The sequence below is a fragment of the Papio anubis genome, chromosome 3 (assembly GCF_008728515.1).
Source record: "Papio anubis isolate 15944 chromosome 3, Panubis1.0, whole genome shotgun sequence".
NCBI lineage: Eukaryota > Metazoa > Chordata > Mammalia > Primates > Cercopithecidae > Papio > Papio anubis.
Window position 1 is genome coordinate 129,171,774 of NC_044978.1, and position 72,089 is coordinate 129,243,862.

A 72,089-nucleotide genomic window follows, 5' to 3' on the forward strand; every position below is an offset into this window, starting at 1 on the left:
TGCACAATATAAATGGCTGCCCATATGAACACAAATTTGGTCATCGGTGCATGAAAACTTCCAGTTGTATCCAAGAAATATTATCCAAGAAGGAATGATTTCATGACTCTCCATGCATGCTGTAGGCTCCTTAGCATGGAAGCTCTTTTCAGACTCAGTGTTATGCAGCCTTTTGCTATAACCTCATAGGCATGCAGAGAAAGGATTTAGAATGCAGCCATCATTCGAGAATGAAGGTACTTTTGTAACCAGACTGTGGCAGGTGGTATGTAGTTTAATCCATGGAATGGAAGTCCCCACTTTTCTTTCCCCTAAATGGAATCTATAGCCTAATATTTGTCAAGGTTCATATAGATAATGAGAAAACACAAATACATGGTTAATTTATAGACCGAAAAATGATGAACGTTCTTCTTAGTACCAGGATATAGGAAACCCAATAATGTAATTCCAAGAACTTAGCAATTTAGATGGTCTTCTGAGGATTAAACTAGCTAATCTAAATACAATAGATATAATCATCTGTAAGAGCAAATATGTGGCCAAGAGTAAGAGAACAACTAAAACACCAATAAAGGTGAACTGAACACAGTAATTTGCAGAAGAAGAGACTGCAATGGGATTGCAATTGAGAGGAGGAAACCTCCAATGTTTTCATGTTCAGTATGGAGGAAGGCTGTAGGGAGAACATGAGACAGTGATGAATCTCAAATACACAAATGTAGGATAGTCAAAAGAGCCAATGGTGACAGTGCCCACCTTTCACCTTTGGATTTTAAACCATCTCAAATTAAGTTTTGTGTGTAGTGTGAGATTGGGCTGTGGTTCTCTATTCTGAAAGTTGCTACTATAAATCTTCCAAATATGTACTTTAAAAAAAATTTTTGGTTCGTCTATGTTCTGTGCATTCTTACTCACATTTTTAGAATCAACTTGTCAATTTTATGAACAAATCATTCTAGGGATTTTGACTGTAATTATCTTGAAACTGTATTTGTGGAAATTAACATTAAAAAATTTTGAGTTTCCTATTGCATGAACATAGTATATTTCCCCATTTCTTTAGGTCTTCTTTAATTCCTTTGTGTAGCTTTCAATACAGAGGTGTTATACACTTTTAAAAATTAAATGTATCCCTAAGTAGTTCATGTTTTGAGATGCTATTGTAAATAAGATTTTCAAATATAACATTTTTATTTTTCAATTGTTCATTGCTGATTTGTGGAAATGCAATTAAATTTCATTTATTGACTTTTTTGTCCTAGATTCTTAATAACTGATCTGTTAGTTTTAATACTTGTTTTTTGTTTTGTTTTTGTTTTTTGTTTTTGCAGATTCATTAGTAGTGTCTCAGTAAATGGTTATGCTGTCTTTGCATAAAGAAAGTTTTAATTTCTTTTTTTCAAGGCTGTATGCCTTTTTTTCTTCCCTATTCTTTATTGTGTTGATTTTTCTTCCCTATTCTTTATGCAATACAATGTTGAATGAGGAGAAAGTGAGTATCTTTACCTTGTTACTGATCTTAGGGTGAAGGCAATCAATCTTTTGTCATTAAAAATGATGTTGAGTTGTTTTTTGGTAGATGCCCTTTTTCAAGTGAGGGAGTTTCCTGCTTCTCCTAGTTTCCTAACAGTTTTTACTATGAAGAATTGTTGGATTTCTCAAATGCTCTTTCTGCATCTATTAGGTGACCATATGTGTTTTCTCATATATTGTGTTCATGTGATGAATTAAATTGATTGGACCTGGGGTCTGTCATTTGTGTGTGTGTGGGGGGGTGTGTGTTTGATTACAAATTTACAAATTCAATTACTTTAAAAATAAAGTTTTATTTCAGTCTTTTATTTCTATTTTTCTTAGTTTTTATAATTTGTGTCTTTCAAGGAATTTGTGTATTTTGCTTAAGTCATTAAATTTATTTGTATCCTCTCTGTTCCAGATCATTCTAGCTAGAACTTTATCAATTTTATTAGTCTTTGTAAATTCTATTTTATTGATTTTCTGTATTGTTTGATTATTGCCTATTTATTCAACTTGTACTCTAATCTTTATATTTCCATACTTCTACTTATTTTAAATTTCTTTTTCTAGCTTTTTAAGGTGAATTCTTATAATATTATTTTGAGATTCTTCTTACTAAGATCTAAAGACTACTTTATCTGTATCTCATACATATTTATAATATATGTTTAATTATTTAGCTCAAAACATTGAAAAATTTAGTTTTTCTTGACCTATTAATTATTAAGAAGTAGGTTGCTAATTTTTCAATATTTGTATATTTTCTATATATCTGTATATTTTCCAATTTAGTTTCATTTTCAATAGAAAATATTAGTTGTAAAATTTTATTTTACTTTTGTTGTTCAATTAACTATGTTTTATTTTTTTAAAAAATTATTTTTAATTTTCGTGGGTACATAGTAGGTGTCTACATTCAGAGGGTACATGAAATGTTTTGATACAGGCATGCAATGTAAAATAATCACATCATGGTGAATGGGGTATCCTTTGCCTTGAGCATTCATCCTTTGTGTTACAAACAATCCAATTACATTCTTTTAGTTATTTTTAAATGTACAATTAATTTACTAGTGACTGTAGTCACCTTATTTTGCTACCAAATAGTAGGCCTTATTCATTCTCTTTTTTTGACCTTTTAACCATCCCCACCTCTTCCCCAGTCTCCTACTACCCTTCACAGCTGCTTGTAACCATCATTTTACTCTTAATGTCCATGAGTTCAATTGTTTCAGTTTTAGATCTCACAAATAAATGAGAACATGCAATGTTTATCTTTATGCCCCTCACTTATTTCACTTAATATAATGATCTCCAGTTCCATCCATGTTGTTGAAAATAACAATCTCCTTCATTTTTATAGTTAAATAGTACTCAATTGTATGTAAGAACCACATTTTCTCTACCCATTCATCTGTTGTTGGACATTTAGGTTGCTTCCAACTCTTGACTATTGTGAACAGTGCTGCAACAAACATGGAAGTGCAGATGTCTCTTCAATAGACTGATTTTCTTTCTTTGGGGGTTATACCCAGCAGTGGGATTGCTGGATTGTATGCTGGCTCTATTTTTAGATTTTTGGGGAAACTTCAAACTGTTCTCCATAGTGGGTATACTAATGTTCATTGTCACCAGTGCACGAGGGTTTCTTCTTCTCCACATGCTCACCAGTTTATTATTGCCTGTCTTTTGGATATAGCCCATTTTAACTGAGGTGAGATGATATCTCATTGTAGTTTTGATTTATATTTATCTGACGACCAATGATGTTGAGCACCGTTTCATATACCTGTTTCCCATTTGTGTGTCTTCTTTTGAGAAATGTCTATTCAAATCTTTTGCCCGTTTTTAAACTGGAAGAATAGAATTTTTTCCTATAAAGTTGTTTGAGCTTCTTATATATTCTGGTTATTAATCCTTTGTCAGGTGGGTATTTTGCAAGTATTTTCTTCCATTCAGTGGGTTGTCTCTTCACTTTGTTGATTGTATTCTTTGCTGTGTAGAAGCTTTTTAACTTGATGTGATCCCATTTGTCCATTTTCATTTTAGTTGTCTATGCTTATGGGGTATTGCTCAAGAAATTTTTGTCCAGACTAATGTCCTGGAGATTTTCCCCAATGTTTTTGTTAAGTAGTCTAATAGTTTGAGGTCTTAGGTTTAAGTCTTTAGTCTATTTTGATGTGATTTTTGTACATGGCAAGAGATGGGGCCTAGTTTCATTCTTCTGCATGTGGATATCCAGTTTTCTCATTACCAGTTACTGAAGAGACTCTCTTTTTCCCAGTGGATGTGCTTGGCACCTTTGTAAAAAATGAGTTGAGGTAGCTGTGTGGGTTTGTTTCTCAGATTTCTAATCTGTTCCATTGGTCTATGTGTCTGTTTTTGTGCCAGTAAGGGTACTGCTTTGTTTACTATAGTTCTGTAGTATAATTTGAAGTCAGGTAATGTGATTCCTCCAGTTTTGTTATTTTTGCTTAGGATAGCTTTGGCTATTCTGGGTCTTTTGTGGTTCCAAATGAATTTCAGGATTTTTTTTTTCGAATTCTATGAAGAATGTCGATGGTATTTTTACAGGGATTGAATTGAATCTGTATATTGCTTAGAGGAGTATGGATATTTTAACAATATTATTATTTTCAGTCCATGAACATGGAAGATTTTTCTAGCTTTTTGTGTCCTCTTCAATTTCTTTCATCAGTGTTTTATGGTTATAATTATAGAGCTTTTTCACTTCTTTTATTAATAATAGGCATTTAATTTTATTTGAGGCTAGTATTAATCCATTTTCTCACTGCTATAAAGAAATACCTGAGACTGGGTAACTTATGAAGAAAAAATATTTAATTGACTCACAGTTTTGCATGGCTGGGGGGCCTCAGGAAACTTACGATCATGGCAGAAGGGGAAGAGAAAGCAAGACACGTCTTACATGATGGCAGGAGGGGTGGGAACTACCATACACTTTTAAATCATCAGATCTCATGAGAACTCACTCTATACCACCAGAACAGCCTGAAGGAAACTGCCTCCCATAATACAATCACCTCCCACCAGGTCCCTCCCTTGACATATGGTGATTAAAATTTGAGATGAGATTTGGGTGGGAATACATAGTTAAACCATATCAAGGCTTTTATAAATTGGATTTTTTTTTTTTAATTTCTTTTTTCAGAATGTTCAGTGTTGGCATGTAGAAATGCTACTGATATTTGTAGGTTGATTTTTTATCCTGCAAGTTTACAGAATTTGTTTATCAGTTCTAATAGTTTTTCATGGAATCTTTGTTTTTCAAATATAATATTATATCTTCTGCAAACAAGGATAATTTGACTTCTTTCATTCCAAATCGTATGTCCTTTAATTACTTTCTCTTGTGTGATAACTCTAGCTAGGACTTCTAGTACTATGTTGAAAAACAGTGGTTAAAGTTGGCATCCTTGTCATGTTCCAGATGATTAAAGTGGGCAGCCTTGTGATGTTCCAGATCTTAGGGGAAAGACTTTCAGGTTTTCCCCATTTAGTATACTAGCTGTTAGTTTGTCATATATGGCTTTCATTATATTGAGCTTTATTCCTTCTAGCCAGTCTTTTGAGGTTTTTTTTTTTTTTTTTTTAATCATGATGGGATGTTGAATTTTATCAAATGCTTTTTCAGCATCAATTTAAATGATCACATGATTTTTAGTCTCATTCTGTTGATATGTATTACACTGATTGATATGCCTATGTTGAACCATCCTTGCATCTCTGGGATAAATCCCACTTGGTCATGGTAAATAATCTTACTAATGTATTATTAAATTTGGTTTGCTAGTATTTTGTTGAGGATTTTTGTATCAATATTCATCAGAGATATTGGGTTTTTTAAATGTATCTTTGTCTAGTTTTGGTATCAGGGTAATACTAGCCTCATGGAATGAGTTTAGAAGAAATCCCTTCTTTGTTTTTTTGGAATAGTTTGAGTAGGCTTGGCATTAGTTCTTCAGATGTTTGGTAGACTTCAGCAGTGAAGCCATTGGGTCACAGGCTTTCCATTGCTGGGAAACTTTTTATTATGGCTTTGATCTTGCTACTTGTTATTGGTCTGTTCAGGTTTTGGATTTCTTCCTGGTTCAATTTTAGTAGGTTGTTTGAGTCTATGCATGTGTCCATTTCTTCTAGATTTTCCGAATTATTGGTGTATACTTGTTCATGGTAGCCACTAATGTTCTTTTGAATATCTGGAGTATCAGTTATAATATCTTTCCTTTCATTTCTGATTTTATTTGGATCTCTTCTCTTTATTTCTTACTGTAGCTAAAGGATCGTCAACTTTATCTTTTCCAAAAGAAACCACTTTTTATTTCAATGGTATTTTATATTGTTTTCTTCTTTTCAATTTCATTTATTCCTGCTCCGATCTTTATTGTTTCTTTTCTAATTTTGGGTTTGGTTTGCTTTTGCTTTTTTGGTTCTTTAAGATACATCATTAGATTGTTTATTTGAAGTTTTTTCTCTTTGTAATTGTAGGTGCTTATAGTTATAAACTGCTCTCTCACTACTGCTTTTGCTGTGTCCCCTAGATTTGGTATGTTGTGTTTCCATTATCGTTTGCTTCAAGGAAGTTTTCAATTTCCATCCCAGTTTCTTTATCAGCCAAATGGTCATTCGGGAACATCATGTTTAATTTCCATGTATTCGTATAATTTCCAAAATTCCTCTTTTTATTAATTTCTACTTTTATTCCATTGTGGTCAGAGAAAATACTTCATATTATTTCAATTTTTAAAAATCTCTTAAGGTATGTTTTGTGACCTGACATATGGTTTGTCCTGAGATTGAGGCATGTTTTGAGGGGAATGTGTATTCTGTAGCTGTTGGTTGAAACATTCTGTAAATATCTATTAGATCCATCTTGTCTACAGGGCAGATTAAATGTGTTGTTTCTTTGTTGGTTTTCTGTCTGAAAAATTTATCCAATGCTGAAAGTTGGGGGTGTTGAAGTCTCCAGCTATTATTGTACTGGAACCTATCTCTGTCCTTTAACTCTAATATTTGCCCTATATATCTGTGTGCTCCAGAGTTGGGTGCATACATAATTAAAATAGTTATATGCACTTGCTGAATTGACTTGTTTATCATTATATAGTGACTTTCTTTGTCTCTTTTTTTTTCTTTATTTTTATTATTTTTTTTTTAACTCAAGACATCCTTTTTTTTTTTTTTTTTTTTGAGACTGAGTCTGGCTCTGTCGCCCAGGCTGGAGTGCGGTGGCCGGATCTCAGCTCACTGCAAGCTCCGCCTCCCGGGTTCACGCCATTCTCCTGCCTCAGCCTCCCGAGTAGCTGGGACCACAGGCGCCCGCCACTTCGCCCGGCTAGTTTTTTTGTATTTTTTAGTAGAGACGGGGTTTCACCGTGTTAGCCAGGATGGTCTCGATCTCCTGACCTCGTGATCCGCCCGTCTCGACCTCCCAAAGTGCTGGGATTACAGGCTTGAGCCACCGCGCCCGGCCTATTATTTTTTTTTTATACTTTAAGTTCTAGGGTACATGGCACAATGTGCAGGTTTCTTACATAGGCATACATGTGCCATGTTGGTTTGCTGCACATGTTAACTCATCATTTACACTGGATATTCCTCCTAATGCTATCCCTCCCCCAACCCCCAACCCCATGACAGGCCCCAGTGTGTGATGTTCTCTGCCCTGTGTCCAAGTGTTCTCATTGTTCAATTTCCACCTATGAGTGAGAACATACAGTGTATGGTTTTCTGTCCTTGTGACAGTTTGCTCAGAATGATGGTTTCTAGCTTCATCCATGTCCCTGCAAAGGACATGAACTCATCCTTTTTTATGGCTGCATAGTATTCCATGGTGGATATGTGCCACATTTTCTTAATCCAGTCTATCACTGATAGACATTTGGGTTAGTTCCAAGTCTTTGCTATTGGGGGGTAGTGCTGCAATAAACATACATGTGAATGTGTCTTTATAGTAGCATGATTTATAATCATTTGGGTATAAACCCAGTAATGGGATGGCTGGGTCAAATGGTATTTCTAGTTCTAGATTCTTGAGGAACTGCCACACTGTCTTCCACAATGGATGAACTAATTTACACTCCCACCAACAGTGTAAAAGTGTTCCTATTTCTCTACATCCTCTGCAGCATCTGTTGTTTCCTGACTTTTTAATGATTGTTATTCTAACTGGCATGAGATGGTATCTCATTGTGGTTTTGATTTGCATTTCTCTGATGACCAGTAATGATGAGCATTTTTTCATAAGTTTGTTGGCTGCATAAATATTTTCTTTTGATAAATGTCTGTTTATATCCTTCACCCATTTTTTGATAGGGTTATTTGTTTTTTCTTGTAAATTTGTTTAAGTTCTTTTTAGATTCTGGATGTTAGCCCTTTGTCAGATAGGTAGATTGCAAAAATTTTCTCCCATTCTGTAGGTTGCCTGTTCACTCTGATGGTAGTTTCTTATGCTGTGCAGAAGCTCTTTAGTTTAATTAGATCCCATTTGTCTATTTTAGCTTTTGTTGCTATTGCTTTTGGTGTTTTAGTCATGAAGTCTTTGCCAATGCCTATGTCCTGGATGGTGTTGCCTAGGTTTTCTTCTAGGGTTTTTATGATGTCAGGTCTAACATTTAAGTCTTTAATCCATCTTGAATTTGTTTTTGTATAAGATGTATGGGGCCAGGCGTGGTGGCTCACGCCTGTAATCGCAGCACTTTGGAGGCTGAGACGGGCGGATCACAAGGTCAGGAGATTGAGACCATCCTGGCTAACGCGGTGAAACTCCATCTGTACTAAAAATACAAAAAAATTAGCCGGGCGAGGTAGCGGGCACCTGTAGTCCCAGCTACTTGGGAGGCTGAGGCAGGAGAATGGCGTGAACCCAGGAGGCGGAGCTTGCAGTGAGCCGAGATCGCGCCACTGCACTCCAACCTGGGTGACAGAGCAAAGACTCTGTCTCAAAAAAAAAAAAAAAAAAAAAAAAAAAAAGATGTAAGGAAGGGATCCAGTTTCAGTTTTCTACATATGGCTAGCCAGTTTACCCAGCACCATTTATTAAATAGGGAATCCTTTCCCCATTTCTTGTTTTTGTCAGATTTGTCAAAGATCAGATGGCAGTAGATATGTGGTGTTATTTCTGAGGTTTCTATTCTTTTCCATTGGTCTATATATCTGTTTGGTACCAGGACCATGCTGTTTTGGTTACTGTAGTCTTGTAGTATAGTTTGAAGTCAGGTAGTGTGATGCATCCAGCTTTGTTCTTTTTGCTTAGATTAGTCTTGGCTCTTTTTTTGTTTCATATGAACTTTAAAGTAGTTTTTTCCAATTCTGTGAAGAAAGATATTGGTAGCTTAATGGGGATGGCATTGAATCTATAAATTACCTTGGGCAGTATAGCCATTTTCACGATATTGATTCTTTCTATCCATAAGCATGGAATGTTCTTCCATTTATTTGTGTCCTCTTTTATCTCATTGAGCAGTGGTTTGTATTTCTCCTTGAAGAGGTCCTTCGCATCCCTTGTAAATTGGATTCCTAGGTATTTTATCCTCTTTGTAGTAATTTTGAATGGGAGTTCACTCATGATTTGGCTCTCTATTTGTCTGTTATTGGTGTATAGGAATGACTGTGATTTTTGCACCTTGATTTTGTATCCTGAGACTTTGCTGAAGTTGCTTATCAGCTTAAGGAGATTTTGGGCTGAGATGATGGGGTTTTCTAAATATACAATAATGTCATCTGCCAACAGGGGCAATTTGACTCCCTCTTTTCTTAACTGAATATCCTTTATTTCTTTTTCTTGCCTGATTGCCCTGGCCAGAACTTCCAACACTATGTTGAATAGGAGTGGTGAGAGAGGGCATCTTTGCCTTGTGCTGGTTTTCAAAGGGAATGCTTCCAGTTTTTGCTCATTCAATATGATACTGGCTGTGGGTTTGTCATAAATAGCTCTTATTACTTTGAGATACATTCCAGCAATACCGAGCTTATTGAGAGTTTTTAGCATGAAGGGCTGTTGAGTTTTGTCAAAGGCCTTTTCTGCATCTATGGAGATAATCATGTGGTTTTTGTCTTTGGTTCTGTTTATGTGATCTATTACATTTATTCATTTGCATATGTTGAACCAGTTTTGCATCCCAGGGATGAAGCCAACTTGATCATGGTGGATAAGGTTTTTGATGTGCTGCTGGATTCAGTTTGCTAGTATTTTATTGAGGATTTTTGCATCAATGTTCATCAGGAGTATTGGTCTAAAATTCTCAATTATCTGTTTGCTTTGTGTTTGCCAGTCTTTGGTATCAGGATGATGCTAGCCTCATAAAATGAATTAGGGTGGAGTCCCTCTTTTAATGTTGATTGGAATAGTTCCAGAAGGAATAATGCCTACTCCTGTTTGTACCTCTGGTAGAATTCAGCTGTGATTCCATCTGCTCCTGGGCTTTTTTTGGTTGGTAGGCTATTAATTATTGCCTCAGTTTCAGAGCCGTTATTGGTCTATTCAGATATTCCACTTCTTTCTGGTTTAGTCTTGGGAGGCTGTACGTGCCCAGGAACTCATCCATTTCTTCTAGATTTTCTAGTTTATTTGTGTAGAAGTGTTTATAGTATTCTCTGATGGTAGTTAGTATTTCTGTGGGATCAATGGTGATATCCCCTTTATTTTTTATTGCATCCATTTGATTCTTCTCTCTTTTCTTCTTTATTTGTTTTGCTAGCAATCTACCAATTTTGTTTATCTTTTCAAGAATCCAGCTCCTGGATTCATCAATTTTTTTTTAATGGTTTTTGTGTCTCCATCACCTTCAGTTCTGCTCTGATCTTAATTATTTCTTGCCTTCTGCTAGCTTTTGAATTTGTTTGCTCTTGCTTCTCTAGTTCTTTTAATTGTGATGTTAGGGTGTTGATTTTAGATCTTTCCTGCTTTCTCTTGTGGGCATTTAGTGCTATAAATTTCTCTCTACATACTGCTTTAAATGTGTCCCAGAGATTCTGGTATGTTATATCTTTGTTCTCACTGGTTTCAAAAAACATCTTTATTTCTGTCTTCATTTCATTTTTTACCCAGTAGTCATTCAGGAGCAGGTTGTTCATGTAGTTTCCATGTAGTTGTGTGGTTTCGATCCTCAATCCAGAGTTCTAATTTGATTGCACTGTGGTCTGATAGACAGTTTTTTGTGATTTCTCTTCTTTTGCATTTGCTGAGGAGTACTTTACTTTCAAGTATGTGGTCAGTTTTGGAATAAGTGTGATGTGGTGCTGAGGACAATGTATTTTCTGTTGATTTGGGGTAGAGAGTTCTGTACATGTTGATTAGTTCCGCTTGGTGCAGAGCTGAGTTCAAGTCCTGGATATTCTTGTTAACTTTCTGTCTCATGGATCTGTCTAATATTGGTAATGGGGTTTTAAAATCTCCCATTATTGTTGTGTGGGAGTCTAAGTCTCTTTGTGGTCTCTAAGGACTTGCCTTATGCATCTCGGTGCTCCTGTCTTTGATGCATATATGTTTAGGATAGTTAGCTCTTCTTGTTGAATTGATCCCTTACCATTATGTAATGGCCTTCTTGGTCTCTTTTGATCTTTGTTGGTTTACAGTCTGTTTTATCAGAGACTAGAATTGCAACCCCTGCTTCTTTTTGCTTTCCATTTGCTTGGTAGATATTCCTCCATCCCTTTATTTAGAGCCTATGTGTGTCTTTGTACATGAGATTGGTCTCCTGAGTACAGCACACTGATGGGTCTTGGCTCTATCCAGTTTTCTAGTCTGTGTCTTTTAATTGTGGCATTTTGCCCATTTACATTTAAGGTTAGCATTGTTATGTGTGATTTTGATCCTGTCATTATGATGTTAGCTGATTATTTTTCCCATTAGTTGATGCAGTTTCTTCATAGCATCAATGGGCTTTACAATTTGGCATGTTTTTGCAGTGGCTGGTAGTGGTTGTTTTTTTCCAAGTTTACTGCTTCCTTCAGGAGCTCTTGTAAGGAAGGCCAAGTGGTGACAAAATCTCTCAGCATTTGCTTGTCTTTAAAGGATTTTATTTCTCCTTTACTTATGAAGCTTAGTTTGGCTGGATATGAAATTCTAGGTTGAAAATTCTTTTCTTTAAAAATGTTGAATATTGGCCCCCACTATCTTCTGGGTTGTAGGGTTTCTGCTGAGAGATCTGATGTTAGTCTGATGGGTTTCCCTTTGTGGGTAACTTGACATTTCTCTCTCACTGCCCTTTACATTTTTTCCTTCATTTCAACCTTGGTGAATCTGACATTTGTGTGTCTTGGGGTTGCTCTTCTCAAGGAGCATCTTTGTGGTGTTCTCTGTATTTCCTGAATTTGAGTGTTGGCTTCCTTGCTAGATTGGGGATGTTCTTCTGGATTATATCCTGAAGAGTGTTTTCCAACTTAGTTTCAATCTTCCCATCACTTTCAGATATACCAGTTAAATGTAGACTTGGTCTTTTCACATAGTCCCATATTTCTTGCATGCTTTGTTCAATACTTTTTACTCTTTTTTGTTTAAACTTCTCTTCTCACTATATTTCATTAATTTGATCTTCATATTTCATTAATTTGATCTTCAATCCCTGATACCATTCCTTCCACTTGATCAAATTGGCTACTGAAGCTTGTGCAGGTATCATGTAGTTCTCGTGCCATGGTTCTCAGCTCCATCGGGTCACTTAAGATCTTCTCTACACTGTTTATTCTAGTTAATCTTTCATCTACTGTTTTTCAAGATTTTTAGCTTCCTTGCAATGGGTTCATTCATCTTCCTTTAGCTCGGAGTAGTTTGTTATTACTAACCTTCTGAAGCCTACTTCTGTCAACTCATCAAAGTCATTCTCCATTCAGTTTTGTTCTGTTGCTGGCAACAGCTGTGATCCTTTTGTGGATAAGAGGCACTCTGGTTTTTAGAATTTTCAGCTTTTCTGCTCTGGTTTCTCCCAATCTTTGTGGTTTTATCCACCTTTGGTCTTTGATGTTGGTGACCTACAGATGGGGTTTTGGTGTGGATGTCCTTTTTGTTGATGCTATTCCCTTCTGTTTGTTAGTTTTCCTTCTAACAGTCAGGTTCCTCAGCTGCAGGTCTGTTGGAGTTTGCTGGAGGTCCACTTCAGACCCTGTTTGCCTGGGTATCACCAGCAGAGGCTCCAGAATGCAAATACTGCAGAACAGCAAATATTGCTGCCTGATCTTTCCTCTGGAAGCTTTGTCCCAGAGGGCACCCACTTGTATGAAGTGTCAGTTGGCCCCTACTGGGAGGTGTCTACCAGTTAGGCTATGTGGGGATCAGGGACCCACTTCAGGAGGCAGTCTATCTGTTCTCAGAGCTCAAACACCATGCTGGGAGAACCACTGCTCTCTTCAGAGCCGTCAGACAGGGACATTTAAGTCTGCAGAAGTTTTCTGCTGCCTTTTTTTTTTAGCTATGCCCTACCCCCAGTGGTGGTGCCTATAGAGGCAGCAAGCCTTGTGGTGCTGAGGTGGGCTCCGGTCAGTTCCATCTTTCTGGCCGCTTTGTTTACCTACTCAGGCCTCAGCAATGGCATACACCTTTCCCCCTGCCAGGCTGCTGCAGCACAGATCGATCTCAGACTGCTGTACTAGCAGTGAGCAAGTCTCCATGGGTGTGGGACCTGCCAAGCCAGGAGCAGGATATAATCTCCTGGTGTGCCATTTGCTAAGACTGTTGGAAAAGTGCAGTATTTTGAGCAGGAGTGTCCCGTTTTCCCAGGTACGGTCTGTCATGGCTTCCATTGGCTAGGAAATGGAAATCTCCTGAACCCTTTGTTTCCCAGGTGAGGCAATGCCTCACCCTGCTTTGGTTCACCCTCCATGGGCTGCACCCACTGTTCAACCAGTCCCAATGAGATGAACTGGGTACCTCAGTTGGAAATGCAGAAATCACCCATCTTCTGTGTCAATCATGCTGGGAGCTGCAGATCAGAGCTGTTCCTATTTGGCCATCTTGGAGTTGCCACACCCTTTGTCTCTTCTCAAAGCTTTTGTCTTGAAACCTATTTTGCCTGGTGTCAGTATAGCTACTACTGCTCTCTTTTGGTTTCCATTGGCATGGAATATCATTTTCCATCCCTTTATATTCAGTCTCTCTGCCTCTTTATAGGTGAAGTATGTTTCTTGTAGGCAACAGATCATTGGATCTAGTTTTTCAATCCATTCAGCCACTCTATATCTTTTAATTAGAGAATTTATTCTATTCAATGTTATTATCAACAAGAAAGGACTTACTCCTGCCATTTTCTTATTTCTTTTCTGGTCGTTTTGTGGTGTCTTCCTTCCTTCCTTTCTTCCTTCCTTCCTTCCTTCCTTCCTTCCTTCCTTCCTTCCTTCCTTCCATCCTTCCTTCCATCCTTCCTTCCATCCTCCCTCCCTCCATCCCTCCTTCCCCCACTCCTTTCTTTCCTCTCCTTTTCTGTCTGTCTTTCCTACCTGTCTTCCTTTAGAGATGGTGAATTTCTCTCATGACATGATTTAGTTTCTTCCTCTTTATTTTTTGTGTATGCATTTTGTTTTTTGTTTTGAGGTGACCATGAGGCTTGCAAATATGGTCATACAACTCATTATTTTAACCTGACAACAACTTAACACTCCACAAACAAGCAAGAAAGCAAAAAGAAAACTAATAAAAACTCTATGCCTTAACTTCATCCCTCCACTTTGTAACTTTTTTTTTTATATTTATATCTTATTTTACTGTATATGTTTTGAAAAGTTGTTGTAGTTATGTTAAATTGGGTCATCATTTAGTCTTTCTACTTAGGGTAAGAGTAGGTTACAGCTTACAAAATTTTGTATTATTCCATGTACTTACTGTTACCAAAAGGATTTGTACTTTCAAGTGATTGCTTATGGCTCACTAACATCCTGTTCTTTGTGATTGAAGTACTTCCTTTAGCACTTCTTGTAAGATAGGTCTGCTGTTGATGACATCCTTCAGCTTTTGTTTGTCTGAAAAAGTCTTTATTTCTCTTTACCGTGTGAAGGATATTTTCACAGGATATGCTATTCTATGGTAAAAGTTATTTTCTTCTGGCACTTTAAGTATGTCATGTCACTGTCTCCTGGTCTGTAAGGTTTCCACTGAAATGTCTGCTGCTAAACATATTGAAGCTCCATTGTATGTTATTTGTTTCTCTTGCTGCTTTTAGGATCCATTCTTTATCCTTGAATTTTGGGCATTTGATTATTAAATGCCTTGAGATAGTCTTCTTTGGGTTAAATCTGCTTGGTGTTCTATAACTTTATTGTATTTGGATATTGATATCTTTTCCTAGGTTTAGGAAGTTCTCTGATATTATCCCTTTGAATAAACTTTCTAACTCTGTCTCTTTCTCTACTGCCTCTTTAAGTTCAATAACTCTTAGGTTTGTCCTTTTGAGGCTATTTTCTAGAGTCTGTGGGTGTGCTTTATTGTTTATTATTATTTTTTCTTTTCTCTCTGCTATGTATTTTCAAGTAGCCTGTCTTCAAGCTCACAGATTCTTTCTTCTGCTTGATCAATTCTGCTATTAAGAGTCTCTGATGCATTGTTCAGTATGCCAATTACATTTTTTAGATCCAGAATTTTTACATGATTCTTTTTAATTGTTTCAGTCTCTTTATTAAATTTATCTGGAAGAATTCTGAACTCCTTCTCTTTGTTATCTTGAATTTCTTTGAGTTTCTTCAACACAGCTATTTTGAATTAACTGTCTGAAAGGTCACATGTCTTTGTTTCTCCAGAATTAGAGAATCCTGGTGGCTTATTTAGTTCATTTGGTGATGCCATATTTTCCTAGATGGTGTTGATGCTAGTAGATGTTCTTTGGTGTCTGGGAATTGAAAACTTATGTAGTTATTGTAGTCTTCACTATCTGGAGTTGTTTGTGCCCAACTTGCTTGGAAAGGCTTTAAAGATATTTGAAAGGACTTGGATGTTGTGATCTAAGCTGTATCTGTTGTAAGGGGCACTCAAAGCCCAGCAATGCTGTGGTTCTTGCATACTCATAAAGGTACTGTTTTGATGGTCTTTGACAAGATCCTGGAGAATTCTCTAGATTGCCAGGCAGGGACTCTTGTTCTCTTCCCTTAGTTTCTACCAAACAAATGGAATCTCTCTCTGTTCTGAGCCACCTAAATCTGAGGGTGAAGTGATGTAAGCACCTCTGTGGCTACCACACTGTGACTGCCCTGGGTCAGATCTGAAGCCAGCACAGCACTGGATCTCATCCAATTCCTGCTGTAACAACTCCCTGGCTACTGCCTATGTTTACTGAAGGTCTGTAATCAGCAGTTGAGAAAACCAGTTAGGTCTCCATTCTTCTCTTCAAGGTAGTGAGTACCCCCGGGCCCAGTTGGTTCTAGAGGTGCTGTCCAGGAGTCAGGGACTAGGGTCAAAACTTTAGAATTCCACCTCGTATTCTATTGTACTGTGGCTGAGGTGGCAATGAAACCACAAAACAGTTCTTTCTCCTCTTCCCTCCCCTTTCCAAAGACAGAGAAGCCACACCCTGTATCCACCCACCACCACAGGCCATAGGGAGTTCTGCCAGTCTACTGCCAATGCTCACTTAATGCTCACAGATTCTTAAGTCAGCTTGTGGTACATGTTGACTGGCCTGGAGCTCACCCTTCAGGACAGTGGACACCCCTCAGGCCCTGGGCAGGTCCAGAGATGCTGTCCAAGAGTCAAGTCCTTGAATCAGGGATCCCAAGAGCCCACTTGGTGCTCTACCTCTCTGTGGCTCTACTGCTTCCTAAGGTGCAAGACAAAGTTCCCTTTATTTTTTCTCTGCTTTTCTCAAGCAGAAGGAGTGTTCTCCCATAGCCACTATAGCTATTAATGTGCTGAATCTCACCAGCAAGTCTTGAGGCTCACCCAAGGCCCTCAACATAGTACCTGGGTATCACTGCTGGTTATTCAGGGCCCAAGGGCTCTTCACTTAGCAGGTGGTGAATACTGTCAGGATTGGATCCTTCCCTCAAGACAGTGTGTCCCTTATGACTGAGGGTGTGTCTAGAAATGTAACGTGGGATCTAGGGTCTGGAATGGAGGCCTAATGATTCTTACCAGTGCCCCATCCTGCTGCTGCAAAACTGGTATCCAAGATGTGAGACACATCTTGAGTCCTCCCCTATTCTTCCCTCTGGGAAGAAGTGGAAGGAAGGAGCCTCTTTTGCACCTGCAAGCTCTGCAGCTTGGGGTTAGGGGAGGGGTGATTGGTGTTTCGGTAGGTTGAGTACCTTCTCTGCCTTCCCAGTCCACTGTTTCTGGGCCCGGTTCAGCATTAGGACTCACCTAAGAATTGCAGTCCTTATGGCATAGACTGCTTTTCACATCTACTTAGAGCACCAGAACACTGTAGCCTGTGGTGTTGTGGTTTGTAGGAAGTCAAGTTTGTACTGCTGGGATCAGTGAGTCCCATTTGGCTAGAGCTGGTTTAAATGCTCTCTCCATTGGCAGGTATCTACTAAATTTGGTCTAGTTTTCCTTTCTGTTTTAGTAGGACAGCAGTGAGTTCAATGCCTCACATTTGCTGTGCTCTTCCTCCCCCAGCACCCAGAGATACTCTTTGCACCATGTGGCAGTGGCCAGGGGTGGCAGAGGAGTGGTGTTGATGATTCAAGACTCTTTTTTTTCTATTTCTTCACTGCCTCTTTCAGTGGTATGTAGTTAAATCCAGGTACTATGAGGGCTCACCTAATTTTTGTTTTTTTATGAAATTGTTTTCTCTGTGTAGATAGTTGTTGTTTAATTGGTGTCCTTGTAGGTGAATGATCAGTTCAGCCTTCTATTCTGCCATCTTGCTGTGCCTCCTTCCTGTTCAATTATATTTGTATAATTTTAAACCTTGGAAATCAATTACTGGGAGAATAGTGTTAAAAATTGTAAACTTGGATTTATTTATTTCTCCCCTTAAGTCTATCAATTTTGTGTGTGTTTGTGTGTGTTTAAGCTGAAACTCTATTTTTGTGTATTTTAAAACTCTTTTTATAGTGACAATATTTAGGATCACTATGTTTTCTTAATTGATGCTGTTGTCATTATAAATGTTCTTATAACTGGTGATATTTCTTAGGATCACTGTGTTTTCTTAATTGATGATGTTGTCATTATAAATATTCTTATAGTGTCATATTTCTTATATTAAAATCTACTTTAGCTGACATTAATGTAGCTTATGATTATTATGTGCATTTAAAAAATTTTTTAAGAGACACAGTTTCATTTTATCACTCAAATTCTCAGGTAGGAGTATAGTAGTGTGATCATAGCTCACTGTAACCCAGAACTCCTGCACTCATGTGATCCTCCCACCTCAGCCTCTCAAGTAGCTCAGACTACAGATGTACACCACACCTACCTAATTAAAAAAAAATTATACAGATGGGGTCTCGCTATATTGCCAAGGCTGGTCTCAAACTCCTGACCTCAAGTGTTCTTCCTGCTTTGGCCTTCCAAAGCTCTGGGATTATAAGCATAAGCCACCATATCCACCTCATACCATTATTTTTTTTAAATTAATTAATTAATTTTTAAATTTTAGACAGATCCTTTCTCTATCACTCAGGCTGGAGTGCAATGGTGCGATCTCTGCTCACTGCAACCTCTGCCTCCCAGGTTCAAGCAATTCTCCTGCCTTGACCTCCCAAGTAGCTGGGACTACAGATGCATGCCACCACAGCCAGCTAATTTTTGCATTTTTAGTAGAGAGGTTGTTTCACCGTGTTAGCCAGGGTGGTCTTGATCTCCTGACCTCATGATCCACCTGCCTGAGCCTCCCAGAGTGCTGGGATTACAGGCAGGAGCCACTGTTCAGGGCCATTACTTTTTAATTCCTATATTTTTATATGTAAAAATCGTCTCTTATAAACAACATGTAGTTGTATTTTTGTTTTTCAGTCTGATATTTAAGTTAGTTGTTTTGCCATTTTTATTTGATGTAATTATTGTTACGGTTGGGTTTAAGTCCATTACCTTAATATATCTTTTCCATTTGTTCCATCTGTTCTTTGCTCATTTTTCCATTTTTAAGGACTTTTTTGACTAATAAAGTAGGTTTATTATTCCATTTTATGTTCTTTTAAAAAGTCTTTACTTCTTTGTTGTTTATTATTTGGTTGCTTTAGGGATTACAATATCAATTTTTAACTTGTTACAATTTTATACTTCTTTATGTGAAATGTACTAAAACTTCAATGATAAATTTCCATTTACCCCTTTCATCTTTTGTGGTTGTTCCCGTGCATTTTCCTTCTATAAACCTCTTGATGTATTATTATTTTGACTTAAACTGTAATTACTTGTCTTTTAGAGAAAACACAAAGTCTGCAATAAGTCATTCACATGTATCCTCAATTTTCACTTACAGTGATCTTCATTCTCTTGTGTACTTGCTTTCATCTGGTGTCAATTTTTTTTTTTTTCAACATAAAGAACTTCAATATATTTTCAAGTGAAGTTCTACTGGTAATTAATTAATTTAGATTTTTTTCTGACAATGTCTATTTTATCTTCATTTGTGAAGGATGCTTTTGTGGAATACAAACTTCCAAGTTGACTTATCTTCTTTCAACATGTCGAAGCTGTCATTTAATTGTTTTCTGACTTGCATTTCTTCTGATAAGAAGTCATCAATAATTCTTAGTCATCAATAATTCTTATTGTTGCTCTTATGTATGTAATGTCCATTTTTTTCTCTGGTTGCTTTTAACAGTTTTGTCTTTTCTATGGTTTTCAGAAACTGACTCTGGTGTGGTTAGGTATGGTTTCCTCTGTATTTATCTTTCTTGATATTTTTTATGTTTCTACTTATATTTTTAGCAGATTTGGAAAATGTTTACCATTGTATTATTACTATGTTGTTTTGTCCTATTTCCTTTTTCTGAGACTAAAATTGCATGTATATCAATTTACTTGATGTTTTCCCACAGATTGCTGAGTCTCTGTTTAATTTTTAATTTTTTTTTTTTATTTTTGTATTTCCCACTTCTTTGCATCTAGAATGTTAACTGAGCTCAAAGCACCTCGCTAGGTACTCTCTTGCAGGCTTCACAGAGTTTCTTCCCACCTATTCATATATTAAAACACAATTGAAGACTCTACAGGACTATGCCTTTGCCTGTATCTCCTTCTCTCAGCTGCAACCTACTCTTAACTGTTTCTTTTCAAATATTATTTTATTTAATATTATTTAATTTTGTTTTGAGGATAAGGAAGAGATGGAATAAGGAGTATCAGAAGAATTTTATATATACAGGAAGAAACAAAGGAGTCATTAAATACCTAGGACTCTTCAGGAAACATTGAAGTAAAAAATAATAATATTTGACTCGTTTTTGATAACTTTTTGTTATATAAACTTAATTCTTACAAAAAAAGTGAAATTTGCTAATAATACTGAAATTCAGTCAGCAAATGCTGCTATAGCTGTAGTGGTTGTTAACTTTGAAAACTTCAATACATGATAGTACATAGCTGCTGTTTCCAAGCCCTCTGAGTCCTCTTTTTCCTCAAGGCTGGCTCAGCCTTTCATCCTAGGGCTCTCTACACCTACCAATAATCTAACAATTTAAGGGTTAAGATTTGGCTTAGTAGAGGAACTAGTGGGACCTATTCCAGTAAAAATTCCTATTTCACAATAGAGTTGGTTTCTTATGCCATACTTAAGCAATAGTAACATGACAAAATTTTATTTTATTAGTGGTTAAATATTTCTAATAGCATCCCTACTTACATGCATATTGTGATTAAACTTCTTAGGTTGTCTCAGTTTGTTTTCTGTTACTATAACTGAGTCTGAAAGACAGGGTAATTTATAAAGAATAAGAGTTTATATAGCTCATCGCTCAGGAGGCTAGGAAGTCCAAGAGTATGACACTGGTATCTTGTGAGGGCCTTCTTACCGTGTCATAACATGGCAGTGGACATCACATGGCAAGAGGGAAGTGGTGTGCATGTCTAATTAGGTCTCTCTTCTTATAAAACTATCAGTCCGATTATAGAGGCCTCAACCTAGTGACTTTCTTTAATCCTAGTTATTTCCCAAATAAGCCACTTCCAAATACCATCAACATACAAATTTTGGGATTAAGTTTCCAATGCATGAAATTTGGAGGACACATTCAAACTATAGCATAGCTATTCACAGGAGGGTGTTAAACTCACTTCCTTACAGTTGATGCAATTTGATGAATGCATACAATAAATTTAATGCAGATATTTGTTAAGGAATATTGCCTTGATTTTACTCCCACTTAATGCTTTTTCAAGTTCAGACTAGCCATCATCTTAGCTTCAAGTTTACCTAAGTGATATGCAATCCATGTATTTTTCATTTTCGACACTAGAGTTTTCCCCTGAATTAAGCCAAATAGTTAAAGGTGTGTATTTTAGAGTGAATTGTCTTATCTCCTTCTTGAATTGCCTTTATTAAATTAGAGTTGGTAGTATATGATTAGTCTTCACTGAAAGATATTTTAAGAAATAACATTCCAAATATAATTGCTATGGTGATAGGTTTCTCATTAGAATTCAGGAGGAAATTCATCCCAGAACTTAGGAGTGGTAGATAGTTTTGCTTCTTGACAGTTATTGATTTGTTTTCATGTAATGGAAACTGGGCATTGAATAACTAATTGTGTTTTTCATACTGGACTGATCATTAATATTATAGCCAAATTTGTTTCTCACTTTTAAGATATCTTCATTCTATGTTTGTTACTTTCTAATTATTAAATCTCATATAATATATTTTTATAAACTTCTCTGATCATGTTTTGATACAAATGAGGTGGTCAATAATCATTTATACAATTTGAGTGCAAATATGTAAGTAAAATATATAAGTGGAATACAATAAGATTTTCATTAAACACTTTATGTTCATGAAGCTGTAACGTAACAGCTAGATTGCAAGAATGGGAGACTTCTATACCTCTGTGAAGTTTCTTTGTTAACAGAGGCCTATATATTGCATGCTGTTGATTCAAAGATGCACATTTACCCCCACATTATATTATGAAAAATATAGATACATTTTGCAATTGACAGTGTCTTACATTAAAGGGAATATAGTGTTTATATGTGTTTGTGGATGGTAAGAAAAAAGGGAGAGGTTGCCTTCATTTTCTCTTTATAAAGTAAGTGAAGCCTTGCCTTTTTTTTATTATGTATCTCTATCATCATCCCTCTTCATTCATCCTCTCTTTGTTTGGCAAACCTTAAGTACTTTTCAATTTTTATTTTTATTTTTATTTTACTTTAAGTTCTGGGATGTATGTGCAGAATGTGCAGGTTTGTTACATAGGTATACATCTGCCATTGTGGTTTGCTACACCTATCAGCCCATCATCTACGTTTTAAGCCCAAATGCATTATGTATTTGTTCTAATGCTCTCCCTCTCTTTGCTCCCTACCCTCTGACAGGCCCCAGTGTGTGATGCTTCCCTCCCTGTGTCCATGTGTTCTCATTGTTCAACTCCCACTTATGAGTGAGAACATGTGGTATTTGGTTTTCTGTTCTCATCTTACTTTGCTGAAAATGATGGTTTCCAGCTTCATCCATGTCCCTGAAAAGCACATCAGCTCATTCTTTTTTTATGTCTGCATAGTATTCCATGGTATATATGCACCACGTTTTCTTTATCCAGTCTATCATTGATGGGCATTTGGGTTGGTGCCAAGTCTTTGCTATTGTGAATAGTGCTGCAATAAACTTGCGTGTGCATGTGTCTTTATAGTAGAATGATTTCTAATCCTTTGGGTATATGCCCAGTAATGAGATTGCTGGGTCAAATGGTATTTCTGGTTCTAGATCCTTGAGGAATTGCCACATTGTCTTTTGATTGACTTTTTAATGATCACCATTCTAACTGATATAAGATGATACCTCATTGTGGTTTTGATTTACATTTTTCTAATAAACAGTGATGAGCTTTTCTTCATATGTTTGTGCGTAAATGTTTTCTTTTGAAAAGTGTTCATATTCCTTGCCCACTTTTTGATGGGGTTGTTTGGTTTTTTCTAGAAAATTTGTTTAAGTTCCTTATAGATTCTGCATATTAGCCCTTTGTCAGATGGATAGACTACAAAAATTTTCTCCCATTCTGTAGGTTGCCTGTTCACTCTGATGATAGTTCCTTTTGCCATGGAGAAGCTCTTTAGTTTAATTAGATCCATATGTCAATTTTGGCTTTTGTTTGCAATTGATTTTGGTGTTTTAGTCATGAAGTCTTTGCCAATGCCTATGTCCTGAGTGGTATTGCCTAGGTTTTTATGTTTGTAGTTTTTGTTTGTTTGTTTGTTTGTTTGTTTTTTATGGTTCTAGGGTTTTTATGGTTCTAGGTTTTACATTTATGTCTTTAATCCAACTTGAGTTAATTTTTGTATAAAGTGTAAGAAAGGTGTCCAGTTTCTGTTTTCTGCACATCACTAGCTAGTTTTCCCAACGTCATTTGTTAAATAGGAAATCCTTTCCCCATTATTTGTTTTTGTCAGGTTTGTTAAAAATCAGATGGTTGTAGATGTGTGGTGTTATTTCTGAGGCCTCTATTCTGTTCCACTGGTCTATATATCTGTTTTGGTACCAGTACCGTACCATTTTGGTTACTGTAGGCTTGTAGTGTAGTTTGAAGTCAGGTAGCCTGATGCCTCCAACTTTGTTCTTTTTGGTTAGAATGGTCTTGGCTATACAGTCTCTTTTTTGGTGCCATATAAAATTTAAATTAGTTTTTTTTAGTTCCTTGAAGAAAGTCAATGGTAGCTTAACAGGACTAGCATTGAATCTATAAATCATTGATTTTGTATCCTGAGACTTTGTTCAAGTTGCTTATAAGCTTAAAGAGTTTTTGGGCTGGGATGATGGGGTTTTCTAAATATACAATCATGTCATCTGTAAACAGAGACTTTGGAGGACTTTCCTGCATCTATTGAGATAATCATGTGGTTTTGGTCTTTGGTTCTGTTTACATTAGTTTAAAGTCTACTTTGTTGGAAACTAGGATTGAAACCCCTGCTTTTTTCCACTTCCCATTTTCTTGTTAAATATTCCTTCATCCCTTTATTTTGAGCCTATGTGTGTCTTTGCACGTGAGATGGTCTCCTGAATACAGCACATTGATGGATCTTGACTCTTTATCCAATTTGCCACTCTGCATCTTTTAATTGGGGCATTTAGTCCATTTGCATATAAGGTTAATATTATGTATAAATTTGATCATGTCATCATGATGCTAGCTGGCTATTTTGCTTATTAATTGATGCAAGGTTTCTTCATAGTGTCATTGGTCGTTATATTTTGATGTGATTTTGCAGTGGCTGGTACCAGTTTTTTCATTCCATATTTAGTGCTTTCAGGAGCTCTTGTAGGGCAGGCCTGGTGGTAACAAAATCCCTCAGCATTTGCTTGTCTGGAAATGATCTTATTTCTTCTTCACTCATGAAGCTTAGTTTGGCTGGATATGAAATTCTGGGTTGAAAATCCTTTTCATTAAGACTTTTGAATATTGGTCCCCACTCTCTTCTGGCTTGTAGGGTTTCGGCAGAGAGATCTGCTGTTAGTCCATCAGGCTTCCCTTTGTAGTTAGCCTGCATTTTCTCTCCGTCAGCCCTTAACATTTTTTCCATTGTTTCAACCTTGGAGAATCTGAAGATTATGTGTCTTGGGGTTGCTCTTCTCAAGGAGTATCTTTGTGGTGTTCTCTGTATTTCCTGAATTTGAATGTTGGCCTGTATTGCTAGGTTGGCTAAGTTCTCCAGATAATATCCTGAAATGTGTTTTCTTTTTCTTTTTCTTTTTTTTCTTGGTGTGTTTGGTTTCTTTTTTTTTATTTATTATTTTTTTTTTATTATACTTTAAGTTCTAGGGTACATGTGCATAATGTGTGCAGGTTGTTACATATGTATACTTGTGCCATGTTGCTGTACTGCACCATCGAGCAATCGGCACCCATCGCTCGTCATTTACATCAGGTATAACTCACGATAGACCACTCCCCTCCGTATCCCCTTCCCCACTTATTGATAGGCCCGATTGTTAGCTGATGTTCCCCTTCCGAGGTCCAAGTGATCTCATTGTTGGCAGTTCCCACCTGAGGTGAGAACATCTGCGGTGTTTGGTTTTGTGTTCTTGTGATGGTTGCTAGAATGATGATGGTTTCAGCTGCATCCATGTCCCTACAAAGGGACCGCAAACTCGTAATCCTTTTATGGCTTTCGCACTAGTATTCCCGCAGGTGTTTATGTGCCCACATTTCTTAATCCAGTCATGTCACTGATGGACATTTGGGTAAGTCTTCGCTGTGGGTGGTATAATAAACATCATTAATGCATGTGTCTTTATAGCAGCATGATTTGCAAGTCTTTGGGTATATACCCAGTAATGGGATGGCTGGGTCATATGATTTTCATCTAGTTCTAAGATCCTTGATATGCTCTTTCCATAATGGTTGGGCGTTTAATCCGCCAACAGTGTAGAAGTGTTCCTATTTCTCCATCCTCTCAGCACCTGGTGGTTTCTGACTTTTGAATGATTCGCCATTCCTAACTGGTGGCCGAGATGGTATCTGGTTTTGATTTGCATTTCTCTCCTGATGGCCAGTGATGATAGGCGACGTCTGTTGGCTGTATGAATGGTGCTTTCTTGAGAAATGTCTGTTCTTGTATCCTTTGCCCACTTTTGATGGGGCTGTTTGTTTTTTTTTATAATTGTTTAGAGTTCTTTGTAGGTTTCTGGATATTAGCCCGTTTATTGGTAGATTGCGCTGTTTCCGTACCAGGTTGTCTGTTCCTCTGATGGTAATTTCTTTTTGCTGATGCAGAACTCCTTTAGTTAATAAGTCCATTTGTCAATTTTGAACTTTTTACTTTGCGTTACTTTTGATTGTTTAGACAGCGATGCTGCCCATGCCTATGTCTGAATGGTACTATAGGTTTTCCTCTAGGGTTTTTTATGGTATTAGGTCCTGCTGTTAAGTCCTCTAATCATCTTGGATGGGATTTTGGTAATAAGAGGAGTAAGGAAGGGATGGAGTTTCAGCTTTCTCCCACTTATGGCTAATAATAATTTTCAGTATTCAATGGGATGCGTTCTTATTCATCAGGTCGAAGATCAGATGGCTGTAGATGTGGCAGGTATTCAGGGACTCTGTTCTACGTTCCATTTTGGGTCTATATCTCTGTTTTGGAATTTTAAATTACCATGCTGTTTTAGTTGCTGGCAATAGTATGGTTTGAAGTCAGGTAGCGTGATACCTCCAGCTTTGTTCTTTGTTTTGGGTTGATGCTTGAGATGCGAGGGCTCTTTTTGGTTCCATATACCTGAACTTTAAAGTAGTTTTCAATTCTGTGAAGAAACTCATTAGCGAGTGGCATTGATGGGATAGCATAGAATCTATCAATAACCCAGGCGGAGGTATGGCCATTTTCTATACGATAATGATTCTTCCTATCCCATGAGCATGGTATGTTCTTCCATTTGTTTGTCAATCCTCTTTTATTTCACTGAGCGAGGAATTGGTTTGTGGATTTCTCCTTGAAGAGGTCCTTTGCGCATCCCTTGTCAGTTGGATTCCTATAGGTATTTTTGTCCCTTTATGAGCAATTTGGTGGAAGTTCATTCATGATTTGGAAACTCCTCTGTTGTCTATTTACTGGTGTATGGGAATGCTTGTGATTTTGCACATTAATTTTGTATCCCAGGAACTTTGCTGAAGTTGCTTATCTAGCTTAGGAGGTACAGGTGGAACAATGGGATTTTTCTAATGCTATAATCATGTCACAATGTTTCTTAAAGAGGGACGGTTGACTTCTTCTTTTTCCTAACTGAATACCCATGATTTCTTTCTCTTGCCTGATTGCCTAATAGAACTTCCAACACTATGTTGAATGGGGTGGTGAGAGAGGGGCATCCCTGTTCTTATGCCGGACGTTTAAAGGAAGAATTTTCAGTTTGCGGTTAGTATGATGGCACAGCCGGGACCGTAAATAACTCGCTTATTATTTTGAGATACGTTCCACAATACGAATTATTGGCGTTTTAGGCGAAAGGCTGCTGGAGGGACCGAACGCACGCCTGCATGTAAACGCTATTAGGACTAATCATGTGGATTTCTTGTCTTTGGTTTACGCCTGTTTGCTGGATTATGTTTATTGATTTGTGTATGTTATACCAACCTGCTTAGTATTACTTGATCATGGTTGGATAAGACTTTTGATAATGCTGCTGAATCAGTTTGGAGAAGGGATGAAGTAGTTTTGCTTAGTATATCTCTTTGCAGTGTCTCTACAAAAGAACGTACATCGGGTTGACAGCCTCAATAGAGAAATAAGGTTAGAGGAGGATTCCCTCTTTTCTAATGATTGGAATAGTTCCGAAAGGCCGTTTAATCTCACTGACCGCCAGGGGGAATCGACTATGGAGGAAAATCAACCAATTCCCTGAACTTTAGTTACTAGAAACGTGGAACGGTTTTAGGACGATCTAATTCGAACATTCAACTAACTTCCTGGTTTGAAAAGATCTTGGAAGAATTAAAATTTATCAAGAGAGTCAGAATTTTTGGTGTTGCCTATAGTATTCATTCGATTGTTAGTTTTTGTATTTCGCCAATGCGGGGTTACGGTGGGAACATGCTTTATCATTTGCGTGATTAACGTGGTTGGGTTGCTGGCTTCTTCCTGTGAATCTCTTGCTGATGAATTGTCGCGTGGTGCTTTCAAAACGGATTCGGCGGGCGGACGCGGAGGTTTTGTCTCTATCTCCCTTCAGGTTCTGCTCTGATCTCCCGGGTGATTTTGCGCTTAACGAATGTGTTTACTCTTTGCGCGGGTTTAACAATTATGGCTGATGTTAGAGTGTCAATTTTAGATCTTTCACCGCTTCTGCTGACGGGTGTTGTTTTCTCATTCCCTGCCGTACGGCTGTATCCCAAGAATTCCTGGTATGTTGTATCACTGGAACATACTGTTTCAAAGAAACATGTTTTCGTACCAGTATGTTAGCAAAAAAATGAGCCGAACTCCAGAGGCAGGGTTGGAACTTCCAGGCTGATTGGGACGGGATGGCGGACGTTCGCCGGTTCCTAGCGTTGATTACCGCATAATAGTCACGAGGACCTGCGGTACTATTTTAACCGGTGCTATTATGTGAGGATGAGCCCAGAACCGAAAGATGCTATGTGAACAACTGAAAGGATGCCTGAAATTCTATTATTGATTTAAGGGTGGAAGTTCTATAGTGTCTATGGAGTCTACTTGCTGCAGAGATGAGTTCAATTCTGGATAGCCTTGTTCACTTTCTCATGGATGATGCATAGTGTTGACGGTGGTGTTGAGAATACTTGCGGCATTGTGTATGGGGTCCTAAGTCTCTTTGTAAGTCTCTAAGGACTTGCTTTATGAATCTAAGAGATTGCTCCCCACTATAACGGTTGGGTGCATATATATTTAGGATAGTTAGCTCTTCCTGATTGATCCTTTACGCTTCCACATTATGTAATGGCCTTCTTTGTCTCTCTTTGATCTTTGATGGTTTAAAGTCTGGTACTATCAGAGACTAGTATTGCAACCCAGCACGTTGCTCTCAGTGAACGCTTGGTAAAATCTTTCCTCCATCCCGCTGGCCTTTGAACCTATTAACATGTCTCATTGAGATGGGTCTCCTGAATACAGCGAACGGTGATTCTTGCCGTGTATCAGTTGCCAGTCTGGCGTAACTAATTGGAACATTTAGTCCATTTTACATTTAAGTTTAATATTGTTATGTTAATAGCCAAGACACCAGTCTACCATTATGATTAACCAGCGTTTATACTTTAGTGGTGTGGTTTCTTCCTAGCCTAAATGGTCAGCATGTTGCGCTTCTACAATAGCTGGTACCAGTTGTTCAAAACACCATATTGAGTGCTTCCCTTCCAGGGTCTCTTATGCAAGGCCTTGAGCCTTAGGTGATGACAAAATCTCTAGCGACTTGCTTATCATACGGGATTTTACTCTCCTTCACTTGAGAGCTTAGTTTGGCTGGATGTGATTCTGGGTTTAAATTCGCTTTCGTCTCTTTAAGAATGTGTTGAATAGCCCCACTCTCTTCTGGCTTGGAGAGTTTCTGCGAGAGATCTGCTGTTGGTCTGATGGGCTTCCCCTTTGTGGGTAACCTGACCCAGCTCTCTGGCTGCTTATTAAGATTTTTTAAAACTTCATTTAAGCTTTGGAACGAATCTGTAGCAATTGTATTGTCTTGGAACTCTCTTCTAGAGGTATGCTGTGGCGTTCTCTGTATTTCCTGGATTTGAGTCTTGGCCCGCCCTACTGAGGTTGGGAAGTTCTCCTGGATGATATCCCTGAAGAGTGTTTTCAACTTGGTTCCATTTCCCCCTCACTTTCATTTTTAAATCAGGGCAGTAGATTTGGTCTTTTTACATAATCCCATGCTACTTGCAGGCTTTGTTCATTTCTTTTCTTCTTTTCTTTTGGTTTCTCTTCTTGCTTCATTTCGTTCATTTGATCCTCAATGGCTGATACTCTTTCTTCCAGTTGATTCAGTCGGTTACTGGAAAGCTTGTGCATTTGTCGCGTATTTCTGCGTGTCATGAACCATCTCTTTCATTTGCCGTTTGGACGCCTTCTCTGCATTAATTACTCTGACCATCGAATTTTCTTCCATTTTTCCAAAGTTACCTTTAGTTTTGTCTTTGCACTGGGTAGCCGCGAATTCCTCAGCGCCCCAGCTCTGAGAAGTTTGATGGACTGAAGCCTTCTTCTCTCTACATCTGATCAAAGTCATTTCTCTTCGAGCTTTGATCCGTTGCTGCAGCGATGAGCTGGGCTCTTGCGGGGAATGGCTATTTTTTGAATTCCAACTTTTCTGCCTGGCTTTTCCCCATCTTGGTGAACCTTCTGCCTCTTTTGTTTGATGATGATGATGGTGGCTGATGGGGTTTTGAACAAATTGTCCTTCCTGTTTGATAGTTTTCGTACAACAGTCCGCCCTCAGCTGTAGGTCTGTTAGGTGGCGAGGTCCACTCCAGACCCTGTTTGCCTACGTTAATAGCAGAGGCTACAGAAGATAAGAATGTTGCTGAACAGCGAGTGTACCGTAGGATTCGGGGAGGCCTCTCAGGGGTGTACTCCTGTGAAGTGTGGGAGTGTCAGACTTCCCTGGCCAGAATGTATCGCTCCCAGATGAAGCTACTCAGGGATGGGACCGAAACAGGGCAGTCCTGTCACCCTCTCAGATCTCATGACCTGAGTGTTTGGGGAGGTCCACTGCACTCTTCAAGAGACTGTCAGACAGAGTTGTTTGTTGCGTCACTACAGGGTTTATCCTTGGCATGGGCCGGGCGGCAGCACTTGCTTGCGCTGTCGCCCCAGAGGACCCAAGATGCTACAGAGACATACAGCAAGGACAGCTTGGAGTGCTGGTAAACTCCACAGGTTCAGGCTTCCAGGCGACGCGTTTCGCCGAAAGCAGCCAGCTTCCAGCAGTGGTGGGAAAGGCATAACCTGGCTGCTGCCAGCGTGCCAGATGCGCCGCTGAACGTGCTGGCAATGAGGGGAGAACTCCATGGGCGTGACCGAGACCCTCCTGAGCCAGGTGTGGGATATAATCTCCTGGTGTGCCTGTTTGCTTAAAGCGCAGTATTGGGGTGGGAGTTACCCGATTTTCCAGGTGTTGTGTGTCTCAGTTCCCCTGGCTAGGAAAAGGGATTCCCTTTCCCCTTGCGCTTCCCAGGTGAGGTGATGCCTCGCACTGCTGCAGCTCTCGCTGGTCTGGCTGCAGCAGCTGACCAGCACCGATTGTCTGGCACTCCCTAGTGAGATGAACCCAGTACCTCAGTTGAAAATGCAGAAATCTCTGGTCTTCTGTGTCGGTCGCGCTGGGAGTTGGAGACTGGAGCTGTTCCTATTCGGCCATCTTGCTCCGCCAGCCAAAAGTTTTGATAGGTTGTGTCACTATTGTCATTCAGTCTGAAAAATTTTTAAATTTCCATCTTGATTTTGTTTTTGACCTAATGATCATTCAGGAACAAGTTATTTAATTTCCATGTGTTTGCATGGTTTGAAAGTTCCTTTTGGAGTTAATTTCCAGTTTTATTCCACTGTGGTCTGAGAGAGTGCTTGATAGAATTTCAATTTTCTTAAATTCATTGAGTCTCATTTTGTGGCCTGTGGTATGGTCTATCTTAGAGAAAGTTCCATGCAGTGATCTGTGGTTGTTGGGTAGAATGTCCTGTAAATATCTGTTAAGCCTGTTTGTTCCAGGGTATAGTTTAAATCCATTGTTTATTTGTTGACTTTGTATCTGGATGACCTGTCTGTTGCTGCCAGTGGTGTATTGAACTTCCCCACTATTATTGTGTTGCTGTCTAGCTCTTTTCTTAGGTCTATTAGTAATTGTTTTATAAATTTTGGACTTACAGTGTTAGCTGCATATATGTTTAGTATTGTGATATTCTCCTGTTGGACAAGGCCCTTTATCATAATATCGTGTCCCTCTTTGTCTTTTTTAACTGCTGTTGCTTTAACGTTTGTTTTGTCTGAGATAAAAATAGCTACTCCTACTCATTTGATGTCCATTCACATTGAATGTCTTTTTCCATTCCTTTACCTTAAGTTTACGTGAGTCCTCCTGTGTTAAGTGAGTTTCTTGAAGGCAGTAGATGGTTGACGAATTCTTATCCATTCTACAATTCTGTATATTTCAAGTGAAGCATTTAGGCCATTTACATTAAACGTTAGTATTTAGATGTGTGTTACCATTCCATTCATTGCCCTATTTGTTGCCTGTATACCTTGTCTTTTTTAAAACATTGTATTTTTGTGTTATAGGTTCTGTGAGATTTATGCTTTAAAAGTGTTCTGTTTTGATGTGTTTTTAGGTTTTTTTCAAGATTTAGAGCTCTTTTTAGTAATTCTTGTAGTGCTGGCTTGGCAGTGGTGAATTCTGTCAGCATTTGTCTGAAAAAGACTGTATCTTTTCTTCATTTTGCTGAATAAAATATTCTTGGCTGATAATTGCTTTGTTTAAGGAAGTTGAAGATAGGGCCCCAATTCCTTCTAGCTTGTAGGGTTTCTGTTGAGAAATCTGCTGCTGTTGGCAAGGATGTGGTGAACAGGGATTCCTTCTATACTGCTATTGGGAAAGTAAACTAGTACAACCACTATGGAAAACAGTGTGGAGATTTCTTAAAGAACTAAAAGTAGAACTGCCATTTGATCCAGCAATCCCACTACTGGGTATTTACCCAGAGGAGAATAAGTCATTATACAAAAAACATACTCGTACACGCATGTTTATAGCAGCACAATTCACAATCGCAAAAACGTGGAACCAACCCAATTGCCCATCAATCAACAAGTGGATAAAGAAACACACACACACACACACACACACACACATATATACATGTAATTGAATACTACTTAGCCATGAAAAGGAATGAAATAACAGCATTTGCAGTGACCTGGGATGATATTGGAGACTATTATTCTAAGTGAAGTAACTCAGGAATGAAAAACCAAACATCATATGTTCTCATTTATAAGTGGGAGCTAAGGCATGAAGATGCAAAGACAAAAGAATGACACAATGGACTTTAGGGACTCAGGTGGAAAGGGTGGGAAGGGTGTGAGGGATGAAAGACTACAAACTGGGTGCAGTGTATATTGCTCGGAGGGTGGGTGCACCAAAATCTCAGAAATCACCACCAAAGAACTTACTCATGTAACCAAACACCACCGGATCCCCAATAACTTATGGAAATAAAAAAAATAAAAAAGAAATAAAGACACACATGTATGTTCATCACAGCACTATTCATAATAGCAAATACATGAAATCAACCTAAATGCCCATCAATGGTAGACTGGATAAAGAAAATGTGGTACATATACACCATGAAATACTATACAGCCATACAAAAGAATGAGATCATGTTCTTTGCAGCAACATATATGGATCTGGATACCATTATCCTAAGCAAACTGACACAAGAACAGAAAAACAAATACACAGAAATACACATTCTCATTTGTAATTAGGAGCTAAACATTGAGTACATATGGACACAAAGAAGGGAACAGCAGAACTGGGGCCTACTTGGGAGTGAAGAATTAGTGGAGTATGAGGATTTAAAAACTACCTATAGTATATACTATGTTTATTTCTTGGGTGACAAGATAATCTGTACACCAAACCCCCGTGACAAACAATGTGCCTATAACAAACCTGCACATGTACTCCTGCACGTAAAATAAAGACAGAAAAAAAAGTCACACCATATATATTTTTTATACTGGACATTTGATTTGGTAGAAAATTTCCCTTAAATTTAGTAATTTGTGATAGTGTATAAAGAAATAATAAGGTTTATTGTTCCATAATTTTATTTTAGTTCTCGGTTTTCTTACTTTCCACTTATTTTTCTATCATTATACCTGAGTATGTTACTTTCTTTCAAAAAATTGTTTATAATAACCCATTTTCTTGCTTATTCTGATACACTGAAAAAAATGGAATTGAGTTTCTTTCTTTAGCTTGTCTGAACACCATACATGCTGTTGGACGTTTCTTTGAAAAGTCTCTTACATTGCTTGCTTTCTTTTACTAAGCTATTTTATCTTACTTAGAACCACTAAAAGGTGATACACTGAAATTTGGGCACTTAGTCTACAGTGTTTCCCCAGGTAGCTTTTTTTTACACAATTTTCCAGTATATGAAAGTAGTTTATTAAAACAAACCCAGTTTTCCTGGGTTTATGTGGTGCTGGTAAAACAGCAGTAGCTATGATTCTTTTTTTTTCTAAAGAAAGTAAACCTGTTACTTTTGTGATAGAAAATGTTTTCTTCAGATATGTTCTTATACAGTTTTCTTATTTTCCTTTCATGATAATTTTCTTTTTAATATTTAATTATTCCCCATGCTTTAATGCCTACTCTCAAGTTTTAGATGACGTGATTGTGATTTCTCCTATAATACACATTTCAATAGATAATGCCTCCAAAATGTTATGAGTGCTATGTAACAATCTACAATCCTAGGGCAAGATTCTGCTTCTGGACATAGTTATCAAAGCTATTATCCTTTATAGTCTTGCCAGTTTTGCTACTTTCCGTTTATTTATCCATCTGGCATTATACTCCAAAACCTTTACTATTTGTGAATCTTTGGCAATATTCACACCCAATTGTTATGACTCACTAGAAATATTTGCCAGACTTCTCAGCATTTGAAAGAGATTTTCATACGTTATTTCATTTTAACCAGTACAGTTGGCACAAATGCTTCTTTTTACTGAAATTTTGAAAATAGATGCCAGATTAGAAGTGATTGTTTAAATCATTTACACATGCACCCTTTTGTTCTAAACACTCAGATTGTGACATCTTTCATGGCTGCTTTTAAAAGTATGGATGTGAAACTTAGACAATGTGAATTTTCTGGATGAGGCATTAGAATTAATCAAAAGTTATTCCAGTTTTGTAAAAAGATTGCAAATGTTCACTCTTTTTAGGTAAATTATATTTGTACCTTAGACAATATTTCATAGCTTTAAACATTATTTTTCTCATTTGTAATTATTTGTATCTGAGATTTTTTCTTTAGTGCTATTAGTAATTATTTTTAGTTCATTGTCATAAGAACACTTAACATGATCTATCCTCTTAATACATTTTTAAGTGTACAATGCATTTTTGTTGACTATTGGTACAATGTTCTATAGCAGGTCTCTAGAGCATATTCAACCTACTTAGCTGAAACTTTGTGCCTGTTGATTAGTTATCAATTTTCCACTATCCTAGCTCCTGACAGGTACCATTTCACTCTGATTCTATGATTTGACTATTTTAAATATCTAATGTCAGTAGAATCATGCAGCATTTTTTTTTTCTGTGTCTGGATTATTTCCCTTAGCATAATGTCCTAAAGTTCATTCATTTGATGCATATTGCAGAATTTCCTTCTTTTTCTTAAGGCTGAATAGTATTCCATTGTTTGTATGTACCACATTTTCTTTATCCATTCATATGTTGATGGACATTTGTTTCCATATCTTAGTTATTGTGAATACTTCTCCAACAAACATGCGAGTGCTAACATGTTATTGGAGTACTGATTTGAATCATTTTGCATGAATAACCAGTTATGGAATCATTCAGTCTTGTGGAAATCCCATTGTTAATATTTTGAGGAACTTCCACACTATTTTCCACAATGGTTGCACCATTTTATATTCCCAACAAAAATATGCAAGAGTGGCAATTTCTCCATATCCTCATAGATGTCTTTTGTTCGGTTGTTTTTATAATAGCCATCATGACACGTTTGATGTTGGAGGTAGAAAGATTGAGGGTTGTGATCAAAGCAGTGTATCTCCAGAGGCTATATGAGTAAGCAGCAATCTGTTTGTTATAAATGCAGAATGTTGGCAGACTGAAACTGCGTCTGCCACTCAGAAGGAATGCTGAGTGCAGTCTCACCCCAGGCACACATGTTTACCCAATAAAAATGAAGGGCTGAAGAAGCTCAGGGAAGTGGCTACCTTTGCTCACTAGCACCAGTGAGTTCCCCTTCCTTTAAAATAGTTTATTTTGTTTTTTGTTATCATTTCTACCTTTGTCCCTTCATTCAGTCTCGTAACGACAGTCTCAAGTAGTGACAGTAGTAATTGATGCAGTGCTGGCCTCAAGTAGTAATTGTGGCAGTCAGCCAAAAGTGGCACCCAACGTGGGGCATACAGAGACATCAGGGACAAACAGAGACCTGAAGAGACCTGAAGGTACCTTAAGGGAGCTGAGGAGGCCTGGAGGGACAAATAGAGATAAGTAGGGATAAATATAAATAGAGAGAAATAGAGACAAATAGAGACAGGTAGGGAAAGACAGGGACTTGCAGGAAACTTGTAGGCACTATCAGGGACCATAGGGACAGGAAGGGATAGATAAAGATTAGCAGAGACTAACAAAGACTAGCAAAGGCTAGCAGAAACTTGCAGGAACTTGCAGGGACAGATGGGGTCCTATTGGGACTTGAACAAGGAAGTTCTGCTGGAACAACAACCAAAAAAACCTAAAGCCAGAAAAAACTAAAACCAACCAGGCAAATGAGAAACCCTGTTACAAGTCTGCTGGCAGCAATATAAGGTCAGTTCTCTAAGAAGGTACTGGTCAGTGCTCTAGAAGTGTAAAGAATGGAAAGTTTTAGAATCAGGGCAACATGAGGAAGAATTTGGCTATTTTTTTCTCTTTTTTGTTTGGAGTTTGGTACATACTATCTTTCTGTTATTATTTCAGGGTTTGAGAGAATTTTTTCCCCCACCTATGGAACCTATTGAAAGTGGTGAATAGGAGATGGAGGTTGAAAATTCGCTTGTGCCATCTTCTCTTGTCCCTACAGAAAGACTAATTTTAGCTTTGGCTTTCATGGATTGTAAACGTGCACTGGCACCTGTGAGATGTGCAGAGGACTTGGGAGATTTTCTCAGAGCTGTGGAGGGCTCCACCCAATTCAAGCTTCCTGACAGCTTTGTTTATCTACTTAAGCCTCAGCAATAGTGGGCACCCCTCCCCTAGCCTCGCTGCCACCTTGCAGTTAGATCTCAGACTGCAGTGCTAGCAATGAGGGAGGCTCCATGGGTGTGGGACCCTCTGGGCCAGGTGTGGGATGTAATCTCCTGTGGTGCCGTTTGCTAAGACCCTTGGTAAAGCGCAGTATTAGGATGGGAGTTACCCAATTTTCCAGGTGTTGTGTGTCTCAATTTCCTTTGGCTAGGAGAAGGAATTCTCTTCCCCCTTGCATTTCCCAGGTGAGGCAATGCCTCACCCTGCTTCAGCTCTCACTGGTCGGGCTGCACCCGCAGACCAACGCCAACTGTCCAACATGCCCCAGTGAGATGAACCGGTACCTCAGTTGAAAATGCAGAAATCACCCATCTTCTGTGTCACTCATGCTGGGAGCTGGAGGTTGGAGCTGTTCCTATTTGGCCATCTTGGGTGGACCCCTGTTTTTCAATTTTTTACATTATTTATTTCTGCTTAAACAGTTTTTAAATTTTCTTCCTTCTGCTAACTTTGGGCTTAGCTTTTCTTTTTTCTACATCCCTGAAGAGGGTATTTAGGCAGTTTACTTGAGATATTTCCTGTTTTTAAAATGTAAGTATTTATTATAATAAACTTCCATCAGTACTTTCTATGGCCTGAATGTTTGTGTCCCTCAAAGTTTATACATTGAAACCTAATTTCTAGTGTGATGGTACTAGGAAGTAGGACATTTGGCAGATGATTAGATCATGAAAGTGAAGACCTCATGAATGGGATTAGTGTTCTTATAAAGGCTGAAGAAATCAAAATTCTTTCCTTCCTTAACATAAAGCCATAAGAAGATGGTGCCATCTAAGTAGTTTAATAGTTTGAGGTCTCAGACTTAAGTTTTTTTTTTTTTTGAGACGGAGTTTCGCTCTGTCCCCCAGGCTGGAGTGCAGTGACCGGATCTCAGCTCACTGCAAGCTCCGCCTCCCAGGTTTATGCCATTCTCCCACCTCAGCCTCCTGAGTAGCTGGGACTACAGGCGCCCGCCACCTCGCCCGGCTAGTTTTTTGTATTTTTTAGTAGAGACGGGGTTTCACCGTGTTAGCCAGGGTGGTCTCGATCTCCTGACCCCATGATCCGCCCGTCTTGGCCTCCCAAAGTGCTGGGATTACAGGCTTGAGCCACCGCGCCCGGCCCAGACTTAAGTTTTAAATCTACGTTGATTTGATTTTTGTGTATGGAAAAAGACAGGGGTCTAGCTTCATTCTTCTGCATATGGATGTCCAGTTTTCCCAACACTGGTTACTGGAGAGACTCTCTTCATAGATGCTTTGCATCTTTGTCAAAAATGAGCTCACTGTAAGTATGTGGATTTGTTTTTGGGTTCTCTAACCTGTTCAATTGGTTTATGTATCTGTTTTTATGCTAATACCATGCTGTTGTGTTAACTATAGTTCTGCAGTATAATTTAAAGTCAGGTAATGTGATTTCTCCAGTTTTGTTCTTTTTGCTTAAGACAGCTTTTGCTATTCTGGGTTTTTCATGGTTCCACAGAAAGTTTAGGATTGTTTCTTCTATTTCTGTGAAGAATGTCATTGGTATTTTGATAGTGATTGCATTGCATCTGTAGATTGCTTCAGATAGTGATATAGTTTTGATGTTTGTCTCTGCCTAAATCATATGCTAAATTATAATTCTCAATGTTAGAGATAAGGCCAAGTAGGAGGTGTTTGGATTATGGAGCCAGATCCCTCATGGCTTGGTGTTGTCCTCCTGATAGTGAGTTCTCTTGAGATCTGGTTGTTGTATAGTGTGGCGCCTCCCTCCCCACTCTCTCTCTTGCTCCTTCTTTCTCTATGTGAAGTTCTTCCTCCTGTTTTATCTTGTGCCATGTGTAAAATCTCCCAGAGGCTTCCTTAGAAGCTGAGCAAATGTTGACATCATGCTTCATGTACAGCCTACAGAACTGTGAGCCAATTAAACCTCTTTCCTTTATAAATTACCCAGTCTCAGAAATTTATTCATAGCAATGCAAGAGTGTCCTAATAAAGAAAATAGGTACCAAGGGGTAGGACATTGCTATAAAGATACCTGAAAATGTGGAAGCAACTTTGGAATTGGTTCATGAGCACAGATAGGAAGAATTTGGAGGGCCTAGAAGACAGGGAAGTGAGGGAAATTTCGGAATTTCTTAGAGACTGGTTAAATGGTTGTGATCAACATCCTGATTGTGATATGGACAGTGAAGGCCAGACTGTTAAGGTCTCAGATGCAAGTGAAGAACTTATTGGAAACTCGAGCAAAGATTACTTGTGTTATGCCTTACCAAAGAACTTGGCTGCATTCTGTTTATGCCCTAGGGATCCATGAAAGTTTGAGCTTGAGAGTGATGACTTATGGTATTTGGTGGAAGAAATTTTAAAGCAGCAAAGAATTCAAGATGTGGCCTGGTTACTTCTAATATTCTGGGCTCAGATGTAGAAGCAAATAAATTACTAAAAGTTGGAATATACAAGGGAGGCAGAACACAAAAGTTCAGAAAATTTGCAACCTGGCCATGTTTCAAAGACAGAAAAAGATTTTTCAGGAGAGAAATTCAAGCAGGCTGAGGAGGAAAAACTAGCTAGAGATGTTTGCATAATTAAAGGGAAACCAAGTGCTAATATCCAAGACAATGGGGAAAGGGTCTCAAAAGCATTTCAGAGGCTTCCACAGCAGCCCCTACCACCACAGGCCCAGAGGCTTAGGAGAAAAGAATGGTTTTCTAGGTCAGGACCAGGGCCACACTGCTCTGTGTAGTCTTGGGACACTGCTCCCTGTATCCCACATGCTACAATTTCAGCTGTGGCTCCAAGGGTTCTAGTTACACTTAGACTACCACTCAAGAGGGGCCAAAGCCATACATCGTGGCAGTTTCCACATGATGTTAAGCCTGCAGGTGCACAGAGTGCAAGAGTGGTGGAGGATTGGTAACTTGTGACTAGATTTCAGAGGATGTACGGAAAAGCCTGGGTGTTCAGGCAAAAGCCTGCTGCTTGGACGGAGCCCTCAAAAATAACCTCTACTAAGGGAGTGCAGAGGAGAAATGTGAGGTTGGAGCCCCTGCAAAGAATCTTCACTGGGACACTGTGTAGTGGAGCTGTGAGAAGGGGGCCACCATCATCCAGACCCCAGAATGGTAGGTTCACCACCAGATTGTACCCTCAGTGTGGAAAACCTGCAGGCACTCAACAAACTGTGAGAGCATATATTGGGGCTGAACCCTCCAAAGCCACTGAGGCAGCACTGCCCAAGGTCTTGGGAGCCCATTTCTTGCATTAGTGTGCCCTGGATATGGGATATGTAGTCAAAGGAGATTATTCTGGAGCTTTAAATTTTAATGACAGCCCTGCTGAGTTTTGAACTTGGATAAGTCTTTTGGGCTAACTTCTCCATTTTGGAATGAGAGTGCTTATAACCCCATTGCATCTTAGAATAAATAACTTGTTTTGACTTTACAGGATCACAGATAGGAGACATGTCTCAGATGAGTGTTTAGACTTGGACCTGGGACTTTTGAGTTAATGCCGGAATGATTTAAGACTTTAGGTGACAGTTGGTAAAGTATAATTGTATTTTGCAATGTGAGAAGAACATAAGATTGGTGGGGTAGCAGGGACAGAGTGATGTAACTTAGATATATGTTCCTGACCAAATCTCATGTTGAATTATAATACCCAATGCTGGAGGTGGAGCCTGGTAGGAGGTGTTTTGTTCATGAGAGTGGATCCCTCATGGCTTGGTGCTGTCCTTGTGATAGTGAGTGAGTTCTCTTGGAACCTGGTTGTTTGAAAGTGTGGTACCTCCCCCTCTCTTGCTCCTGATTTTGCCACCTGAAATGCCTGCTCCTGCTTCACCTTCTGCCATAAGTAGAAGTTCCCTGAGGCTCCCCAGAAGCCAAGTAATGTCAGTGCTATGTTTCCTCTAAAGCTTGCATAACCATGAGCCAATTAAAACTCTTTTCTTTATAAATCACCCCATCTCAAAGATTTATACCAATACAAGAATGACATCATGCAGGTAGTATGGACATTTTAACAATATGGTTATTGAATCCATGAACATGAAATATCTTTCCATATTTTTTGTGTTTTCTTAAACTTCTTTCATTAGTGTTTTATAATCTTAATTATAGAGATCTTTTACTTCTGTAATTAATTCCTAGGTATTTAATTTTATTTGTGACTTTCGTAAATGAAATTACTTTTAAAATTTCTTTTTCAGAAGTTCACTGTTGGAATATAGAAATGTTACCGATTTTTGTATGTTGATTTTGTATACTGCAAGTTTACTGAATTTTTTTTCAGTGCTAATACTTTTTTAATTGAATCTTTAGGTTTATTCAAATAGAAGATCATATCATCTTCAAACAAAAATAATTTCACTTTTCCAGTTTTGAATCCCTTTGTTTCTTTCTCTTTTCTAATTGCTCTAGCTTAGACTTCTAATACTATGTTGAATAACAGTGATGAACACGGGCACCCTTGTGTTCTAGATCTTAGGGGAAAGGCTTTCAGTTTTTCCCCATTCTGTATAATATTAGTTATGAATCTATCATACATGGCTTTCATTATGTTGAGGTATGTTCCTCCTATACTCAGTTTGTTGAGGGCTTTTATCTTTATAGGATATTGAACTTTATCAAATGCTTTTTCAGCATCAATTGAAATGACTGTATGGTTTTTGTCCTTAATTCTGTTGATATGATGTATTACATTGATTGATTTGTATATATTGAAACATTATTGCATCCCAGGGATAAATTCCTCTTGGTCATGATGAATGATCTCCTTAATTTATTATTAAATTCAATTTGCTAGTATTTTGTTATTTTTGCTTCAATATTTATTACAGATATTAGCCTGTAATTTTTTTTCCATGTATCTTTATTTGGTTTTGGTATCAGGGTAATACTGGTCTTATAGAATGAGTTTGGAAGTATTTTCTTCTCTATTTTTTTGAAATAATTTGAGTAGTATTGGTATTAGTTCTTTAAATCTTTAGTAGAATTTAGCAATGAAACCATCAGGTACCAGGCTTTTCTTCACTGGGGGATTTTTAATTTATTAATATTATGACTGATATTGTTACTTATTGTTGGTCTGTTCAGGTTCTGGATTTCTTCATGGCTCTATCTTGGTACATTGTATGTGTTTAGGAATTTATCCATTTCCTTTATATTTTCTGATTTATTGACAAATAGTTTCTTATGGAAGCCATTAATAATCCTTTGAATTTCTGCAGTATTTGTTATAATGTTTTCTTTTTCATCTCTGATTTTACTTATTTGAATCTTCTCCCTTTTTTTCTTTATTACTCTGGCTAAAGGCTTGTCAATTTTATTTATGTTTTCAAAAAGTCAATTTTTTTCATTAATCTTTTGTATTGTGTTGTATTATGTGTTTCAATTTCATGTATTTCTGCCCTGATCTTTATTATTTGTTTCTTCTATTCATTTTGAATTTGGTTTGCTCTTGCTTTTTTGGTACTTTAAGATGCATCATTAGGTTGTTTATTTGAAGTTTTAATTTTTTTTGATGTAGGCATTTGTAGCTATATACTTCCCTCTTAGTGCTGCTTTCACTGTATCCCATAGCTTTTGGTATGTTGTGTTGCTATTATCATTTGTTACAATAAATTTTTCTTTTTTTTTTTCTTAGTTTCTTCCTTAGCTCACTGGTCATTCTGAAGTGTATTGTTTAATTTACACTTATTTCTGTACTTCCAAAATTCCTCATGTTACTGATTTCTAGTTCTAGTCCATTGTGGTCAGATAAGATGGTTCATATTATTTTATTTTTGGGGAATGTTTTTAAGACTCGATATGTGACCTATCATACATTCATATACTCTTGCGAATGATCCATGTGCTGAGGAGAAGAATACATATTCTGCAGCCATTAGATGAAATGTTCTGTAAATATCTGTTGGGACCAAATGTTTCATAGTGCAGATTAATCTGACATTTATTTGCTGATTTTATGTATGAGATATCTGTCCAGTGATGAAAGTGGGGTATTGAAGTTTCCAGCTATTATTCTCTCTCTCTCTCTCTTTGGCTCTAATAATATTTGCTTTATATATCTGCGTGCCCTAGTGTTGGGTGCATATATATTTAAAATTGTTATGTCCTTGTACTAAACTGACTCCTTTATCATTATATAGTGACCTTGTTTTTGTCTCAGTTTTTGTCTTGAAATCTACTTTGTCTGGTAGAAGTATAGCTATTCCTGCTCTTTTATGGTTTTCATTGGAATACAATATCTTCAGCCATTTCTTTATATTCAGTCTATGTGTGTCTTTATAGGTGAAGTATATTTCTTACGGGAAACAGATCATTGGGTCTTTTTTTTAATATTCAATCACTCTATGTCTTTTGATTGGTGATTAGATAACTTAGTCCATTTATGTTCAGTGTTATTGATAAGTAGGGACTTACTCTTGCTGTTTTTCTTGTTTTCTGGTTATTTTGTGGTCTTTTTTTTTTCCTTTCTGTCCTCCTTTTGGTGAAGGTAATTTTCTCTGGTAGTGTGATTTAATTCTTGCATTTCATTTTTGTGTGTGTATCCATTGTATGTTTTTTTGATTTGAGGTTACCATAAGGCTTGTAAATACTATCTTATAACCCATTGTTTTAAACTGATGACAACTTAACAGTTTTTGCATAAACAAAGAAACAAAGAATCATGCAAAAAGAAAATAGTAACTCTACACTTTATTTGCTAATCTTTTAGCTTTTTCTCTTTATATCTTATTGTACTGTCTATGCCTTCAGTTGTAGTTATTACTTTTGATTCATCATTATTTAGTCTTTCTACTTTACATGAATTGTTCACACATTATTACACCACCATAATATTTGTTTTTCTGTGTGCTTACTTTTACCAGTGACTTTTGTACCTTTACATAATTTCTTCTTGCTCATTAACATCCCTTTCTTTCAGATTGAGTAACTCCTTTTAGCATTTCTTGTAGTACAGGTCTGGTCCTATAAGAACTAAGTCTAGACTTGTCCTGTTGATAAAATCTTTCAACTTTTATTTTTCTGAAAAGGTTTTCATTTCTTCTTCATGCTTGAAGAAATTTTTGCTTGGCTATACTATTCTAGGGTAGGGTTTCTTTTTCCCAGCGCTTCATATATGTCATGTCAGTCTCCCTGGCCTGTAAGTTTTCCACTGAAATGTGTGCTGCCCGTTGTATTGAAGCTTTCCATTGTATGTGGTTTCTTTTCTTATACTGTTTTTATAATCATTTCTTTATCCTTGACATTTGGGAGTTTGATTATTAAATGTCTTGAGGTAGTCTTCTTCGGGTTAAATCTGCTTGGAGTTCTATACTTTTCTTGTATTTGGACTTTGATATCTTTATCTAGGTTTGGGAAGTTCTTTGATATTATCTCTTTAAACTTTCTACCTCTGTCTCTTTCTCTGCCTCCTCTTTAAGGCTAACAACTCTTAGATTTACCCTTTTGAGGTTGTTTTGTGGATTCTGTAGGTGTGCTTCATTAAAAAAATTTTTTTTTTCTCCTCTGATTGTGTATTTTCAAATAGCATGTCTTCAAGCTCAATAATTCTTGCTTTTGCTTGATCAATTCTACTAGTAAGAGACCCTGACACATTCTTTAGTATGTTAATTGTATTTTTCAACTCTAGAATTTGTTTGATTCCTTTTAATTATATCAATCTCTTTGTTAAATTTATCTGATGGGATTCCAAATTTCTTCTCTGTGTTATCTTGAATTTTTTTTGGTTTCCTTAACAAAACTATTTTCAATTATCTGTCTGAAAGGTCACCTATTTCTATCTTTCCAGGATTTTTCCCTGGTAATTTATTATTCAATGAGGTCATGTTTTCTTGGATAACACTGATGCTTGTAGATGTTCATCCATGTCCAGGCATTGAAGAGTTAGTTACTTACTGTAGTCTTTGTAGTCTGGACTTGTTTGTACCTGTCCTTCCTGACAAGGCTTTCAATTTGTTTGAAAGGACTTCAGTCCCAAGCTTAATACAGCTGTGGTTTTTGTAGACTTACAGAGTTAATGCCATGGTGGTCTTGAATAAGATCCAGAAGGATTCTCGAAATTATCAGGCAGAGACTCTTGTTCTTTTCCCTTACTTTCTCCCACATGAATAGAATCTCTCTGTGCTGAGCCACCAGGAACTAGTGATGGTGATGCAGGCATCCCTGGGGCCACCATCACTGGGATTGTGCTGGATCAGACCTGAAGTCAGCATAGCACTGGCTGTCACCCAAGACCCAATGTAACCACTACCATGTATGTTTACTCAATGCCCTAGGTCTGTATGATCAACTAGTAGCTAAGCCATCCAGATTTCTGATCTTTCCTTCAGGAAGATTAGTTCTTCTAGGTCCTGGGAGGATCCAGAGATACAAACAGGATGTATACAGGGTATACACAGAGAAACAAACAGGAGTCTCTCACCATAGCCACTGTAGCTGGGAATGTGCTGGGTTACACCTGAAGTCAGCAAGTTTCAGAGTTCAAGGTACACAGCATACTCCCTGGGTATGCTGATTATTAAGGGTCCATTGCTGGTTATTCAAGGCCCAAGGTCTCTTTAGTAGGCAGATGATGAATTATGCCAGGATTGGGTCCTGCCTTTCAAGACAGTGGGTTCCCTTTTGGTGCAGGGTGTCTATAAACATCATCCATGAGCTGGAGCCCGGAACTGGGGTCTCACAATTCTGCATGGTGCCCTATCATATGGTGGTGGAGCTGGTATCCAAGACACAAGACACTGTCCTCTTGACTCTTGCTTTCCTCTCCTTAAGCAGAAGGAAGAAATCACATTCATTGTTGCAAGCTGCATGGCCTGGCCCTCCTCTGGCTGTAAGACCAGCTAAGCATGAGGAATTGCAGTCCTTTCATCCTAGACTGCCTTTGAAATTTACTCAGATCCTGAGAGCGCTTTGATTCAGGATCTAAGTAAGGATGCTGATACTTTCTGAGAAACTCAAGTTCTGACTGCTGGAATGGATGATTACCCTCTGGCTAGATCTGGTCCAAATGTTCCTTCCAAGAGTGCATGCTGGGTGAGCCCAGCACAGCTTTGCTCTACAGCGTGACAAGGGAGCACTGAGTTAAAATGTTAACTCCCCCGGTCACTGCACTCTCCCTTTCCCAAGTGCTTAGACTCTTTGCATTGCATGGCTGCTGCTGAGGAATGGCAGAGGGGTGCCTCTGGCAATTTAAGAATATCTCCTACCCTCTTCAATGCCCCTTTCAGCAATATGAAGTTAAAACCAGGTACTGTGATTGCTTACCTCATTTGGGGTTCTTGTGACTATGTTTTTCGGTGTGCAGATACTTGTTAAAATTTGGTGATCCTGTTGGGTGGGTGAAAGGTTTAGGCTTTTCCTCTAACACCCTTCTCTGCCCTCTCAACTTTTATTTTACATTCAGAGGGAATATTGGCAGGTTTGTTACATGGGTATATTGTGTGCTGCTGAAATTCAGGGTACAGATCTCTTCACAAAGGTAGTGAGGATAGAGCCCAATAGGTAGTTTTTCAACCCACAACCCTCTCCTTACTCCACACTTTTACAGTTACACATTGTTTATTGTTCCCATATCTACGTACATGTGTGCTTCATATTTAGCTCCCATTTATAAGTAAGAACATGTGGTATTTGGTTTCCTGTTCTGGTGCTAATACGCTTAGGATAAAGGACTACAGCTGCAAAATACATTATTTCATCCTTTTTTATGACTGCATAGTATTTCCATATGCATATGCAACACATTTTGTTTTTTAAAATCACTGTTGATGGGCACCTGGGTTGATTTCATGTCTTTGGTTATTGTAAATAATGCTATGATGAACATGCAAGTGATGAGTCTTTTTTGGTAGAGTGATTTATTTCCTTTTGTGTATGTACCCAGTACTGGGATTGCTGGTTCTAATGGTAGATCTGTTTCATGTTTTAGGAGAAATCTCCAAGTTGTTTTCCAAGTGGCTGAAGTAATTTACATTGCCACTAATGGTATATGTGTTCCCTTTTCCCTGCAGCCTCACCAGCTCTGTTATATTTTGACTCTTTAATAGTAGCCAATCTGACTAGTGTGGGATGGCATGTCATTGTGGTTTTGATTTGCCTTTCTCTAATAATTAGTGATGTTGAGCTTTTCTCATGTTTATTGCTCACTTATATGTTTTCATTTTAGAGGTAAAGTCTTTTCACATACTTCATCCTTTTTTAATGGGATTACTATTTTTTTTGGTAGATTTAAGATCTTTATTGATATGAGACCTTTCTCAGATGTATAGTTTGTGAACATTTTCTCCCATTCTGTAAGTTATCTGTTTATTCTGTTGATAGTTTCTTTTGTTAGGCAGAAACTTTTTAGTTTAATTAGGTCCCACATATCAGTTTTCATTTTTGTTGCAATCGCTTTCGAGGAATTGGTCAGTCATAAATTCTTTCCCAAGTCCAATGTCTAGAATGGTATTTGCTAGGTTTCTTTTAGGATTCATATAGTTTGACATCTTTCATTTAAATCTTTAACTCATCTTGAGTTAATTTTTATGTACAGTAAAAGGCAGAGTCCAGTTTCATTCTGCATATAGCTGTCCAGTTATCCCAACAACATTTATTAAATACTGAGTCCTTTTCTCATTGTATTTTGTTGACTTTCTTGAAGATCAAATGGCTGGAGATGTACAGCTTTTTTTCTAGGTTCTCTGTCTTGTTCCGCTAGTCTATGTGCCTGCTTTTTCTTTTCTTTTAACTTTTTTACCCATAACTTGCTGTTTTGATTACTGTAGGCTTATAGCATAGTTTGAAGTTGGGCAATGTGATGCTGCCAGCTGTATTCTTTTTGCTTATGATTGCTTTGGCTATTTGAGCTCTTTTTTGTTCCCTATGAACTTTTTTTCTAGTTTTTCTTTTTTCCAGTTTTTCAAATCCTGTGAAGAATGACATTGTAGTTTGACAGGCATTTATATATGAATTTCTTTTGGCAGTAAGACCATTTAAACAATATTGATTCTTCCAGTCCATGAGCATATAGTGTTTGTTATTTGTTTGTGTCTCCTCTGATTTCCTTCATCAACAGTTTTTCTCTTAGAGATTTTTCACCTCCTTGTTGAGATATATTCCTAGGTATATCATTTTACTTGTGGCAATTATAAATGGGATTATTTTCTTGATTTACTCTCAGTCTATACATTATTGATATATATAAATGATACTGACTTTTGTACATTGATTTTGTATCCTGAAACTTTGCTATAGTCATTTATCAGTTCTAGGAGCCTTTCACAGAGTCTTTTGAGCCTTTCACAGAATCATACCATGAGCAAAGATAAATAAATTTACTTCTTTTCCTACTTGAATGCCTTTTATTTTCCTCTTTCTTGATTGTTTTGGCTAGGACTTCCAGTACTATGTTGAATAGGAGAGGTGAGAAAGGGCATCATTGTCTTGTTCCATTTCTCAAGGCGAATGCTTCCAGTTTTTGTCTTTTCAGTCTGATGTTGGCTGTGGATTTGTCATAGATGTCCTGTTATTATTTTGAGGCATGCTACTTTGGTGTCTAGTTTGTTAAGAGTTTTTTACATAAAGGAATGATGGATTTTATCGAATGCTTTTTCTGTGCCTGTTGGAATCATATGCTTTTTGCTTTTAATTCCATTTAGGTGGTGAATCACATTTACTGATTTGCACATGTTGAACCAGGCCTGCAACCCAGGAATACAACATACTTGATTTTGGTGAATTAATTTTATTAATATATTGCTTGATTTGATTTGCTAGTATTTTATTGAGGATTTTCACATCCATGTTCTTCAGGGATATTGATCTAAAGCTTTCTTTTTGCATTCTTTCTCATTCAGGTTTTGGTATCAAGCTGATATTGGCTTCATAGAATGGGTTAGGAAGAAGCCCATTCTCTTTAGTATTTTGGAATAGTTTCAGTGGGATTGGTATCAGATTTTCTTTGTACATCTGGTAGAATGTGGCTATGAATCCACACAGTCTAGGGATTTTCTTTTTGATTGTTAGGCTTTTTATTACTGATTCAATTTCAGAACTCCATATTTGTCTATTCAGAGTTTCAATCTCTTCCTGCTCCGATCTTGGGAGATCATGTGTTTCAAGGAATTTATCAATTTTCTCTAGATTTTCTAATTTGTGCACATAGCTCTTCATAGCAGTGTCTGAGAATCTTTTTTTTTCCCTATAGGATCAGCTGTAATGCCCTCTTTGTCATTTCTGCTCATACTTATATCTTCTCTTCTTTTTTCTTTGTTAATCTAGCTAGCACTCTACCAATCTTATTCATTCTTCTGGGAAAAAAACAAAACAAACAACAACAACAACAACAACAACAAAAAACCTCGATTTCATTGATCTTTTGTATGGATTTTTGCATCTCAATTTCACTCAGTTTTTCTCTAATTTCACTGCTTTTTTTCTTCTGCTAGCTTTGTGGTGGTTTATTTTTGTTTTTCTACTTCCTTTAGGTGCTAAGTTAGATCATTAATTTGAGACCTTTATAATTTCTTAATGAAGGTGTTTCTGTAATCTCAAGTGAGATTGGATAAGCTTTTGTGGACTATGTCATCAAATGTATTTTTCAAGTTGCTTATTCTCTCTTGTCACTCAGAATGCCAATGAGTCATAGATTTAGTCTCTTAACATAATCCCATATTTGTTGGAGCTTTTGTTTATTTTTTAAAATTATTTTTTCTTAATTTTTGTTTGATTGAGTTGATTAAAAGACCTGGTCTTCAAGCTCTGAGATTCTATTCTTAGCTTGGTCTATTGTACAGTTAATACTTCAGATTGTGTTATGGAATTGTTATAATGGATTTTTCAACAGTAGGAGTTTGGTTTGCTTCCTTCTCAACATGGCTATTTGATCTTTCAACTCTTGGATCGTGTTACTGGATTCCTTGGATTTTGTTTCAACTTTCTCTTGTATCTTAATGAACTTCTTTGTCATTAAGGTTATGATCTCTGTCGTTTCAGACTGGTTGGGAACCTGTATTAGTCCATTTTTATGCTGCTGATAAAGACATACCTGAGACTGGGTAATTTATAAAGAAAAAGATGTTTAATGGATGCACAGTTACACGTGACTGGGGAGGCCTCACAATCATGATGGAAGGCAAGAAGCACATCTCACATGGTGGCAGACAAAAGAGAATGAGTACAAGGGCAAGTGTTTTTCTTCATAAAACCATCAGATCTCATGAAGCTTATTCAGTACCATGAGAACAGTATGGGGGAAACCACCCCCATGATTAAATTATCTCCCACCTGGTCCCTCCCACAACATGTGGGAATTATGGGAGCTACAATTCAAGATGAGATTTGGGTAGGGACACAACCAAACCATACCAGAACCGTTGCTGAGAGCTAGTGGTATTGCTTGGAGCAGGGGACAGTCTGGATTTTTGAATTGCCAGAGTTCTTGTGCTGATTCTTTCTCATCTGGGAGGGTTGGTGTTGGTGTTCCTTTAACTGTGGTATAAGTTAAAGGAACACCAACTTCACTATAGTGAAATCAGTTGGATTTTTAAAAATGTTTTTAGAGGGCCAAGGCTCTGTGCAGGAGTTTTATTTGTAGCTGAATTCTTGCCCTTGGTTTCATAGGGCGATATATTAGCAAAATTTGGTGTTGCAATTTGGGCTGTGATCCAATAGATGATGCTAAAGAGTAACTGCTGGAAGATAGACTTGCTTAGCCATGTGATTCCTATGTATTTCCTCATTTTTGCAGCCATATTCTGTGGTGTTGGGGGAGGAGAGGTGACCCTCTCACCAGGTCTACTCCTGGGCCTTGGGGAACCCCCTCCAATCATTGGCACTGTACTTGCATTTCTTTTATTAGGTGTTTCAGGCCATGGGGCTTACTTTTGTAGAGGCCATACAGGGAGACAGTTCACACCATTTCTGGACTGGCCCTGCAGAAAGAGGCATGTCCTACTCCTGTGCCAGCCCACAGAACTACATGTCTCATCCCTCTCAGTGTTCTGAGGGTGTTGGCTCCCCCCACCCCAATTAAATGCCAACCACAAATTTTAGCTTGGCACTCCCAAGCTGCACAGTGCAGCCTGGGGTGCTGGGAATGTCCTGTGGCTTCATCCTCTGGACACTGAGATGGGTTTAGGTGCACTGGAAAATCTGAAGTGCTCACAGGACAACATAAATGTACTTTGTGGAGCAAAACACCTAGCTTGGACAGCAGTGACTGTGTTGGGACCACACTCTTCTGGGGTAACCAGGCATGGGCCCTGGGAGAATCTGATAGGCAGGAGGGCAAGCAGAACAGATGTGGCCCAGTCCCAAAGGGAAGCTGGCTCTACTTTCAACTGGCCCAGCAGTCACCTGGGGCTACAGCTTCTCAGAGGGAGATAAGGAGTCCTGGGAAGTGAGTGGCTATGGCCAAGCTCTGCTGGAGATGCCCCACACATGAAAGCCCCAAGTTCTGTGCTGGCTGAAGCTCTGTCTCTGTCTGTCTGGACAGGTTTGTCTGTCAGGTCAAATGTCCATGAGGGACATGGAGTCTCCTGTAGCTAGGATCCCAGAGGTCCATGGTGAAAGTGGGAAGTCCCACAGTCCCTTTACTCACCCCTTCCTCAAGAGCTGTTTGAGGCTGGGAACTAAACCTAGCATTTGGGTACTCTACACAGTTCCCTCACTCTTCAATCTCAGTGTATGTATCACATCTGCATCCACTCTTGATATTTTCTCTGATAATCTGTTCAAATTATGTTGGTTTACTTGAAATTTTGGTCTTTTTCAGTGGAAGTGCCACTTCCTAGCTGCATGTAGTTACCCATCTCCATCAGATTCCCCAGGTATTTTCTAATTTTCTTTTAATTACTTTTAGACTCAGTGCTTTTTCAACAGTGTGTTGTTTTCTCAGTTTCCACATTGTATTGTCCATTCTTGCATTGCTATAAAAAATACCTGAAACTGGATAACTTATAAAGAAAAGAGGTTTAACTGACTGACACTTCCACAGGCTGTACAGGAAGCATGTCTAGGGGGGCCTCAGGAAACTTTCAATCATGGCAGAAGATGAATGGGAAGCAGGCACTTCTTCCATGGCTGGATCAGGAGAAAGAGTGAATGGGGAGTGCTACACACTTTTAAACAACCAGATATAATGAGAACTCACTATCATGACAACAGCAAGGGGGAAATCTTTCCCCGTGATCCAATCACCTCTCACCAGGCCCCTCCTCCAACACTACAGATTACAATGTAACATTAGATTTGGGCAGGACACAAATCCAAACCATATCATTCCATCTCTGGCCCCTCTTAAATCTCATGTCCCTCTCACATTGTAAATATAATCATCCTTTCTCAATAGTCTCCCAAATCTTATCTAATTTCAGCATTACCTCTAGGGTCCACAGTGCAAAGTCTCATCTGAGACAATGCAAGTCCCTTACACTTATGAGACTATAAAATTTTTAAAAAGTTAGCTACTTCCAAGATACAACGAGAGTACAGGCATTTGGAAAACACATCCTTTCCAAAAGGGAGAAATCAGCCAAAAGAAAGGGACTTCAAGCCCTGTGCAAGTCAAAAACCCAGCAGGGCAGTCATTCAGTCTTAAAGCTCCAAAGTAATCTCCTTTGACTCCATGTTGCACATTGAGGCCACACTAATGCAAGGGGTGGGCTCCCAAGGCCTTGGGAAACTCCACTCCTGTGGTTCTGCAAGGTTCAGCTTCCATGGCTGCTCTCACAGGCTGGCTTTGAGTGCCTGAATCTTTTCTAGGTGGATGGTGCAAGTTATTGGTGGATCTACCATTCTGGGATTTGGAGGATGGTGGCCCTCTTTTCACAGCTGCACTAGGCTGGGACCCAGTGGGACTCTGTGTGGAGCTATACCCCACATTTCCCCTGCACACTGCCCTAGTGGAGGTTCTCCATGAGGGCTCCTCCCTCCTCCAGACTTCTTCCTGGACGTCCAGGTGTTTCCATACATCCTCTGAAACCTATGCAGAGCTCCCAAGCCTCAAATCTTGCCCTTTATGCACCTGTGGAGATTTAAAATCATTTGGAGGCTGCCAAGGCTTATAGCATGGACCCTCTGGAGCAGCGGCCTGAGATTTGGGCCTGTTTTAGCCATGGGTGGAGCTGGAGTGGCTGGAACTCTGGCAGCAGTGTCCTGAGATTGCAAAAGGTAGCAGGGCCCTGGGCCTAGCCCATAAATTCATTCTTTCCTACTAGGCTTCTGAGCCTGTGATGGATGGCGCTGCTGGAAAAGTCTCTGAAATGTCTTTGATGCATTTTCCCCATTGTTTTTTATATTAACATTTGGCTTCTCTTTAGTTAGGCAAATTTCTTCAACAGGTTTGAATTCTTCCCCTGAAAATGGATTTTTCTTTTCTGTCACATGGCCAGGATTCAAATTTTCCAAACTTTTATGCCCTGCTTCCATTTTAAATATAAGTTTCAGTTTTAGACCTTTTTTTGGGGGGAGGGGTTCATGAATATGAGAAGATGAGATTTGGGTGGGTACACAGCCAAACCATATCCCACATATTTTGTGAATTCTCCAGTTTTCTTTTTGCCGTTGGTTTCTACTTTGACTATTTTGGTCAATAAACATATTGATATAATTTCATTCATCTTAAATCTGTTAAATATTTGTTTTGTGACCTAATGTGTGATCTATTCTGGAGAAAGTTCTGTATGTGCTGAAAAAGAATGTGTATTCTGCTGTTGTTGAATAGATTGTTCTGTATATCTATTAGGTTAGTCTATCAGTGATTTTGAAGTCATCTGTTTCCTTTTGGATCTTCAATGAGAAATCAAAAGTAGGTTATCAAGGACTTCTACTGTTATGTATTGCTGTCAGTTCCTTTTTTTCTGGTATGTCAATATTTGCTTTATATATTTAGATGCTTCTATGTTGAGTGATTGTGTATTTATAATTATTATATCTCTCTGATAGATTGACTTTTTGATCTTTGTATAATGACTTGTCTATGATGAGTTTGACTTAAAACCAATATTGTTTGATATAAGTATACCTATCCATGTTCTCTTTTAGTTACTATTTGCACGGAATATCTTTTCCTATGCCTTCACTTTCAAACTATGTGTGTCTTTAAATCTATAGTGAATTTTCTGTAGATAGCATATAGTTGGGTCTTTATTTTTTTATCCATTCAGGCACTCTATATGTTTTAATTGGAAAATTTAATCCATTTACATTTAAGGTACAGCAGTCTCTACTTATCTGCAGCTGAACATTCCATGGTATCAGTTATCTGATATAGAGAACAATAAAATATTTTGAGAAGAGAGATCACATTAGTATAACTTTTATCACAGTATTTTAATGATTGTTCTACTTTATTGTTAATCTGTTACTGTGCCTAACTTATAAATTAAACTTCATCATAGGTATATATGCATAAAAATGTATTATGTTAAGGATTTTGTACTATTCATGGCTTCAGGCATCTACCGGGGGTCTTGGAACATATTTTCCATTGATAAAGTGATACTACTTTTATTATTAATGAAGCAGCATTTATTATTACAATGTTGTTGTTTTCTTTTAGTTTTGTATTTATTTTGTCTTTTTCTCCCACACTGTGCTTCTTTTTGTTTTATTGATGATTTGTATTGATATACTTTGATTTCTTTCTCTTTTTCTTTTGTGTAACTTCTGTGGTTTTTGTTCTATGTGGTTACTCTCTGACATTATTTTGTACTGCTGTAGCAAAATACCACAGACTGGGTAATTTATAATTAAGAGAAGTTAGTTTCTCACAGTTCTGGAGGCTGAAAAGTCCAGGATAAAGACACTGACATTTGTGTCTGGTGAGGGCCTTTTTGCTGAGTTCTCATGTGGTGGAAGGTGGACAGATGAGAAAGGATGAATGTTGTGTTCTCACATGGCAGAAGAGTAAAAGAGAATTGATACATTTTGATATTTGCACCTGTCCAGATTTCATGTTGAATTGTAATCTCCAATGCTGGAGGTAGCGCCTGGTGGGAAGTGTTTGGGTCATAGGGGTGGATCACTCGTGGTTTGGTGCAGTCTTTGTGACAGTGAGTGAGTTCTCATGAGATCTGGTCATTTAAAAGTGTGTGTACCTACCACCGCCCGTAATCCCTTTCTCTCTCTCACTCCTATTCTTGCCATGAGATATGCAAGCTCCTGTTTCAGCCTCCACTGTGAGTAAAAGTTCCCTGAGGCCTCCCCAGAACCTGAGTAATGTTGATGCTATGCTTCCTGTACAGCCTGCAGAACCATGAACCAATTAACCCCCTTTTCTTTATAAATTACATAGTCTTGGGTATTTCTTTACAGCAATGCAAGAACAGCCTGATACAAGAGTAAATTCACTCTTGCAAGCCCCTTTTATAATGGCATTACTCCATTCATGACAGTGGAGCACTCATGACCTAAACACCTCTCAAAAGGTGCCAGCTTTCAACACCACCAGACTGAAGATTAAGTTTCTAACACACGAATTTGGGGGACACAACCAGACCATAGTGGGAAACTAAGGAGTAATGACGTAAAATATAAAAGTCTATTTTAAGCTTCTAACAACTTAAATTCTATCATATCCAAAGACTACACTTTACCTTTTCCTCCCCAACTTTGTTAGTTTCTTGAATTTACACACCCTATGCATATTGTTTGTCTTTTAACATATATTTTTGTTATAGCTATTTTTCACTTTTGTCTTTTAACATAATCCCATGGTGTCCTTTCCTTTTCAACTAAAAATCTCTCATTAGCATTTCTTTTAGGGCAGGTCTTGTGGTGATGATTCCATCAGGTTTTGTATGACAGGGAAGGTTGTTATCTCTCCTGCATCTTTGAAACTCAGTTTTGCCAGATATAGTATTTTTAAAATAGAAAACCATATATATGTGTATATATATGTTCTATTTCAATAGATTTTAGGGTACAATTTTTTTTGTTATATGGATGAATTGCATGATGGTGGAGTCTGATATTTAAATGCACTCATCACCCAGGTTGTATACATTATACCCAAAAGGTAGTTTTATATCTCTCCCCTCAATCCCACACCTCTCTTTCTGAGTTACCAACGTCCATTATACCACTCTGTATGCCTTTGAATTCTCATAGCATAGCTCTCACTTATAAATGAGAACTTATGGTATTTAGTGTTCCATTCCTGAGTTACTTCACTTAGAATACTGGACCCCAGCTCCATCCAAGTTGCTGCAAAAATCATTATTTCCTTCTCTTTTTTTTCTGGCTGGATAGTATTCCATAGTGTATAAAATACCACATTTTCTTTATGTATTCATTAGTTAATGGGCACTTAGGCTGGTTCCACATCTTGACAACTGTGAATTGTGCTACAATAAACATATGCATGCTGGTAGCTTTTTGATACAATAACTATTTATTTCTTTAAGAAGATAACCAGTAGTGGGATTGCTGGATTGAATGGTATATCTACTTTTAGCTTTTTAAGAAATTTCCATACTGTTTTCCATAGAAGTTGTACTAATTTACATTCCGACTGGCAGTGTGTCAGGGTTTCCTTTTTCCACATCCACACAAGCATCTATTGTTTTTTGACTCTTTATTAATAATAAAGGCCACTGTGACTGGGGTAAGTTGGCATCTCACTGTAGTTATAATTTGGCATTTCCATGATGATTAGTGATGTTGAGCATTTTGTCATATATTTGTTGGTCATCTGTATATCTTCTTTTGAGAAGTGTACATTCATATCGTTTGCCCACTTTTTGATGGGATTATTTATTGGCTTCTTTTGTTGAATTGTTTTTGTAGATTCTGGATATTAGTCCGTTGTTAGATGCATCATTCCCAAATATTTTCTCCTATTTTGTGGGCTATTTACTTTGCTGATTATTTCTTTTGCTGTGCAGAAGGTTTTTAGTTTAATTATGTCTCATTAATTTGTTTTGTTGCTGTTGCAGTTACTTTTGGTATCTTAGTTATAAATTTTTTGGCTTGGGCAATGTCCAATAGTTTTTCTCAGGTTTCTTGTAGAATCTTTATGATGTCGGTTTTAAATTTAAGTCTTTGATCCATCTTGAGTTTATTTTTGTATATGGTTAGAGACAGGGATCCAGTTTCATTCTTCTACAAATGGCTATACAGTTTTCCCAGAACGATTTATTAAATAGGGTGTCCTTTCCCCAATTTATGTTTTTGTATGCTTAGTTGAAGATCAGTTGACTATATTTGGCTTTATTTCTGGGTTCTTTATTCTGTTCCATTTGTATACACATCACTTTTATACCAGTACCATGCTTTTGTAGTTACTATTGCCTTGTAGTATATAATTATATAATTTGAAATTGGGCAATGTGATGTCTCCAAATTTGTTCTTTTTGATTAGGATTGTTTTGGCTATGCAGACTATATTCTTCATTTTATATGAATTTTAGGATCTTTTTTTCTAATTCTGTGAAAAATGATGTTATTTTGATAGGAATTGCATTGAATCTGTAGATTGCTTTGAGAAGTATCGTCATTTTCACAATATTGATTTTTCCAATCCTTGAATATGGGATGTATTTCCATAGTTTGTGTCACCTATGATTTCTTCCAGCAGTGTTTTGTAGTTCTGCTTGTGGATATCTTTCACCTCCTTAAGTATGTTCCTAAGTGTTTTATCTTTTTTGCAGCTATTGCAAAACATTGAGTTCTTTATTTTATTATCAGCTTGGTCATTGTTGGTGTGTAGCACTGCTACTGACTTGTGTACATTGATTTTGTAACCCGAGAATTTACTGAATTAACTTATCATATCTAGGAGCCTTTTGGAGAAATCTTTAGGTTATTCTAAATATATGATAATATCTTCAGCAGAGAAAGTTTGACTTTCTCTTTTCCAATTTGTATGCACCTTATTTCTTTCTCTTGCCTGATTGCTCTGGCACTTTCAGTGCTATGTTGAATAGCAGTGGTGAAAGTGGGCATCTTCGTCTTATTCCAGTTATTAGGGGGAATGCTTTCCAACTTTTTCCCATTCAGTATGATGTTGGCTGTAGGTTTGTCATATATGGCTTTTATTATTTTGAGGTACATTCTTTGTATGCCTAGTTTATTGAGAGTTTTTATCTCAAAGGGATGCTGGATTTTATCAAATGCTTTTCTGCATCTATTGAGATGATCATATGGGTTTTGTTTTTAATTCTGTTTATGTGGTGAATCACATTTATTGACTTGCCTTTGTTGAACCATCCCTGTGTAACTGGGATGAAACCCACTTGATCATGGTGAATTATCTTTTTGATGTGCTGCTGGATTTGGTTAGCTAGTATTTTGTTGAGAATTTTTGCATCTATGTTCTTCAGGGATATTGGTCTCTAGTTTGTTGTTGTTGTTGTTGCTTGTTTGTTTGTTTTTCCTTATATCCTTTCATGGATTTGGTATCAGGGTAATACTGGCTTCATAGAATGAGATAGGGTGGATTCTTTGTCTTTTGGAATAGTTTCAGTAGGATTGGTAACAATTCTTCTTTGAAGCCCTCGTAGAATTTAACTGTGAATCTCTCTGGCCCTGGACTTTTTGTGCTGGCAATGTTTAAATTATTGATTCGATCTCGCTGCTCGTTATTGGTCTGTTCAGAATTTTTATTTCTTCCTGATTCAAGCTAGGAGGCTGTATGTTTCCAGGAACTTATCCATTTCCCCTAGATTCTCTAGTTTGTATGCATAGAGGTGTTCATAGTAGTATCTAATGATCTTTTGCCTTTCTGTGGTTAGACTTGATTTTTAGAACAGGCTTTGGTTCATGGCAAAATTAAACAAAATGTACAAAGATTTATCATGTAGCCCCTGCTCCCAAACATACATAACTTCCCCCCATTATTAACATATCCCCCCTAAAAGGTACATTTGTTATGATTTGAATCTACATTGACTCACATTATCACCCAAAGTTCACAGTTAAGGGTTCACTCATGGTGTTGTACATCCTATACTGAATAATGTGTTCTGGTTGATAGTTTTCTTTTTCCCTAGCACTTTGAATATCATTTCGTTCCCTTCTAGCCTGCAAGGTTTCTGCTAAAAATGTTTTGAGGGTCTTATAGGGTTCTCTTGCATGTGACAAATCACTTTTTTCTTGCTGTTCTCAAAATTATCTTTTGACTTTTGTCAACTTGATTATAATTTGTCTCTGTGTGGATTTCTTTGGGTATATATTATTTATTGCCTTTTAGGCTTATTGGACCTGATATTTATTTTCTTCCCTAGATTTGGAAAGTTTTTAGCTTTTTTTTTTTTTTTTTTTTTTTTTGACAGAGTCTCACTGTGTTGCCATTCTGGAGTGCAGTGGCACAATCTCGGCTCACTGCAACCTCTGCCTCCTGGGTTCAAGTGATTCTCCTGCCTCAGACTCCTGAGTAGCTGGGACTACAGGCACATGCCACCACACCTGGCTAATTTTTGTATTTTTGCTAGAGACGGGGTTTCACCATGTTGGCCAGGATGGTCTCGATCTCTTGACCACGTGATCCACCCACCTTTGCCTCCCAAAGAGCTGGGATTAGCCATTTTTTAAATGGGCATTCAGGTCTTCTCTCTCTCTTCTCCTTCTGACTTCCATAATGCATATATTGGTCAGCATCTCTAAAAGGAATTATGTACATGAAATTTATTTCCTGAAAATTAGTTCTATTGATTAAAAATAGCTAAGAAGATATTTACATAAAAGATGAATATATAGAAGGAAGATCTGTGACTAATAAATTTTTTTCAGATGTAAGAATACTTATACATGATTACCTTTTATTGTTTTTCTGGGGGAATGGTGAGCAAAGCATTATTACTCTAATTATATAAAGGGAACTTATAATTTAACAAGGAGTACTCTTTTAGTAGTATAAAAATGAGAAATATATCAACAAGGAATTCGTGCACACATGTACACACAAACACAAAAAAAATACAATTTGAAAACAAAGGTAAAAAATGTTTAATCTCAATAGTAATCAAATAAACCCCAAATAAACAATAAAATATCATTGTGTATCAAAAAGTTGGCAAAGATTTAAAATAATATGAAGCTTTGCCATGGTTTTAGAAAATGGATATTTTTATACATTGCTAGTGGAACAGTGATTATATTATTTCGTGGACTCAATTTGGCATTATGCCTTAAAAGCCTTAATATATTTCTAACACCCTATAAACCTGAAATTTATTTATAGAAGTTTATTTTACACGACCAGAAAAACTCACATATATGTGTATATATGTACATATACATGTTAATCACATATTGTCATTAACAGTGTACATTCAAAATAATATAAATATCAATAAGATATAAAATATATTTATTATGTTACCAACTAACTGCTTCTTCCTTGGCTTTTCCTATTTAAGTCTGGGGGGATTTGCTCCGGTAAAAATGTGAAGTTATTCTTACTCCTTCTCCTTTTCTTGTCCTCCACATGTGGAAAATTCCAAGTCTATATCTTGATATCCCAGGCTGAGATCCTTTCTTTAGTAATGTACTTTAGGGAGACATTGTAGTTTAGTAAAAGAACTCTAAATTTTGTATTATCTGACTTCACTGATTACTAGCTCTCAGTAATTGAGCAATCTACTTGACTACTTTAGACCTCCCTTTTTAAATGTGTAAAATGGAGATGTTATGTATATCCTACCCACTTTGCAGAGTTGCTTTCTGGCTGAAACAAGGTAATGAACAGGAAAGTGCTTTCTATTTTTCTGTACATGTGTCTTCACTTACTCTTGCCTCTGACTACACTCACTGAAAGCCAGAGCAGGAAGCCATGTGTTGGGGGAAGTCAGGGACCCCGAATGGAAGGACCGGCTGAAGCCATGGCAGAAGAACATAAACTGTGAAGATTTCATGGACATTTATTAGTTCCCCAAATTAATACTTTTATCATTTCTTACGCCTGTCTTTACTGCAATCTCGGAACATAAATTGTGAAGATTTCATGGACACTTATCACTTCCCCAGTCAATACTCTTTTGATTTCCTATGCCTGTCTTTACTTTAATCTCTTAATCCCGTCATCTTCATAAGCTGAGGAGGATGCATGCCACCTCAGGACCCTGTGATGATTGCATCAACTGCACAAATTGTAGAGGATGTGTGTTTGAACAATATGAAATCTGGACACCTTGAAAAAAGAACAGGATAACAGCATTGTTCAGGGAACAAGGGAGATAACCTTACACTCTGACTGCCGGTGAGTCAGGCAGAACAGATACATATTTCTCTTCTTTCAAAAGCAAATAGGAGAAATATTGCTGAATTCTTTTTCTCAGCAAGGAACATCCCTGAGAAAGAGAATGCACCCCTGAGGGTAGGCCTCTAAAATGGTTGCTTCGGGGGTGGCTGTCTTTTACGGTCAAAGACAAAGGGATGAAATAAGCCCCAGTCTCCTGTAGCATTCCCAGGCTTATTAGGATGAGGAAATTCCCACCTAATAAATTTTGGTCAGACTGGTTGTCTGCTCTCAAACCCTGTCTCCTGATAAGATGTTATCAATGACAACGTGTGCCTGAAACTTCATTAGCAACTTTAATTTTACTCCATCCTGTGGTCCTGTGATCTCGTCCTGCCTCCATTTGCTGTGTGATATTTTATTACCTTGTGAAGCATATTTTATTACCTTGTGATCTCTGTGACCCACAGCCTATTTGTACACTCACTCCCCTTTTGAGAATTGCTAATAAAAACTTGCTGGTTTTATGGCTCAAGGAGCATCACGGAACCTGCCGACATGTGATGTCTCTCCTGGACACACAGCTTTAAAATTTCTCTCTTTTGTACTCTTTCCCTTTATTTCTCAGACCAGCTGATGCTTAGGGAAATAGAAAAGAACCCATGTTGAATATCGGAGGTGAATTTCCCCTGATAGCCATGAGCAGTACTGGGTGGTCTGTGCCACCATGAATTGCCTTGAGCCTTCTGTATTCTGTCAGGAATTGAGATTCACTTCCATGGTGGAGGAATTTTACAAGGGAAAGGGAGAAAAGATAAAATATAGAGAATAAACAAAGGACATAATGCATAACCTTATTTAAAATGATAAAATGTCTAAAGTAATTAAAGTTAAAATAAGAGACATATATGACTGCACGTGTGTGCACAAGTAGTGAGAGTCAGACATTGGCTCAGAGAGAAGAAATACAGAGCAGAGAGGCTGGATATAAATAACTTCATTTCAGATGCTCAACTATTATACTATAAAGAGTTCTCTTTTCAGGATTGCAGAATTTTCCAAATACTAAGTTTGTATTTTGGGTGATAGCCTTATTCCTTGAAAGTAGCATCAGAGAAACTTTTCTATAAGGAATAAAAACAAGAAAGAAGAAGCTGTATTTAATACACTTATTGACTTTCTGAAATAGTTAAAATAATACTCAGATTGTTTTCATTACTTGCATTTACTTCACGTCGTAATATTTGAATTTGAACACATTTTGAGCCATCAGCTAAGACCTGCTCTTTAATGGCAATTGCAAGACATGTGGCCCTCTTTCTTTCTATTGGTGTATGCTATCTAGATAAAGTTTCCTTTGAGAAGTTTGGGAGTTTTTTTTTTTTTTTTTTTTATTTTAACAGAATCTTCATTATCTTGTGAAACATTACATGCTATCATTAACTATCTACATTTTTCAAATTCGAAAGATATGGTCCAATGTGGTCAAGTGAATGAGTTAAGTAAATTTATGTAGCAAGAAAATCAATATATGAAAAAATTAAACTTCAGATGTATTGAATATACTGTGGTATTTGTCCAACTGGGTTTCCCTTAAGTCCATATTCCCATTTCACTAAGCTCAGCTAAAATGGAAGCTAGAAGTAAAAACACAAGGTTGTTGTATAAATGTAGTTGTCACCCTGGCCTAACAAGTTTGATTAGCTCCATTAACAGGAATGCTCTGCAGGGTTCTTTAAATCAAAAACATAAAAAACCTGGATTTTCAACAAACTCTTAGTCCTAGCTGAGCCTGATAGCCAATTTGGAAATTGATTGTCCCAAGTAATTGGATTTACTCGGGCTACTATATCAGTGTCATATCTGAACTCTGCTTCTTTCTCTTCAGCTATGTGTAACAGACTTCCACTGCCTACTTCATTCTGTCTCAGTGGAATAATCTGAGTTCCATTGACAGAACCATTTGGCAATGTGAAAAGTCATTAAAAGGCACTGAAAATAGCTAGTGGGATTCCTTTTTATTTTTGTTATTAGCTGTATTAATGAAAAGTTCACAAAGAAAAGAGGGAATAAAATATTTCTGCTCATAGTTAGTGCCATATTCTGATTCTGATATTACTTATATTCTTTAAAAGTCAATGCTTTACGGGTTAATGCTCTTATTATAAAAGTCAAAAAGAACCAGATTGAATTAGTAGAAGCAGCACTGTCTATGTGTCCTTCTGAGGAAAATAGATTCTGAGATTTTACAGGTCATAATCTCAGATTTATAAGTGATTTTTAAGAATCACCTTATCATAAAACTTCTCTTTGATTTATAAAGTTAATGTGATCCTTTCAAAGATTCAATTAGAGATATTTTCTTGGTCTTTCAGCATTTAGATTTCTCATCACATTACTGGCAATAATAATAATAATATAGGTTCCATAGGATTTCTGAATGGACAAAGTTAAATGAATACATGTGAATCACCTCAATATTTTAAAAAAGGTTGCCCATTTATCACTGTCCCTTTTCCCCTGACATTGAACCAGTTCCCCATTCATGACAAAGCATCTTTTATACCATAAATCTACATTGATTTAAATTCTCAAAGCAGTCTTTATTGAACAGTGCTGTCAAAGACTTCTGAATAGTCCAAATAAATTCTATAGATTCTCCTATTTTATGAATAATGCTTATTTATTTATTAATTCACTTGTTTGTTTCTCTCTCTCTTCTTCCTTCCTTCTTTCATTCCTTCCTTCCAAGAATAATGGCAGATTAGTTAGACATGAGTATCCATTCTAAAAGCTTTATATGTCTTCCAAGTTCAATTGTTCCTGCTTTAAGTATTCATATTCACTAATATACTTCTTTATGATAGACACCATCAAATTGCCAGATAGGAGGACTTGTCTTATTTTAAGAAAACAGTTAGGCAAAATACAGTGAACTTGGCCCTATGCTATTCATGCTGAATGTAATAATCCAGAGGAGAGAAATAGAGTTGCTTATTACTTTCCCTCAGTATTTTGTGTATTCTGAATATATCTGCTATTAAAACACAGATCTTTACTAATTTCTACCAGCTTGCTAAGTACCACAATCTCATCATGAGTCTGTGTGGCAGCAGTTTTATGAAGGTTCTTTGGCTTCTGTGACTTAGCTGATGATGTTTCCTTACCATTAATGTCCTTATTCTTTCCCTCTATCTATTGACCTCCTTCCTGATTTTAGAGGTGCAAGACAAATCTCTGTTCCTCCCGAGGACATTTCTGCCCACACAAGACTCAGGGAGTCTGCCTTTCCTCTGAATCCTTATGGCACTCACTATAACTATGCCCCTTCTTTACCAAGTGTCGTTTACAGCCTTGCACTGTTCATGTCCTTCTCACAGTTTGAATTCATCATCTTCCATGTCAAATTATCCTTTGTCAAGGTTCCTATTATGGTGAGTGTCTTCATCATCTAAACAGGTGTTCAATCACAAATAGGGTCATTATCTGTGACTCTCCCTTCATACTTACCAACTACCTCCTTAACATGCAAATATGAAGTCCTGTACCATCTTAATATCTCTTTCTTCTACCTCTTCATGGCATATTCAACTCCTGAGCTTAGGGGGTGATCATCTTCTTCCTGGATTACTGCTAGCTTTCTACAACTGGTCAGATTTGAAAATTGCTCACAGTTAATCCATTCTCCCTCATGCAGTCAGAATGCATGCTAAAATGCAAATGTAACCTTTTCATGTTCCTGCTCAAAACTTTTCAATAGTTCTGAAATGCTTTTAAAACGAGGCAAAATTTTCCAGCAAGGCATACAAAATCCTTTATGATCTAGCCACTACTTAGCTATTCAGCTTTGTATATGGGAACTCTCCAGTTTATACCTTAAGCTCCTGGCACACTGAGCTGAACATACATATTGCCCATGTTAGTGAATGTACAATGGAAATTTTCTTGTTGTCTTAGAATTTCTGCTAAAGTTTGAAGGTGGTGATCAGTACTTACAACTTCTAAAGAGAGCTGATAAACATTTCTAAAGACATTTCTAATAGCAAAATGGGTTTGTAACTATCATTTTCCATAATCCACCTCCAGCCTATACAACAGAAAATTAGAAATTTAAAAAAAAAAAAAAACAGTTGATTGGAAATTAGGAGAATTGCTAGTGGTAAACGATGCTATGGTATTTCCCCTCTCTCTGTGGAAATCAGAGGGACCACATCCTCTTCCCCAAGTCATGTGAGGAGTCATCAGGAGTATTCGTCATAGAGATCAGAGGTGTCTAAAAGAGGGAAACCCCAAATCTTAAAACCTTGCTGGTTGTTCAGTGTACTATGGAGTTGCTGGCTTGGGCTCTGGAATGTACTGAAGCAGAGAATTGGATTCCTAGGGAAAAGATCCTTTGGGGACTAGAAACATAAGTGAACACAGAGCCTGGCAATTTTTATCCCCGGTTGAATTTGAATGGCAGTAGGCTGATGGAAGTACTAATAAGAAGGCAACAAGGCAATAGTGGATAGAAGCAGCATTGTCAGGGCAAGGTTGTGAGAATTTCCTATGGGCCAAGTGGATGGTGTGGAGGAGGGAACTAACTCCCACAGAGGTGAGGGGGATCCAGTTGTATTCTCTGTATGAGAGTGTACATTCAGGGACAGGAGCTTGATGGGGTTTGCCAAATATTGGAGGCAGAGGAGGGAATTGTCTTCTTGAAACAAATACACTGCAGACATCTCTGGAGCAATCAGGGAGGTCTCTAAAGAATTCCCTAGTATTTCATGAAACAACCAGCATTTGAACATTCTCCATAAAGAGCATGCTGTCCAGCTGGAGTCAGCCAAGAGAGAACCACAAACATACTGGACAAATAAGACCTCTGTCCCCTGTCTTCTGAATCCTCTTCTCTTTATTCCCTACCTTGGGGAAGCTTGGAAGGATGGGGAAAAGATAGAATAGGAGAAATGAGAAAACCAACCAAGCTCCCTACCTACTGCAGGTCTGGGAGTCATGAGCTGGGGAGAAGAGGGAGATTGCAAATGAGGTGTGATTAATTCAGTTCTTCAATGAACTTTTATTGAGCATTTCTTTTACACCTGAAACAGTTCGAGACCAGATTAGACTAAATTTTGATTAGACTAAAATTTTGATTTGTGTGGCCTGTAATTTTTAATATCTGAAATTGAAACTATTTTTATAGCTGAAAATGACTGAAAAGTGATGGGTTTTGCCCATTATGGCAAGAAGGGGCTAGGGGCAGAGAAGATCCAGAGAAGCATGTTAAACTCTGTGATGGGAGAAAAATAATGTTGCCTGTGTATATCCCATCAAATGTCACTCATTCAACAAGCCAGTTATACTCTAAATGTACCTTGTCCTCTCTAGTCTTCCTGCTTTATACATGACTTTCCCTGCCTGGGTATTCCACACACTATCTGTACCTAGAGTTTCTTGGTGAGCTCAATAAATTTTTACCATGCGTCATTACATGGGAGCATTTCCTTACTCTCATATGACTGATCAGTTCCTTTCCTATGAATTCTAAGGCCCTTCCTTTTCAAAATACTGTTTATCTCCTTCCAAATTGTAGGTTCCTTGAGTGCAGAAAATTCCTCTTATAAACCTTTCTGTCTGTAGTGTCTAGTATATATCCATGCATCATGGATACCCAGCACATAATTAAATGTAAGTAAGCAGATTAAGGGATGAGACCATGCTTTATACGTTGCATTGTTTTCTGTGGTGACTGAGTAACGTGTCATACTTAGGAATAAGTCTGTAAATGTCAGTGTTGTAGATCTAACCACTAGTTAGTGGTCCAGCTTTATATATTTATATAAACAGTGCTGCTGATGTGTGTTTTAGCTCACTATAGGCACCAGATAGCTCACTATAGGCACCAGATACTTGATCATATAAGAGAGAGTCCCAGTCCCTATAACTACTGGTGAGTTTCTGTATCTCTAAACTTTACGAAGATGACAAAAGGATTTTTTGAGAATGAGGGAACTTATACTCTGGAATAAAAACTATATGATTTTCTATAAACGTATTTTATGTGTAAATGTACAAGGGCTTTGAATCCTATACTTAGATATTTCTCAGTAACAACAGTATATACCCAAGTTAACAGTTTCCTTACTGCTCTGTCCTCTTCCTTGACTTGTGCTGATGTTCACTTGTGTGCCTTCTGGGAATTACTGTCCTGCAGATTCTATACCATAGGACAGTCATGCCAGAAGTTCTTATATCACTTAGGAATAGGTGTAGCCAAATATTACAGAAAACTTAAAATCATAGTTACTTAAATATAAAAACTGATGTTTATTTTTTTCTATTGCAAAAGAAATCCAGAGACAGAATAGTGCAAAGTGAATTTGGTAGCTCCATAGTCATCAGGGAGTCGGGCTTTTTCTCAGATTTAGCTTCTGCATCCCAGCATATGCTGCCATCTTCAAGGTCACCTCATAGTCTTAGGAGGTTATTGATCTTCCAGCTATCATGTCCAAGTCACAGACCACAGGAAGAAAAAAGGAAGGACAACAGTGACTTATAAAGAGGTACATAGCTTCAATCAGCCTTCCCAAGAGTCCCACCGAGTGTTTCTGCTTGCATTTCATTGGCCACAATTTACCCACTTAGCAACTGTCTGCTCTAACAGAGGCTAGGAAATGCTGTCTTTTAGTTATAATTGGAGCTTATTGTTTACAAAAATGAAGATCAGTGGCAACTAGAGAATATAATCTCTGCCATGGCTGCGTTCTTGTATAAGGGTTTACTATCTATCACTTTATCTCTTATTTTACTCCATATTTCCCTTCAACACAAAATCTTTACATATTGATTTTTCACAAAATGCCACACTTCAATCTGCTCTGAAAATCCTGGCTGCCTGCTGTGTTTGTTCACAAATAAATCACTTTTGTATGTTTGCATGGCCTTGCTGCTCTCCATCTAACTTAAATGCTCAGTCCTGCATCTGCACTCTCACAGCCAGGAGCGTTCTCCCTGGAGGGCTGAGACCATGGGCAGGATTTTATTTTGTCCCTTCCAGTTAAAGTAGTCACTTTTGGGGGGTCAGAATATAACCTGAAAATCAGGTCTGGCTTTGTGACATTTTGATACTTCCTGGCCAAATGATGGGTGGGTAGAGGGTCTCACTTGTGCTCCGAGGTGTTACGCAGCTGGTACTCATTGGTATCGAGTGCTCTCCCTTGCTGCTTCTGTTTCCTAGGTGGGCCACCTTCTTCTTTGCCGATCTCTTCCTGGGACTTCCAGACACACAGCCCTCAGTAGGAGCTGCTGCTTCCAAGAAGGTACATTGATAAAGGCAAGTGCTTCATGTTCTACATTAATATCATATAATGCTCTATGAGGCTTTATGCAAAGATTTGGGTAACTATGGAATTACAGTGTAGATGATGTAAGATGTAAACTATGTGAAAAACAGTACTTTTCCATGGTCAAGAGAGAACCATTTGAGATGCTCCGTCTTTCAGAGGGTGTCCTTCTTTGTTGCTCCTGCACATTGGGTTCTTTCTATGTGATAGCTACTTTTATTCTGTAGCCATAGGAACTAGTTTTACATGAAAAACTATTTACATCCTGATTCTGCCAGTAGTTTAGTTCTCCATGTTTGCATTACTAGAAGGATAACACTCAAGAGAGTTAGTTCATAGTCACTTATGATATTCCAATTTCCACAGAAGGATCTAGAGTAGATATTCCACATTTCTCTTATTTTTCCCATAGGTTATTGGAGTACAGATGGTATTTGGGTACATTAGTAAGTTCTTTAGTGGTAGTTTCTGAGATTTTGGTGCACCCTCACTTAAGCAGTGTACACTATACCTAGTGTATAGTATTTTAATCCTCACCCCACTCCCACCCTTCTCCCCAAGTCCCCAAAGTCCATTGCATCATTCTTATGCCTTTGCATCCTCATAGCTTAACTCCCATATATCAGTGACAACATATGTTTGGTTTTCCATTCCTGAGTTACTTCACTTAGAATAATAGTCTGCAGTCTCATTCAGGTTGCTTCAAATGCCGTTAATTCAGTCCTCCCTATGGCTGAGTAGTATTCCATTGTATACATATGTACCCCAGTTTCTTTATCCACTTGTTGATTAATGGCATTTGGGTTGGTTCCATGATTTTGCAGTTGTGAATTATGCTGTTATAAACATGCGTGTGAAAGTATCTTTTTTGTATAATGACTTCTTTTCCTCTGGGTAGATATCTAGTAGTGGGATGGCTGGCTCAAATGGTAGTTCTAATTTAGTTATTTGAAAACTGTTTTCCATAGTAGCTGTACTAGTTTACATTCCCATCAGCTGTGTAAAAATGTTCCCTGATCACTTCATCCATGCCAACATCTGTTTTTTGATAATTTGATTATGGCCATTCTTGCAGGAGTAAGGTGGTATTGCATTGTGGTTTTGATTTGCATTTCCCTGACCATTAGTGATGCAGAACATTTTTTCATAAGTTTGTTGGCCATTTGTATATCTTTTTTGGAAAATTGTCGATTCATGTCCTTAGCCCGCTTTTTGATGAGACTGTTTGTTTTTTTCTTACTAATTTGTTTGAGTACATTGTAGATTCTAGATACTAGTCCTTTGTCAGATGTATAGATTGCGAACATCTTTTCTCACTCTGTGGGTTGTCTGTTTACTGTTCCTTTTGCCATATAAAAGCTCTTTGGTTTAATTAAGTTCAGCTATTTAGCTTGTTTTTATTACATTTGCGTTTGGGTTCTTGATCATGAAATCCTTGCCTAAGCCAATGTCTAGAAGGGTTTTTCCAATGCTATCTTCTAGAATTTTTATAGTTTCAGGTTTTAGATTTAAGTCCTTCATCCATTTTGAGTTGATTTTTGCATAAGGTGAGAGATGAGGATACAGTTTTATTCTCCTACGTATGGATAGCCAATTATCCCAGCATCATTTATTGAAGGGGGTGTCTTTCCCCCCTTTGTTTTTGTTTGCCTTCTCCAATGTCAGTTGGCTGTATTTGGGTTTATTTCTGGGTTCTCTATTCTGTCCTATTCATCTATGTGCCTATTTTTATACCAGCACCATGCTGTTTTGGTGACTATGGCCTTATATTATAGTTTGAACTCAGGTAGTGTGATGCCTCTAGATATTTTCTCTTTGCTTAGTCTTGCTTTGGCTATGCCATGTATTTTTTGGTTCCATATGAATTTTATCATTTTTTTTTCTAATTCTGTGAAGAATAATGGTGGTATTTTGATGGGGATTGCATTGAAATTGTAGATTGCTTTTGGCAGTATGGTCATTTTCATAGTATTTGTTGTACCCATCCATGGGCATGGGATGTTTTTCCATTTATTTGTGTCACCTAGATTTTATTTCAGCAGTAGTTTGTAGTTTTCCTTGTAGAGGTCTTTCACCTCATTGGTTAGGTGTGTTCCTAAGTGTGTGTATGTATTGTGTATCTGTGTGTGTGTGTGTTTTATGCTATTGTAAAAGGGGTTGATTTTTTATTTGATTTTCTGCTTGTTTGCTGTTGGTGTATAGAAGACCTACTGATTTGTATACATTAATCTTGTATCAGGAAACTTTGCTGAATTCTGTTATCAGTTTTAGGAGCTTTCTAGAGGAGTCTTGAAGGTTTTTGAGGTAAACAATCATATCGCCAGCAAACAGTGACAGTTTGTTCTTTGAAACCTATGAGAACAAACACATATTGTACCAGAATCTTTGGGACACAGCTAAAGTAGTGTTTAAAGGAAAATTTACAGCACTAAATGCTCACAGGAGAAAGCAGGAGATATCTAAAATGGACACCCTAACATCAAAATTAATAGAACTAGAGAAACAAGAGCAAAAAAATTCAAAAGCTAGCAGAAGACAAGAAATAACTAAGATCAGAGGAGAACTGAAGAAGACAGAGACACAAAAAACCCTTCAAAAAAATCAATGAATCCTGGAACTGGTTTTTTGAAAATATTAACAAAATAGATAGATCACTAGCCAGACTAATGAAGAAGAAAAGAGAGAAGAGTCATATAGACACAATAAAAAATGATAAAGGGATATCCCCATTGATCCCACAGAAATACAAACTACCATCAGAGAATACTATAAACACCTCTACACAAATACACTAGAAACTCTAGAAGAAATGGATAAATTTCTAGACACGGGGGGCGGAGCAAGATGGCCGAATAGGAACAGCTCCAGTTTCCAACTCCCAGCGTGAGCGACACAGAAGACCGGTGATTTCTGCATTACTCAACTGAGGTACTGGGTTCATCTCACTAGAAGTGCCAGACAATGGGGTGCTGCTCAGCTGCTGCAGCCGACCGAAGGAAGCGCTGAAGCAGAGTGAGGCATCGCCCTCACCTGGGAAAGCGCCAAGGAAAGGAATCCCTTTCTAGCCAGGGAACTGAGACACACAACACTTACCTGGAGAGTCGGGTAACTCCACCCCAATGTGCACTGGCTTTTAAGCAAACAGGCACACCAGGAGATTATATCCCACACCTGGTCAGGAGGGTCCGCCCGCAGGCCTAAGCTTATTGCCTAGCACAGCAGTCTGCGATCTGGCGCAAGGCAGCAGCGAGGCTGGGGGAGGCCCACATTGCTGAGGCTTAAGTAGGTAAACAAAGCCAATGGGAAGCTCGAACTGGGTGGAGCTCACAGCTCAAGGAAACCTGCCTGTCTCTGTAGACTCCACCTCTGGGGACGAGGTACAGTAAAACAACAAAATGGCAGAAACCTCTGCGAGCCTTAAACGCTCTGTCGGCAGCTTTGAAAGAGTGCAGTGGATCTCCCAACGGAGGTTGAGATCTGAAGGGACAGACTGCCTGCTCAAGTGGGTCCCTGACCCTGGAAGTATGCTGGGGAGACATCCCCACTGGGGCAGTCTGACACCCCACCTCACAGGGTGGAGTACACCCCTGAGAGGGCTCAAAAGCAGAATCAGACAGGTACACTTCGCTGTTCAGCAATATTCTATCTTCTGCAGCACTCTGCTGCTGACACCGAACAAAACAGGGTCTGGAGTGGACCTCAAGCAATCTCAACAGACCTACAGCTGAGGAGTCCCTGACTGTTAGAAGGAAAACTATCAACAGGAGGACACAAAACCCCATCGATGCGTCACCATCATCATCAAATACCAGTGGCAGATAAAACCACAAAGATGGGGAAAAGCAGGGCAGAAAGCTGGAAATTCAAAAGGCGCATCTCGGCAAGGGCGCCAGCTCATACGCCAGCAACAGAACAAAGCTTGATGGAGAATGACTTTGATGAGAGATGAAGAAGAAGGCTTCAGTCCATCAAACTTCTACTCCAAACTAAAGGAGATTACGTGCAAGCGCCAAAGCTGAAAATCTTGAAAAAAAAAGTGGAAGAATTGATTGGCTAGAGCAATTAATGCAGAGGTCCTAAACGAAATGAAAGAGATGAAAACAACGACCACGAGAAATCGTGACAAATGCACAAGCTACAGTAACCATTCGATCAACTGGAAGAAAAGAGTATCTGTGATTGAGGATCAAATAGGCGAAATGAAGCGAGAAGAAACCAAAAGAAAAAAAGAAAAAGGAAATGAACAAAGCCTGCAAAGAAGTATGGGATTATGTTAAAGACCAAATCTCCGTCTGATTAGGGTGCCTGAAAATTGAGGGGAAAATGGAACCAAGTTGGAAAACACTCTTTGGGATATCATCAGGAGAACTTCCCTAGTAGGGCAGGCCAACATTCAAATCCAGGAAATACGAAGGCATGCAAAGATGCTCACCGAGAAGGAAACGCTCAAGACACATAGTGCCAGATTCACCAAAGTTGGAAATGAAGGGAAA